This window comes from Podarcis tiliguerta (genome assembly GCF_965153285.1).
Source record: "Podarcis tiliguerta genome assembly, chromosome: 7".
Taxonomy (NCBI): Eukaryota; Metazoa; Chordata; class Lepidosauria; order Squamata; family Lacertidae; genus Podarcis; species Podarcis tiliguerta.
The window spans coordinates 38,823,617-38,895,705 of NC_139540.1; the positions used below are offsets into that span (position 1 = coordinate 38,823,617).

At 41.0% G+C, this 72,089-nt stretch overlaps 1 long non-coding RNA gene across 2 annotated transcripts; it reads left to right on the plus strand.

Moving 5' to 3' along the window:
* Positions 1 to 13,511: 13,511 nt before the first annotated feature.
* LOC310681805 lies at positions 13,512 to 39,746 on the plus strand. 2 transcript variants are annotated; one of them, XR_014513637.1, is made up of 5 exons: positions 13,512 to 13,578; positions 13,866 to 13,979; positions 15,462 to 15,621; positions 15,959 to 16,028; positions 39,611 to 39,746. It is a non-coding gene; the product is annotated as an uncharacterized lncRNA (long non-coding RNA). The 2 variants fall into 2 exon arrangements; XR_014513638.1 differs by lacking the exon at positions 13,512 to 13,578 and having other exon boundaries at positions 13,685 to 13,979.
* The last annotated feature ends 32,343 nt before the right edge of the window (positions 39,747 to 72,089 follow it).

The window sequence follows — 72,089 nt, forward strand, 5'->3', positions numbered from 1 at the left end:
AGTTGGTGATAGGCCTGGTTTTGAGCTTTTTTTAAAAAAAAATCCGACTATTTTAATTGAATTTTACTACACATTTTAATAAAATGCAGACATGCAAGAAATATTTCACTACTGTAATTCACATCTCTTATCATGCATTTGGTTTCCTTTAGTCTCTGATAATTAGGAATGTTAATGAATCATGTGCAAGATATTACCAAACAAATATGAAATCAGAGCTGCCTTTCTCTAGATTACCTTAAAACCAGCAAATGACAACACAACGCACAACTTCCATCTGCAAATTATAAAGCCAGATGGTAATATAAATCCCCAAAGAAAATATACAGCTGTCAGTTCTTCATGTTTATATTGAAGAGGTGATTTAATCAACTGGCAGCACAGCTTACTGTATTGCTCTTGTTACCGTAGCATGTAAGCCTCTCATATCATGAGCACTCTTTATTTTGAGTATACACAGAAGATTATCATTATTTCCACTCAGCAGATGTGGCAGGTTTGTGGATTTAAATAGCAGCAGGCAGGATTGTGATGAGGAAATGCTGATGAATCAATAAAGCAACCCAAGGCACCCATCTTTTTGGCTTTCATCCAGAGTGCAGAAGTACTGACGTACCAAATTATCATGTGTTGCTACTGTATGTACTGTGATTGCTTTGCATGCTCAGACTCACCACCACACTTGCTTCAGTGCACACACTGACACATGCTCACACATAGTCCATGCAAAACCATTTGATACCTGACAATGCTGCGTTAGAATGCTCCTCAGTGAACCATAACACGGCACTTCTGTATGATGATTATTTTAAAGGCTCCCACATGTACTCTACTGGCTAGATAAATACACACACATGTATTTTAAGACAGTGAATATGCTATCACTGTGCCTGTCTCCTTCATCTTAACCTCATATCAGATTGCTTTGCTCCCTTTTCTCTGGTTGCACTCGAAAACCTCTTCAAAATAGGGAACAAGTGGGTAAAACCAATTTTAGTGCCAATTATTTACTTAAAAGCTTAGAGACCTGTTCTAGGGTTATTCACAATAGGAACTATCCAAAGAAATCAACTGGCTATAAGTACTTCTTAAAAAAAAAGAATGAAATATGGATGGGATTTGAAGATGAAAGCTGTTGCACTTATCAGAGGAAAGACTCTCCTACCTAAAAAGGTCAAGATACCATAGGAACCAGTTTTTGTAAATGAACTTTAAGAAGAAAGCATCCTTTGAGTGCTTGCAGAACATGTTGATTCAGTTGAAGAAATTGCAGATTAATGAAGATTATAGAAATTGTATATTAGCCTTCATATATAGGTAAATTGATATTAAAATACTAGACTTCCAACTTCATCCATTGTTATTAATGTTTCATTGATTTTTAAACATCTTGCATGCAAACAAACCATTCCCACTTCTTCATTCCCATCACACACACACACACACACACACACACACACACACTGTACTATGCCATACATTCTGGATGTTTCCAGTGTTGTAGAGATGTTTGATAGCCAACAACAGCTCCACTGTCACCCTGTTCATCTGTCCTCCTCAAACCCACCACTCTTCATTGAGCCCCACCACCCTGCTGCCTTGCCCTACCCCTTTCACACTTTGGCAGTGTATCAGAATGGGAGACAATGGGTAGGTAATGGTGTAATGAACATTACTGCGCCATACAGTTTACCATTTATTGTAGCTTTCTATGTAGGCACTTGTAAGACCAATAGCGCGCGCACACACACACACACTTTAAGAGATGAGAAAAGGTATTTGCAGACATGATGATTATTGCAATGCTGTCTGAGGGAGAGTGAAGCCAGACCCTGACCACAGCTCCTATGCTGCTGCTGCTGCACCACCACCACCTTCAACACTCTACAAAGAAAATCAGTCAGACACACATACAGGAAAACTGCTTTCTAGAATGCACACCTGCAACATCCGACTGTGAGCAGCATTATGTAGCCTGACGTCAGTAGAAAAACCAGATATGGAACTAGAGAGGTTGCTGTGGTCAGAGAGTAAAAGGTCTGCACTATACGTTTGAAGCACTATGATCCCACTTTGAACAGGCGTGGCTTCTCCCATTGAATTCTGGGAGCTGTAGTTTGTTAAGGGTGTGGAGAGTTGTTGGGAGAACCCCATTCCCCTCACAGCGCTACAATTTCCAGAATGGTTTAGCAATTAATCCCCCTTCCAGGGGAACTCTGGGAACTCTAATTCTGTGAAGGGGATAACAGCCTGCTAACAACTCTCAGCACCCTTAACAAACTGCAGCTTCCACAATGCTTTGGGGGAAGCCACGCCTGTTTAAAGTGGCATCATAGTTCCATTCAGAGCAGAAGGGAAGGTGAGTGTCTAATTGTGGCATCCAGAAAACGCGGGTATCTTTAAGGGTGTGTGTTCAAGGGGGTGAGTCAGTGCAAACAGGAACAGAGCAGGAAGAGAAAACAGCCCCTCATACATTGTAGATTCTGAACGAGATATTTATGAAGACTTTCCTAGGCACTATAGAGGATACACTGGATTCTTCAGGTGCCGTCTCCGCTCCTCCACATGCAGCTGCTGGGTGACCTTGGGCCAGTCACAGTCTCTCAGCCCCACTCACCTCACAGAGTGTCTGTTGTGGGGGAGGAAGGGAAAGGAGAATGTTAGCCGCTTTGAGACTCCTTAAAGGAAGTGAAAGGCGGGATATCAAATCCAAACTCTTCTTCTTCTTCTTCCGTGTTGGTGATCCCTGCTGTAGTCTAAGGGTAGTTTTCTAACAGTTAAAAGCCTGCTGCCTCTACTAAAAATGTGTCATGTGTAAGTTAGGCATGCAATATTTTTCATTTAACTGTGCTCACTTAGATCTCCAGGAAGCAACTGAATGGTGTAATGTTATGACAACATTTCAAGTATGTATGATACTTCACCTTCTCCCAACTTGGAGACAAATTCATAGGGATTTCTGTCCCCCGCCCTCCTTTTGAGTCTCAAAGCCTTCTTTAATATACATTTTTCTTTAGTCATTTGATCTTTGCCTTTGGAATACGTATACACATTGACTCTGGAGACTTGAAAACAATATAAGCAGGTTTTATGAACTAAGAATATCACCAAATGAAATCAATCTTTCTTGGTGTTTGCAGCATGAAAATACATGCGACGAGCAGTTTCATTTAAAGTCATACATCTCATCTAATATTGATGGGAAATAAAATATGTTACTACTAATGCCTTCTGTTTCATCAGATGGCTGTGACATCAGTCATTGATGTTTATGGGATTAAGGCAAAATGGTGTGTGTGTGTGTGTGTGTGTGTGTGTTCCTGTTTTGATAAAATTAAGGATTTTTGAAATACGTTTGCCATTGCTTGATGTGCAGTTGTAGAATGGTAATGGATATTCATTTACTGTCCCACAATCCACTACCTAAATAAGTGCATGTATCCCAACATCCTATGTAGCATTGATAGAACTTTAAGAAGGCTGATGTCTAAAGGTGAAGTTAGTACTGGATGAGATCGCATGGTCAGAAATACTCAAAGCGAAGGGATTCAAAGATGGATGGGAGAAATGCTATTGGGTGACAGAGAGGAGGTGGAACTGCTCAACACCTACTTTGCCTCTGTCAGCACCCAAAAGGGAAGCAGTACCCAACCTAGTGATAACAGAATAAACAACACAAGAAGGGAGCTGCAGCCCAAGACAAGAAAAGAATTGGTAAGGGAACACCTAGCTACTTTAATTGAATTCAGGGCCTGATGAGCTGCATCCAAGTATATTAAAGGAGCTTGTGGATGTAACTTCAAAGCCTTTGTCTATTATCTTTGAGAATTCTTGGTGAGGTCTCTGCAGATTGGAGGCAGGAAAATGTTGTCCCCATTTTCAAAATTTGGGGAAAATAAGGCTAAGGTAACTATCATTATCCTGGAGAAAAGTGACAAGTGGGGCGCCGCAGGGTTCTGTCCTGAGATCGTTGTTGTTCATTGTCTTTATAAATGACTTGGGCAAAGGAATTTAGGGGATGCTCATCAAATTAGCGGATGATACTTAACTGGGAGGGATAGCTAATGCCACAAAAGGCAGAAATGAGATTCAAGATAGCCACAACTGATTGGAGAACTGGGCCCAAAATAACAAAACTACTTTTAATAGGGACAAATGTAAGGTTCTACACCTAGGCAGGAATAACCAGATACACCAGTATAAGATGGGGCACACCTGGCTTACCAGTAGTAATGTGAAAAGTATCTAAGGTCTTAATAGACCACAAGCTTAACATGAGTCAACAGCGTGATGCAGCAGCAAAAAAACTGATGCTTTCTAGGCTGCATCAACACAAGTCTAGTGTCCTAATCTAGGGAAGTAATAGGACCAGTCTACTTTGCCTTGGTCAGGCCACAGCTGGAACACTGTGTCCAGTTCTGGGCATCACAATTTAAGAAGGATATTGACAAGCTGAAACCTGTGCAGAGGAGGGTGAAAGATGATCTAGGGTCTGGAAACCAAGCCTTATGAGAAATGGTTGGGAGTTAGGTATGTTTAACACGAGAAAGATAAGAGTGAGAGGAGATATAATAGCCATCTTCAATATCTAAAGGGCTATCACATGGAAGATGGAGCAAGCTTGTTTTCTCTTGATCTGGAGGGCAGGACCTATACCCATGAATACAAGTTAAAAGAAAAGAGATTCAGGTTAAACATCAGGCAGCACTTAGAGCTGTTAGACAGTAGAACAGACACCCTCGGAAGGTTAGGGAGGTTTTTAAGCAGAGGTTGGATGCTTTCGTTCAGATTTCTACACTGCAGGGGGTTGGACTAGATGATTCTTGATGTCTGTTCCAACTCTACAATTCTAGGAAATGTCCACCCACTAAATCAATTTTAGTAAGATGTTAAGTCTTAAAGATTACTAATCTTTTTTTGTATAACCTGTTTTTAAACTTTGCTTTTTTATTGGTATTTTAATAGAATATTTTACACTATTCCAAATAGTGTAGAGGTCTTTTGTTCTAGTAGGTTGTAAACCCATTTTGTTACAGAAATAAATGAAATAAATACTAAGAGTGTCTCTCCTGGGGATCAAAATGATTGAGCAGAGCTGTACAAAGTAAGGTGTTTTCAGAGAAGTTGATATAGTCAATGGCAGGTTTTGATCTGAAAAAAATGCAGGTCAAAAAGAAAACATTTGATGTAAAGATCTAGAGCTCTCCTTCCCTTAGTTTTTGCTTTTGTATTGCAGACAGGTTCAAATCTATATTCATTCCCTGGAAAGATGTTATTTGCTTGTACAGAAAAACAGTTAGATATTACATTAACTTCTGCAAAGGCAGATGACAAAATTAAATAGTATTTCAACATTAAAGCACACCGCTGCCAATTTTAATGAGATTTCAGGAACAAAAACAGATGAGGAGGAATTGCAGCTTAAATTGACGGAGAGTATAAAGAGTTTCATTATCGGTGCTGTTGCTTTTCATTTGTTTTTTTAAAAATCATGTGCTTGCTTTGCTGACGTTTTTTCTCGTAAAAAAACCCCACACCCTTCCCGACTGTCTCCCAATGGGGAAATGTTTGGGTAGTATTAATTGATGTTTTAAAAAATAAAATAAAATAAAGTTTTGGGTTGATAATAACAAAACTAAACCTTAACACATGTCCTTTTACAATGCTGACACAAACATTAGTTATGTGTGATTGGCTGCTTCACATCCACATTTTTTGCACATTCTAGTCTCTATATCACATCACTTGTTTTGTGTCAGGCCCTAAATAAACTCTTCAGGTGAGAATATTTCCAGGGAATGAAAAAACTAAGGCCAGTTTTTACATGCATTCATGGTTTAAGATGTACCTATTCAGTGCTATTTTTCTAGAAAAAGAGGTGCCAGAATTCAGATGAACACCTCCCTTGTTCTCTTATAATGGCAATGGCACCCACCTGAAAGGTGCCGGAACTGAGGTCCAGCGAGTTCCAGCTTAAAAAAGCCCTGTCCCTATTTAAGATGTTTTGTGAGTCCCTTTCTCACACACAAAAGGAAAGCACAGTAATTACTACCTCCCCGCCCCCTGAAAGAACAAAAATTGATGCTGCCCCCCCCCCCAAAATGAGCTATTCAAGAGACAAATTAAAAGGAAGATCATAACACAGTTGCATTTATTGATATTATTATTATTAAAATGTGTTTCTACTCAATGTATGATTTAATATGTTTTCCTTTCTAAACATTTCCTCCTGAATTCTTCCTATCCTGTTTTACATTTGACATCAATTTCTTTACTAAATTGCCGGATTGTAGCATAGATGAAGAAGTGTGCTTCAGACTCATTGAAATATCACTGAATTCATTTAGCACCTTTTAAGTCATGAAATTAATTTATCTTATATAAAAATGGATTTTCGGCCATAGATTTTTAATTATTGTATGCTCTAGTATTGGAGAGCTGTACAGTTTTTATGTTTTTGGTATTTAAAGCTAACAGTAAAAGAGACATAAATCAATAGTTGCAGGAGGATTTTCATTCTTCTTTAAGAATTTTATTATCACAAATGGCAATCTATTTCACTTTTCTTAACATAAAATCTGTGAATCTCCAACACCTTCACAAGAACTGTTTTAAATATGTATGGACAAAGCGTGTTCTCTTTCATGGAGAGCACGTGTTGCGGTGGGGGCCGCCAGGACACTCCAAAGTTGGGGGCGGGCTAATTGTTTGTTGGCCACTGATGCGATTGGGGCTTCCCTTGTTGTTGGGAAGAAGTTAATGTTGCCATTTGTTGATTGACAGCCAGAAATGCTAAAACTCCTTGCACGAGGCTAGGGCTTCCTCTTTTCGACCGTGCATCGGATTGCCCGTCACCCCCTCCCTAGAATTAGGGTTGTTCGCTTTGACCTTGTTATGTCTGTCATGGGGTCGTCTGCTCTTGGGGCAGGGGCCTGGTAGGAATTTTGTCCATCTGGCTGATTGGCTAGGGCCATTTGGTTTTTGCCTACTGCGTAGCAAATTGTCACAACTTGTAAGGTTGCGGTTAGGCATTGGTTTATGGTTTGGTTGGTTGAGGGGAAGTGGTTGAGTGCCTGCCCTTGGTAGGTTGAGTGCCTGCCCCTCTAATGCTGCTGCTGCAAGTGATTCCACTAAAGGAATTGGGGGCTAACTATTGCTTGTCCACTCTGTCAAGGGGACTCGGGCCATAGCAATGAGCTCCTGGTTGTATTTGGGGTGAGGGCAGGTTCCCTGCTCCGCATAACCCCCAAGTGTATTCCCCTATTCTGACTTTCGCATCGTGCGGAATGTCAGTCTGTCCCCCATGGTGGGGGCAGATAGTCGCAACCACTCACAAATTTGTATTTCAATAAAGTTGTGGCCAAAATTATGCCAAAAATCTTAAACAAAAAATTCTGTGTGATGTGTGAGTTATTGGGGTGGCCCTGGGGACCTCGACACGCAATAAAATGATGGCCATTAGTTACAGAAAGCCGATACTTTAAAAAATAATAATCATAAACCACCCCACGACCAAGTAGAGAAATTTAATTGTGCCTATGTCCTCCATGAAATCAATGGCATCGGTTAGCTGCACCTGATTAAATAGGTTACATGTCTTGGAGGCATTGTTTAATATATCAGAGATCAAAAATACATGAATGCCAAACTTCAAATATTTGATTTCTCCTTAAGTGTCTAAATCAGGGTTGGGCAGCCTATGACACTCTACACATTGTGGGACTTGAACTCTGATCAGTTGCAACCAGCATGACCAAAGGTAATGGGAGTTACAGTAGTGTCTTCCAGCTGCTGTGGAACTGTTAATTAAATCGAAGAAAGAGGAGAAAACACATTCACTTCTCATGCCCCTTTTCAAAATTTATTTTGCAGTCTCTATTAACGGCATGGTACATATCTGTGAATACATTCTTCCAAAAGAGGCTAAGACTTCTATCCTTTCAAGTAAACAAGCCTAGGTTTGCACTGTACATTTCACTGTGGCCCCTAGAAACAATGCTTACTGGCCTTCGAATGCTACTTCAAAAGCTGTTTAGAGGAATGGCTCCCTCCTACTATGTACTTTTAGGTTGTGCATGAGATGTCCATCAAAAGAGAGTCTGCTGCTAATTTAGTACTTCTGTGGGTTTTATTATTATTATTAAAAACAGACTTAGGCGGATTTCAAAGCAAAAATTACTGGTGCTTAGAAAAGCTTGAGAAGCAGAAAAAAAATTACTGGTGCTTAGAAAAACTTGAGAAGGCCAAACAGCAATGGATTCCTCTTCTTTTAATTGCTATTACTTCTAATTGGCAAGCCCAAGCGGCTCAGTGGTTTAGACCACGACACCACTTGCATCCCCGTGACAGGGTGAGCTCCTGTTGCTCCGTCCCAGCTCCTGTCAACCTAGCAGATTGAAAGCACACCAGTGCAAGTAGATAAATAGGTACCACTGTGGCGGGAAGGTAAACGGCATTCCCATGCTCTGTGGTTTCCATCACAGTGTTCTGTTGCACCAGAAGCGGTTTAGTCATGCTGGCCACAAGCTGTCTGTGGACAAACGCTGGTGCCCTCAGCCTGAAAGCAGGATGAGTGCCACAACCCCATAGTCGTCTTTGCCTGGACTTAACCGTCCAGGGGTCCTTTACCTTTTACCTTACTTTAGAAACACTTGATCCACAAAGGAAAAGGGAAATGGTTTACGTGACACAGAACTTGGGTAAATTTTCTAAGGATCATATGCTTGAATCCTGTCATGTTTTTTTTTTGGGGGGGGGGTGTTAATCAAAAGTGAGGGACAGCACAACTTCACACCATACTTTTCTGTCCACATTAGCAGTGATAGCTGAATCTTGATACATGCTCATATGGACTAGTAGTTAATGGGTGAACTAAGGAGTAATTAATGGGCTCATGAGAATAGGCCTTTAAATGTACTAAAATTTACCAATATGCTTTCCCTTCCTATGATAGGTGACCTTCAGTTACTAAGGAGCAGGAGTGAGAGAAGATTACTGTACTCATTTCTGCTTGGGGGCTTGCCACAGTGGGCCACTATCAGAATAGGATGCTGAATTACATGGCACTTTATTCTGATCCAGCATGACCTTTCTTATGTTCTTATTATATATACTGTATAGCTGAATTTCTCTTTTTTAACTTTCAGGTAAAATATAGAGCCAATTAGCACTTTCAAATGAAACCCAGTCTGCCTTTTTAAAACTCCGTTTTACATTTTATTGTGCATTAATCTCGTTTTTTAATTGGAATGTTTTCATGATTGAGACTTTATGTTTCAATGGATTAAAAATGTTATAATATTAATAATATCATAATTAATTAATTAATTAATTAATTAATTAGAATGGCATATTATACTTTGAAATGAATAAGCCTTTAAGACTGATTGAAATAATACACTGAGGAGTCTTCATCCTCCCCTCCCCCCATTTCCCACTTTGGGCACATTTAAGTGCGAAAGCAGCATACAAAATGAAATTTTAAAAGAATAAAATTAAATACACCTTTATAACAAAAGCGTTTTCCAGGCCACAGCCAGAAAAAAATAGATTTTCCTAATACTGTTGTGATGGCTTTTGTTAAAAGAATAGATATTACATTGTCATTCAACATTACCAAACACTTGGGACAATTATGAGTTTCCATTCATAACAGCCAGGCTCACAAATGAAATATTTGCCCACATTTAAACTGTGATTATACAGCTCTCATTAGGGCTATGTGACTGAGTGCCTTCTAATTCCTGGATCCAGCAAGGATTCAGTTGTTGAATTAGCCAGGCAAGGGGCCAGACCTCACCACCACCCTATCCTGCTCCATCCCCTTCTCAGAGGAAGCAGTGCCACCACTGAGAGGGCACTGCTATGATTCCAGCTCCCTTCATGTGCTGCTGCTGCTGGTGATGCAAACGAAAGAGAACAACATTGTGCAATAACCTAATTATAATGATATAAAAAGATGCTTTTAAAAACCTCCCAAAACCTAGTGTTCGCGGAGAAATATTATTATGCCAGCCAATGGGGCATTTGCAAAAAATGAAAAATATCATCATAGCATTACAGAGTTGGAAAAGATCTTGGAGGTCATCTAGGGCTGCTGGGAACTGGAGTCCAATAAAATGTTGGTGTAGACAATACAGAGATAAATTTGACAAGGTGCCCCATGATATTCTTGTAAAGAAGCTGGTAAAATGCGGTCTTGACTATGCTACCACTCAGTGGATTTGTAACTGGCTTACTGACCGGACCCAAAGGGTGCTCATCAATGGTTCCTCTTCATCCTGGAGAAGAGTGACTAGTGGGGTGCCACAGGGTTCTGTCTTGGGCCCGGTCTTATTCAACATCTTTATCAACGACTTGGATGATGGACTCAAGGGCATCCTGATCAAATTTGCAGATGACACCAAACTGGGAGGGGTGGCTAACACCCCAGAGGACAGGATCACACTTCAAAACGACCTTGACAGATTAGAGAACTGGGCCAAAACAAACAAGATGAATTTTAACAGGGAGAAATGTAAAGTATTGCACTTGGGCAAAAAAAATGAGAGGAACAAATACAAGATGGGTGACACCTGGCTTGAGAGCAGTACATGTGAAAAGGATCTAGGAGTCTTGGTTGACCACAAACTTGACATGAGCCAACAGTGTGACGCGGCAGCTAAAAAAGCCAATGCAATTCTGGGCTGCATCAATAGGAGTATAGCGTCTAGATCAAGGGAAGTTATAGTGCCACTGTATTCTGCTCTGGTCAGACCTCACCTGGAGTACTGTGTCCAGTTCTGGGCACCACAGTTCAAGAAGGACATTGACAAACTGGAACGTGTCCAGAGGAGGGCAACCAAAATGGTCAAAGGCCTGGAAACGATGCCTTATGAGGAACGGCTAAGGGAGCTGGGCATGTTTAGCCTGGAGAAGAGGAGGTTAAGGGGTGATATGATAGCCATGTTCAAATATATAAAAGGATGTCACATAGAGGAGGGAGAAAGGTTGTTTTCTGCTGCTCCAGAGAAGCGGACACGGAGCAATGGATCCAAACTACAAGAAAGAAGATTCCACCTAAACATTAGGAAGAACTTCCTGACAGTAAGAGCTGTTCGACAGTGGAATTTGCTGCCAAGGAGTGTGGTGGAGTCTCCTTCTTTGGAGGTCTTTAAGCAGAGGCTTGACAACCATATGTCAGGAGTGCTCTGATGGTGTTTCCTGCTTGGCAGGGGGTTGGACTCGATGACCCTTGTGGTCTCTTCCAACTCTATGATTCTATGATTCTATGATTCTATGATTCTATGAAATGGATCAACCTGGTTGTACAGGGCAGTGCTCCATGTTTCTTTGCAGAAATTTGAAGATCACTATCATGTCTTCCTTTATTTTTCTCTAATCCAGGCAAAACATGCCCAGCTGTTTCAGCTGTTCCTCATAGTTCCTTAGTTTCCAGAGCATGCACAGCATAAAGTAATCCTTCTCTGTGGGACCCAGTAAGGATTTGATTCTAGCCATCCTTCCTGCACCATCACAGACTTGCAGTTTTGAAGTGGATTCAGCGATGCACTTCCTTTGAGGAAGAGACAGGCTGGCTGGTACTCTATTCATACAGTTTGGTGGAGCTGTTCATATTGTAGAGCTAGTTCAGTTGCTCCATGTAGTCCGGTAGCACAAGGACAATTTGGATTAGTCCAGTCCTATTCATAAGTTTTTCAGTAGTCCTAGATCTAATTTACTTTATAATGAAAAACACAATGGGCCACAGGCCACACTGGGAAGAGATCAATACTCACACTAGACATATTGCTCACAAAATATGTTCTGAATCTTTTCGGGTTGTCTCTGATTTGAACTCAGAGGGCCATTCACAGCTTTCCTCTTCAACTTTTAAATGCACAGGGCTACAGTTTCCTCAAAGTCACGCACATTGTGACAGATCAACAGGAGTCCTGAAGCATCAGTATTGGTGCCTGCACTGAGTCTGGAGTGCACTTTCCCTCCCTCTTTTTAACATTCCCTCTTCAGTAGAATTCAAAATGCTATTGAAAGGGAAACAGGCTTGTTCTTGTCTGTCCTTTCTTCCGGTGATCAACTCCCAAATGGCCTATTCCCCATTAACAAGAAGAAAGGATAGTGTCATATAGTGACAGCAAAGGGGACTAAATCTGCTGGATCTTCTTCAAAGGGAATGAAATCCTGTTCAGCTTCCAATTAATGGTTATTAGAGATGCACCTGTGAAACTCACACTGTTTTTTTAAAGGCAAGCAACCCAATTCCATGTTGCAATTTCTGAACTGTTAGCTGATCCGGCCTCTGTTTCCATGGAACTTACTGCACACTCAAAACGCAGCAAATAGTTATTTTATTATGATTACTTGGATAACACATAGTGTGGATTTATAGAATGCTTTAATTTTCTGTGGGCACAATTCACCTAATGAGCCCTGTCTGTGGAAGCCCTGTGCAAGGACTTCTGCTTATGTAATGGATCTTCCTCTCCCCACTCGTGTGCCCCCAGCAATTGGCTGGGGATGTGTTGGGAGAACCCCCAGAATAGCACAAAGAGGGGGGAAAGCAGAATTGTTCCATCTGGCCACCTGAAATGCTTGCAGAGACAGAATCCGCCCCTGCCCCCCGCTTCATTATGCTAGAACTGTATTCAGAGAAAGCCTAGAAAGCTGATTTCATACCCTTCTGGTGAGAAATCCTGAGAGTTCCAAGATTAACCCAGGGTTTGGTTTCTTTGGAACAAAGTTCAGTGGAGACTGTGGTGTTATTCGGATATATGGTTTTATTTTCACATACATACAAGCTGATGGAGGGGCTCGCAGTATGAACACCCCAACAGATTTTGCTTCCCCATTAGGTTTCCAGAGAAGCACCAAAGCTTTGCATAGAGCAAACCTGTCTCTATGTCTCCAGCTTCTCTACCTGCTTTCTGCCGAGCTCATATCACACTCACCTTTGTTTTGTCTACCTGGCAGTTAGGTGAGGTGGGGAGGCACACCCATTTGCCCAGAGGGCACCATCACTCTTGCAGCCTAGCTCATTCTTTGGGGATGCTAATGAAAGACATTTAAGTGACCGACCAAATGGGGGAGGAATGAAGTATCCACGATTTCAGTAGTGCGCACACACGGTACATTCACATTTAACCATAGTTTATTTTAACTATGGGGTAAAGTAGTATGCAAACCAGAGCATAAGGAGTTTCTTAAGTTACCTCCATAGCTCTTCAAAGACTCTCCAGTTTTTGTCCATCAGCACACGGAGAGTGCACAGATCATTCACAAAGGTAGATGTTTTTGAGCCGATTTAGAAGTCTAATTTGCACAATCACCTTGTTTCCTTCAGGAGGTACTTTAGAAAATTATTAATTCCTGAATAATGTTTGTTGCTCTTTAGACTTAGTGCTCAAGGACAGATAATTATCTCTGCTATATAAAATTGTGTTTACCTGCCCTGATGCCATGGGATAAGGGGAGCTGTACATTTAAATATAACACATTAATCATTATGTCCCACTGAGAAGAGCTCTGTGGCAAGTTATTTTGCAGGCAATTGGGACACACGTTCTTCTCTTCCCCTAGTCAGTCTGATTTTAAAAGTCTCAAGATTTTAAGAACCTAGCATGTATTGGGTCTATTTGTGTGATCACACTTTATGTAATAGTCACCAAGAACTGAACGTAGAAAATTACTTGCTGGAAAGAGAATGTGTTTGTATATGAATCTATCTTTAGTTTGCTGGCAGCAAAAAGAAGGATTGAAGGATTTTGGACCTATTAAATGTATGCTCTAACAATGATTTATTACATCTTATCATTCAGCTGCTAAGTTTCTGCCTTGTCCCATTCCACTGCTCCCCTGCCCTTTTGCAGATAAACAAGCTGGAGGCTTGCCTCAGGCAGGCGGGGTGCTTGGATGGTAATGGGATTCAACTGAAGGAAAATGAGCACCAGATGAAAGAAGGCTGCATTACTCGGAGCTGTAAGGTATGTGTTGCTGAATGCTCAGTCTGGGATATAAATCCTTTCCCCAGTCCTATATAATGCCGTCTTGAACCAACCTGCAATGAAAAGTCAAGCACAGAGGTTAGCCTTGCCACTGTGATGGATGGAGATAATAAGAAATGTACATGTACAAGAGAGTCTGGGATTTGAGCATCAGATATGATCACAGTTAAGCGCAGGACCATAAAATTGGGCTAGATTGATCTATGGGTGCTTTCTAAAGGAACATATTGTGGTACAAAATCAGGATTGAGACTTAGTAGGTCCTGTCCACACCACCGCTGTGTTTCCTAGATGGCCAAAACTACACATGATGCAGAAGATCCATGACTGGAACTCCTGATGCCTTCATTTGGACATAAAAGGTGTTTTAACCTCTTTCCCCTGTACTGTTTTCCCAATTCAAGTTTTTCCTCTTCCAGCTACTGTTTATCCATATGAAAGAAAATACAAGCACAGCATTCTGTACCCATATTTCCCCCTTAGTGAAATACAGAAGCTTTTTGGTGGTGAGGGGGTGGTGGCTCTCACTTGAGAAAGCAGCAAGGGAGGAAAGAGTTGATTATCCCACTTCCCCAAGTGGCTTTGCTACAGTCAGAACTGAAACTCCCTGCATCTGTTTTCAAGCACAAACAAAAAGAATGTGAGTCAGTTCTGACGACAGATCTCCCACCCCATTTTAGATGCAGTTTGGCCTTTAGAGACCCCAGTATTAGGCAACTAATTTTAACAAGACCCATAAGCTGAAATCTGCAGGGATTCAAGGGCCAGCAACAACAAACTCCATTCCTTGGTGGGTCATGGCTTTGGCCGCTTTCTCTCCTGAGAGAAAAGGCAGCACAGGAGTGAGAAAAGTTCTATCTCCAACCTATTCAGCTCACTCTCGTGCAACCTGTGCAGTGGCAAGAACCAGTTGAGAAAAGTAAGTGGAGGGCTCTGCTAAAGTCTCTGCTGGTGTTCATGCTAGGAAGATGACTAAAGATCTCTTGACCTACATCTCAGCTCAAATGGGAAAGGAGATGATTCTGGTGCACTACAACGGGGAAAGACCCTTGGATAAGCAGCAATGTTGGGGGAAGATTGGGCTCCCAGGCTTATCTCTATTTAAAATAGAATATAGTCCAGTGGCAGAGAAACTGCTTTGCAGACAGAAGGTCTAAGGTTCAGTTCCCAGAATCGCCAGGTAGGGCTTGGAGAGATCCCAGTCTGAAACCCTAGAGATTTGTTGATAAGTAAGGGTAGACAGATGGATAGATGCACCAGTTGCCTTAGTATAAGACATCTTTCTATGCTGCTATGCCAGTATGAAAACTATAAGTGTGTGCATTCTGTCTTTTCTTGGACATGCTCATGGAAGCCATGGAGGCGTTTGTTTGCAACTAGACATAAAGTCTCAGCATTTTGACCATAACTGGATGCCTTCATCTGCCCCAGCTGCAACAAAACATGTCTCTTTTGCATCAGTCTCTACAGCCACAGCAAGCGCTGCAACCTTCCAACAGTTTGACTTCACCCCCAAAGATGCTCTCCTCCATTGTCTCCCGAGACAGATGCCAACAACCAAGCTATAAAGTCTGAGCATTTTGACCATGTCAGGGCACTGAAAACTGACCTGCTAATTGATGTAAGTCTTTTTTTAAAAAAACTTGATTAGAAAATGATTAATTAGCCATGGACTCCTGCAAGGGGAGAGGTTTTGGCAATGAGCCTTCTAATTAACCTCTGGAGCCTTTTGGACATGGCGTACAACTATGAAAAGGATCATTTATTTGTGTCCTAGGCTGGTCAATGCCCTTTTATCAGATTCCCAATGGGTACAGGTGAGACGTCACTCCAGTACTCTGTAGGTGGTACCTTCTATTTAATGTGCCGGAAAATTCCATGGTAAGGAATATTGCAATGGTAGTGTCATATATCTCCCTGAAAGGAGGACACATTAATATCTTCACTTTGCCTTTCAGTGGAGCCAAATAACCTGAACTATTGAGTCATGTCCTTCAACAGAATAAAAACATCTCACAAAGAACCAAGGTTTGTGCTTTCTACTTTGCAAGAACAACAGTGCTACTAACAACACAGTCATCTGCTTTCTAAAAATATTTATTTAGAGGGCTAGATTGCAAACAAAAAAACTTCAGTGTCATTGACAAACAACAAAGAACTTGCACTGAGAGTTTTAACATTTAAAAAGACAAATGGCCAAATTAATCTAGTCACTCTCTTTGGGGTATTGTTTTGTGCATAGCAGGCACAGTCAATAATTTTCAACATTGTTTGGTTTGTCATTGGAGCTCTGAAAAATCTGTAAAAACCCACAAGATTGCTTCACTTCATAATGGCTTCTTTTCTGATATTTGACTTTTGAATTCATCTAAGCTATTCATCTGGGCAGGACATTCTTTCAAAGCTCAGGTTTCAACATATAAATAAAGGTTTTCATTGAAATACAATGTTTGTATGAAGGCATTCCTTAAAATAGCATTGCATTGCACCAAGGAAAAATGGTTTTAGAAAGATGTGAATGAGGATGTGAGTAATAAGGTTTGATGTTTTCTTGTAAGTGTTCGCCCCCACCCCATCCCCTTAAAGATGATGTTTGGCTATCTTTTAGAAGAGATATGTCTGAGTTAATGATAGCTTTATTCATCCAGAGTTTCAATTATATGTGAATGTCCTGTGTACTGCTGCTCTTGAACATCTCTTAATCCTGGTCATGATCAAAAGGAACACACACCGTCAAAAATGTTTTTGAGAGTATTCCACTCAGTGAGAAATTCGGATTTTTTTTTTTCAAATTTCCAAGAACCTGGGGATTTGTGTGTGAGACACTTTTCGAGGGCATCAGCACAAATGTTTGGAACTAGAGTTCAGATAGATCTTTCCTTCATTCACTCTTCTACTAGAAAGGCTCCCGCAATGGTTTACAGATCAATAAAAATACCCTTGGGGAGTTTTCCATTTAGCACCACACTAGATGTGATATTAAATGTGTATAAGCATTTAATGTGACCTATTTTTGTTTTTTACTTAGCAGCTGCCATGGAGGGGGACCATCAGGACTCAAACTCAGGGGCAGGAGGGCTTTAACATTTGCCTAAACTAGGGTCTGATGCCATTAGCTCCGGGAGGGAACCCTATGCTAGAAACTTCCATCCAGCATGCTTGCAAAAATTGGCTGCTGAGTTCCTGGCACCCTTGCATTATTTCTTTAGCTGCTACCTACAGGTTGTGATACCTTCCTAAATTATCTTTATAAGCATCTAGGTGAAAGAGGAAACCTCCCTAGAAGATGGCTTGAATAACTCCCCCCCTTTTTTTTTACCTCTCCCCAAACATACTGCATCCTGACCAAATTCTGCCAACTCTGCATGGCATAATTAATTTAATTTAAATCCCAGCTTTTCATCTAGCAAAGGAATACATGAAGAAGCATATTCTACCCATATTTATAACTGTAAATATAAGCATAAAGCTTGGCAAATTCAGAGTGAAAGCTTTGCTCAAGTCACTCCAGCTTGACTAGACTTTCAGCTATATAACAAGGAAATGCTCAGAGTTGGATACTACAAGGCTCCTCTTCCAGGAAGACTGGAGTTCTGAGAAGGAAAACGATTCTGAGGGATGGAGGGAGCATCCAGACTGCCCAAGCATTCATAATAATTTGTTCACATGGAGGTTCTATGATATTGCCAGCTAGTGGTTGTTTCCCTGCTCTTTCCAGTGCAGTTTTTTAATCAAACTTATTAGAAAAAGTGATGGGCTGGTGCAAGCTGGAATGTGTGCAGAGGAGGGAAACCAAGATGATCAAGGGTCTGGAAACTAAGCCTTACAAGAAGCGCTTGAAGGGGCTGGGTATGTTTAGCCTGGAGAAGAGGAGACTGAGATATGATAGCCACCTTCAGATATATTAAGGGCTGTCACATGGAAGAGGGAGCATGCTTGTTTTCTCCTGCTCTGAAGGATAGGACTCGAAGCAATGGCTTCAAGTTACAAGAAAGGAGATTCCGACTGAACATTCGAAAACACTTTCTGACAGGAAGATCTTTTCGGCAGTGGAACAGACTCCCACAAGAAGTGGTGGGCTCTCCTTCTTTTGAGATTTTTAAGCAGAAGTTGAATGGTCATCTGTCATGGATGCTTTAGCTGAGTATCCTGCATTGTAGGGGGTTGGACTAGATGACCCCTGAGTTCCTTCCAACTCTATGATTCTATGAATCTAATTTCTAACTATGTTGTTTCCAAAGTTTCTGAAGTTTGAGCTGGTGAGAAGTGGTCAGCAATTCACAATAGGCACACAGAGAGATTGAAAATGTAAGTAGCTGAAACGTAGAAGCATTGGATAAATTACTGCAATCAACACAGGCTTTCATGAATCAAATACAATGGATAAATACAACTGTTTTATAACAATTTGTTGACCCATACGAATGAAATGAGTTTCTTCTTTTGTCTCTTCCCCATTGATGTTTGTTAAATATAAAGAGAACCTGGTAAAGCATTCACAGGACTATCAGAAAAGAAAGCACAATTGCCAATAAGAAATGTGATTAGATTGCATGCCGTATCCAACTGATTGATTGTTAAATAAATGCACAGCAATTCCACCAATCTTTGGTTTGTTTAATATATGTTGTGTCTTCAGCAGATATTTATGCTTTGGTGGTCTTAAGGCTGGGCATGAACTATTGAAAACAACTACTGAATGCAAAACTGCATCAATAGCAAAAAGAACTGTTTCATTGTTGACAGTTTTGTGTTGCACAGAGTGGGATATTGAAACTTTTCATAAAAGTAAGGCAATGGATATAGATGTGAATCTGCTGTTTCTTGAAAGGGGCCTATTCATGCTGCTAGTTATTAACCAAACCAAAGCCAAAATGCTATGTAGAGAGGTTTGCATTAAATTTACTCAAGAGGTTTGTCTTTAGAAAATGTGGCTCAGAGAGTGTTCAAGGCTAATGGATGACTTATCCTGGAAACCCAAGCAGTGATCTCTCATGGCAGGAAGATGAAACCTGAGAACTCAGCATCTTAGTTAGTCGTTGGTACCAGCAGCATTATAAACTCCAGGTGAGCGATCTTAAACAAGCAAGATGCTTGCATAGGATCTCTCTCTGGGAGCAGAGAGAGGAAAGTTACCGAACTACATTAAGGATTTAAAGAATGCAGAATCACATTTGTTTGCTTGTTTAAAAGCAATGTATTATTTTGTATTTTGCAACATTTAATTGTAACTGTTTTAAGACTGTTTCCAGTAAAGTTTTGCAGTTGTTTGTTGTGATGGAGAACATTCATTTCTGCTCTGCAGAAAGTGCAGACCAGGGATTCTGCTTGCAACAACTCTAACAGTGCATGTGTAATAGAAAACCAAAGAAAAGTGTTTGCGTGCATATTTGCTAAGATATTCACTACTGCAGTATTAAATGTGCATATTTTGCTTGTGCATGTGTTCAGTAAATATCCCCATATTAAGACCTGTGTGACTAAGTTACCAGATTAATCTCCCAATATGTGCCACCATCACTAGAGATTCTAATTCACGAGACTCTTAAAATGTGTGAAAACCCATCTACCAAAGAAGCTTGCTCACACCGGTTAAACGTGTACAAGACTGCAGCTCAACTTTTATTATTCCAGACAAAATAGAACCATAGAATTCTAGAGTTTGAAGGGACCATAAGGGTCATCTAGTCTAACCCCCTACAGTGCAGGAATCTTTCTCACCAACATGGGGATTGATCTCCTAGCCTGAGATTAAGAGTCTCAGGCTCTACCGACTGAGCCATCCCCTGCCTTCCATGATGCCTCTTTCCTTTAAACATGTACAGAAAAATCTCCTCTGAAACGAAACACCTAATGGACTAAATGCCTGACATACAGAGACAGCAGCACAGGGGATCTACTGCTAGGTTATGAGCACCAGGCTCATGAAAACCGTAGCTCCAAAAAGGGTGAAGTAGCAGCCATTATTTTTACCTTGACCTTGTTTATCTCCTTTGACCTCAGCAGCATCCTTTGTCTTTTGAAAAGTACATTACTTAGCACCATGACACATTGGCCTAAATACAGCTCTCACATGAATACGCAGGAGACCTTTTGCTGGCAAGCGACAGAAAAGTGTGGAAGCAGTAGATAACTTCCTCTCAGTTTATTAGGAAGAGGTCAAACCTTAATTGCTACTTCCAGTGCTGTGTTAATGTAATGTATAGGACTGCACTGCTAGCCATTCTTAAAGGCCTTCCTGGCATCTGAGAACTATGACTGCACAGAGCCAAGAATCGAAGGAGGCCAACATATGGCTTTAGCATCAGCTCCATTTTCCTCAGCTTCCGATTTGTTATTTTGTTTTTATGATAAATAATTCATCCCAATAAAGATAGAACTGCCAAGGGCCTTATCTGGCTTTCCCATCGTATGGAGCAAAGTGGTCTCAGAGTACATCAATGAGGCAAATAATTGAAGTGGAGGGAATTTAAGTACCATACTTATTCTGAGCACCAGCAAAAATTCTGCTTTGGGAACTTACAATAATTGCAGTTAGAAGAGCATGAAGTCCTTGGTTGACTATCCAGTACTACTGGTTTCTATGCGAATTGAATGCAGAGTAATTGTTATTACTTAGTAGCCATTCAGTTATACCATTGATCCTGAAAGAACATAATTTTTCATCAAAAAACCCCTTAAGCTCTTAAGAGGCCTAGCCTTTTTGTTCTTCTCCAGCCCGTTCTTAAGAGGTTCTTTTAAATAAAGCTCATTTTTGAAAATGTGCCACAAACATGAGCTTAAGAACTTTTAAAAATTTGACCTGGTAATGAACATGGGACTTTTAATTTTGTCAGAAAAATGACAGAAACCTGTCTCAGATGAAGTACAAAACAGATCCCTTTCTTTGTGTAAATATTTACAGCTTTATACGTTTAATTCATAGGAAAGCACCAATACTGCATCAGTCGTTTAGAGTAGTGGTCCCCAACTGGTGGTCTGCGGACTGCAGGGGTCTATGTAACCCACCCAGGGGGTTTGTGGCACCAGTTACATAACAAAAACTACCATAGAGATACCAACCTTTCCAAAAGTAGGAGGTCCATGGCTTGGCTTTTGAAAAGCAGGGGGTCTGCAGTACTTACCTAATCAGGAGCAGCTGCTCTAGAGGATGTGATTGACACATCACAATGAGGGTCCTATTTTGGATGTCATGTGTGTCAGAGCTGTGGGCGTCTCTCCTCACCACAGATGCCACAGGAGCCTCTTGATGTTTTTATAGTCTTTATTTACAATGGGTCATTAGCACATCGTTCATCCATCAGAGTCACTCAGTTCAGATCTCTGCTGAAGCCTGCGTTTGCCTCTCCAACAGCTCATAAAATGGCGAAGTTTCCCACTCCATCGTTCCACTCTCCTCTTTACCACACACCTCTTGAGGCGGCTGTAAACCTCCCCCCAGATTCTGAGCCTGAGCTTAACCCCTGTGAACTTTCCGTCTCCCCAGCCCTTCTGGGCTTATTCCAATCTCTCTCTCTTCGTTGCCTCCCTCCCCCTCGGGCACCTCATCCACATCTTCCGCTCCCAGGCTCCCCCCTCCCTCTGGGGAACATGAGACCTCTGGTTCATCCCTGACAATGTGCCTGTTTTCGTTGGGTAGGAATTCATCGTAGTTCTAAGTGGGGTATGCATGTCAGGTCTGCTTGAGCAGTGGGACCTCCTCCACCTCCTTCTCCCATGAGTCCCCACACAGTCCCTAAACCTATTATGGGGCTTTCCCCAATCCCTAGGAGCAACTTTAGAGGGCACAAGTAGCACATGGGAGGAAGGGATAGAGGAAAATCCTGCCGTGCAAGCGGAAGAATGGTTTTGAAAAATTGTAGAAATTTCCAGCATAACCGTAGTTTGAAAAAGGAATGTGTTTCGTTTAATAATGGGGTCAGCAACATGGTGCCCTTGAAAATGTCCCCTGATTTGTGCTGTGCAGTCTATCAATGTAAGCTTTAATTTCTGTGTAAAATAATGCTAGTTAGAGGTTCTATTTTGACACTACTGGCTTTTACTCAGACCTAGAGTTGGGGAAGAAATTTGATTCAGTTCACACTTTGAGGTCATTATACTCAAATCTCACTTTCAGAAACGGTAGGCAATCCAAAACACATCCTTCCTTCAAAATGAGTCTTTCTCTGAATTTTGCAATGCAGTTCTCCAGCCAAAATGTACAAAAATGTCTATAGAAACTGTGGTAAAGTATCCATATAAATGCACATATTGGTGGAATTAACATACCAAAATGCATTATTTATGAGGAAATTGCCTTGCAAAAATGTGTACATTAGGCAAAATATAATGTAGCATATGCAGATTAGGAGAAATTCACATTAAAATGGTGAATTTTCATGAGGGCTTCTTATTTTTAGGTGCAAAGTAATGCGGAAATGTGGAGAACTGAATCTAAGATTAGAAAAATGAGCAACTGAAAAGAATGTCTCTTTCTGTCTATTGTGGGGATGATGGGAAGGAGGGAAGCAACCCAATGGCAGTTTCTCAAATTTCCAAATGTACCCAAGGCACCCTCCCCCAAGTTTGATGATCCTTGGTTTAATCCATGATTCATGAGGCCCATAATAATTTTAGTATATGTGTGTTTGTGTGTGTATTTCTTTCGATTTTTGCTTAAAACTCTGTAGACCGTGGCAAATTTTAATCCTCACCCCCCCCAAACAAATAAACCATTAAATATTCATTAACTGGAGCACTTAATTTCTCCTGTCTCATTACAGAAAAAGAGAAAAACAAGCAACTGATTTCTCTGAGGAAATTCAAGTAAACATTATTTTAATGTATGGATGACAATGAAATGGGGTATGTAAAATTAGAAAGACGAGCAATTAAATCCGAGAGCAAACTTAATGAATGTTTGGTAGTGGCCAGACATTGCCTCTGAGTGCCAAGATAAAACCAGATGAAATTTTGCTAGATTAGATGTTGTTTGCAACATTGGAGTCGTTGGATTCTAACACAGCAACCAGCAAGTAACATCCTTGAAAACTGACCTTTTAAGTAACCTGACTAGTGATGTCATGAGAAATCAAGTCGTGTCTGTGAGTAGAATCAGGACAAGAAGCATTGCCCATGTTGATCAGACTGCCCTCTGTGCCCTTGATTTTGCTCCTATACGCTTCAACACTTGATGTGCCAGTCCTTGGTCACACACTGACAGAATACCTCAGACATTTGCCTGAACTGGGCTAGCGAAGGCACACAGTGGCAGTGCAGATTGGTTGTTTGCAGCTAGCTAGTATACATTCTCTGTCTGCCTCACAGTAGATTATTGTTCTTCCTTGGTGACAGAAAACAAAATACATTTCCTGAGGCTGTTCTTTACTGACAGGCACTTGCTTGCGCTATGTGCAGACACTTGAGCTTCTGACTGAGAATGCAAGATGTAGATTTATAGGATGTGTAAAAGAGAGAGGGTTTCGGCTGGATTCCAGCTTCACTGTGAACATTATTTTTTATTGTTGTTATAAAAGGAATATTATAAAATGTTAGCAACATGAGGACCTATGCTGTTTTGATGGAAGTAACATTGACTGGAAAAGTAGATGTGACATCCCTAAACCTTTTGGAAGAGGAGATTTCAAGGGTACCATTTGGGCTGGGTTTTATTTTAATCGCTGCTTCTTCTCTGTGCTGCACCATTTCATTTTCCCCTTTCAGCTTGACCTAGTTGACATCTGCAGCAGACACTTTATCAAAGACCAGATCACAAGAGACACACAAAATGGTGCCAGAAAGTCTGAGCCAATATCACATCTTTCTCTGTGGCAACACAGATGGAAGGCCTGGCATAAGTTCATATGAAACAGAGGGTCTGAAACACTCTATGGGAAATTTGCCAGAGTCTCAATCTTGTGTTGGACAGTGCAGTAAATGTTCTCAGAGTTTAGTGTTTATGTGCTCTGACATATTGCTCATCTGACAAGCATCCCTGCATAAAGCCTACAGGTTTCAGAATATGTTAGTCTCTGGAACCTAAATATTGCATTCATCACCATAATCATTGGTAATTCCTACATAAACCTGCTTTAAAACAGCCATATGCTAACAGTTCCGTATTCCAAAGTTGTGGGGGCTAGTTATGGCCCTTTCGGGATTCAGGCAGAGGTGAGGCATATAGTAACAGATCTGCATTTTTTGCTGAAGGGGGCATAATTCAGCACTGCCACCCCACTCTCCCTGACTGTGAACTATGAAAGATGAATTCTTTAATGTGCTGACTGGTGCCTTTCAAAGTTCCTTCAAATACTAATTGCCACCCCACCCCCTAAGTACTGACAAAACATCTTCTGGAAGCACCTTGCCTCAAGGTAGATGGATGGATGGTGGATTTTTCCCTTAAATGCAATGACATGGTTAAAATCGCATCTAGCCTGGCCTTTCAATGAGGGCTGGACTCATCAATGATCCAGTTCAGTAAAAGGCTTCATAAAATAAGTTTATACTCTGGATATACTTTAAAACAGTCTTATTATACCACATGTTCCATGCTGATCCCTGGCATGGAAACCAGCCCTGGTAAGACTTAGCTCAAATTAAGTTCTGGGGTGTGTGTGTGTGTGTGTGTGTGTGATAGAGAAGCCTTCACCCACCTGGTGTCCTTGGAATCTTTTGGACCACAAATCCCATCAGCCCCATCCACCACAATGGAGCTAGAGTTGGATCTGTCATCTGAAACATCCAGAGGACACCAAGTTGATGAAAGCTGTGGTAGAGGGTGGTTGTCTCTTTCAATAAAAATTGGCAAAATTATATATAGGCCTAGTCCTGAGGGAATCGGGTAGGAGGGAGATGGGTTAAGTAGAAATGATCAGTGTGGGTCCTATTTTCTCTGTGTGTAGCCCTCTCCAACATGCAAAGAGGCGCACATGAAAAGGAGATCACATTTACTTTAAGCACCACACATCTTTAAATATGGAACAAAAATGCCCAGTGGTGCTTTAAGTGGAATTGTGTTACCAAAGCCAGATGTGGTATACATCTTTCCCTAAAAGAGAGGGTAGAAATGGCCTAAAGGGTATGTGCAAGGAGTCAAGGTCAGCCCACATCCCAGTAATGATACTTAATCGATAGAAACAGGGAGATTTTTTTAATGGGTAACAGCTTGATATATTTCTCCTTTTCCGGCAACCCAAAGGAACCCATACTCTTAATCATGTCCCAAAGATGCCTAAGGGGGGAGTTGGTGTTTTGCAGGGGGGAGAGCACTTTTCAAAGTACCAAATGCTTGAGAATGGAATAAATTGTTTCAGAGTCATTATCAATAGCTCACTCTCAAAAAGTTCATTTAGTAACCATTGCAGAGAGCAGCTCACGGGGGCAGCTGTGTCCAGCATGACCTAATGCTTTTTGAGAAAAGTACAGCTACTGGAAACCAATCAGAAACACATCAGAGGGTAATTACGGTGCATTGCTGGCACCTGATATAATGTGTTTTCAAGGCAATAGAGCTTAACAAAAGGGACAACTATATTCTGCACTGATATGTTGATCAAGATTTTAAGGTAAAAGTATGAAGGTGTCTTAAGCCTGATCTTACTATATCTTGTGTGTGTGTGTGTGTGTGTGTGTGTGTGTGTGTGTTTGTGTGTGTTTGTAGGATCGAGTATGTGTGTACAGGATGGAGTGTGCATGCATTTCCTTTATTCTGTTAAATCATGCACCTTTATGTAACTATCTCCAGAACACCTAGAAGCCAGTGCATCAGATTTGTTATGCTGCCAGTCGCCACCGTTGCACAACTGGGTCTGCATCACATTTGGCATCTTGATATTGAGGAAATATGGTGTGTGATAATGACAGAAGGGAAGATTCTCATATATTGGTACGCTAAAGATTTCTCACCTACATTGGCTCAACCTGGGACTGGAGAAGCATCAAAGGCAATAGCAGCTTGGACTTTCTGATTGGCTATCATTGTCATGTGGCACAGGAAGCCAGTATCCAGGTCATTGCAATCATGATTGATGGGGAACAGAACCTTTGGCACAGTCACTTTGGAAATCCTAGTGGGGGAGTTCCTGGTGATTATGTACCAGGAATAGGAGTGCAAGCACAAGTGGTTGCCTAGCAACCACATCCACTATGCTTCTTATGCTTTCACCCTCTGAAACTGGCAAAAGAGCTGGATCCCTCATAGTCACTGAAATAATTTGAGGACCACCTTTTAAAAGTACATATTTTGGAGGTGAAAGTGAAAAGAGTGTGTGTGGGTGTTCTGGAGTAGGTGTGCATCAGCAAAGATGACTCAAAGCTATTGGCAGTATGCCAGCACCAAGTACCCAAATTGATGTCCAAGAATTAAGGGACTTGTTCCATTCCACTATTGAACTCCTGATATCCTGCTGTACATTTTGCAAAAAAATCTGTTAAACAGACTTTGATCTTAAGATCAATCTCCGAGGTCAACATGCAGCATTATAGATTCTTTCTATACATTTGCCAAAGGTTGTGCATTTTTGTGTTTTCTTACGTTTTGATGAATTGTATTTCGTTCCCCTGTTTTAATTGGATTCCCACAAAAAAACACACCATAAGGGTTGTTTTTGCATCCTGCTTTACACATGTTTGTTCAAGTGGTTGCACACATGGTCCACTGAAACATCACACATGGACTGAACTGCTCAAGAATATAGATCACAGTTTGGTTGTACAGATGCCCATGTGTCCCTGTGCAGGATTGGGTGTTGTATTGTGTTCAACACGAATTGTCCTAGACTGCAATTCCAAATGAATTTACTAGAGTGTAACAAAATGGGACTTCAGAGTAAACCATGAATTGTGCAGCTAGAGAAGGCTCTATAAGGGTGTAACAACTGGACTGCAATATATACACTCACATGGAAGTCTAGGGATTATATTTTGTTATTGTTGTGTAGTCGTTTAGTTGTGTCCGACTCTTCGTGACCCCATGGACCAGAGCACGCCAGGCACTCCTGTCTTCCACTGCCTCCTGCAATTTGGTCAAACTCATGCTGGTAGGTTCAAGAACACTATCCAACCATCTTGTCCTCTGTCGTCCCCTTCTCCTTGTGCCCTCCATATTTCCCAACATCAGGTTCTTTTCCAGGGAGTCTTCTCTTCTCATGAGGTGGCCAAAGTATTGGAGTTTCCGCTTAAGGATCTGTCCTTCCACTGAGCACTCAGGGCTGATTTCCTTCAGAATGGATAGGTTTGATCTTCTTGCAGTCCCTGGGACTCTTAAGAGTCTCCTCCAGCACCATAATTCAAAAGCATCAATTCTTCGGCAATCAGCCTTCTTTATGGTCCAGCTCTCACTTCCATACATCACTACTGAGAAAACCATAGCTTTAACTATACGGACCTTTGTTGGCAAGGTGATGTCTCTGCGTTTTAAGATGCTCTCTAGGTTTGTCATTGCTTTTCTCCCAAGAAGCAGTCGTCTTTTAAATTCGTGGTTGCTGTCACCATCTGCAGTGATCATGGAACCCAAGAAGGTAAAATCTCTCACTGCCTCCATTTCTTCCCCTTCTATTTGCCTGGAGGTGATGGGACCAGTGGCCATGATCTTTGTTTTTTTGATGTTGAGCTTCAAACCATATTTTTCACTCTCCTCTTTCATCCTCTTTAAGGGTTATATACATACATGCAAACATTCTTTTCAATAGGAGTCACACTGTACCATGCTGGAAGCTGTTTTTGAGACTTGTAGGGGAGCAGCTTAGAATGTGGTGCAAAGAAATATTAGCGCCCAAAATGAAAGTCGTTGGGAAAGTATGCTCATTTCCAACTATTAAGGTTAGTGTTAGTTCAAGGTTCATTTCCAGATGATTTCCGTTGCTTCAAAGTTAAATGCAGAAAAGACCTTTTAAATCAGCCAGGCCATCTGCCTCCCAAAGCAGATATTCCCTAATGTAAAATTACACTTTGTCCAGTGCATGTTTCATTGTCCTGAGTGATGACACTTTTACTTCTTCCTCTGGAAGATGCTCACACAAATGCTTAATAGAACACAAGGTCACTACATTTGGATGTGTGGCCTTCGTTTTCATTTTCTTAATATTATCAAATTACTCCAGTGATATACTGAGGACCAGAAGACTCATTTTAACACACACACACTCCCTAAAATCCCCCACAGTCCTTTGGCCGTTTTTGACTAGAATACTAGTGCTGTCATCAGCGTACTTCTGGTGAGCTACCATATTGACAATGCCAGGGCTCTTTAACAGCCCAAATTCTGTATCTGCATAGGCAGCACTATAACCCATTTCCTCCTGCAATCCAAGTATGGAGGACATGTCCTTAGTCCTATGATTGACTGGGACTAGTATATGAACCAAAACAGGTGAGAAATCCACATGGCTTTCTTTCTGTGATTAGCACAGTAGTGTTTTAGGAGTAAAGGTGGTTCACTTTTCTCAAAGACATGTACAGTACTCTAATTTGTAGTCAGCAGCCCACACTCAGCTTTTGGGGACATAAATCAGCCTGCTAGAGATGGGGAAGAGATTTGAAGTCAAATCTATCAAATGCACACTTTTTGAAATTATGTGAGAACCAAAGTGCAGCCATTCTTCAAAATGCAGACATCCAAATTTTGTGGTGCAGTTCTTCAACCAGACAATGTTTACAAAAATGTATTATATTAGGAAAAGAATTGCTTGCAAAAATATGTACATTAGTTGAAAATGTGTTTATTAGGAGAAAATGCTTCAGATTTTCATGAGGATTTTTTTTTTTAACCAATACTAGATAGCTCAGTTGGTTAGAGTTTGGTGCTGATAATGCCAAAGTCACAGGTTCAGTCACCATACGGGACAGCTGCATATTCCTGCAGGAGGTTGAACTAGATGGTCCTAATAGATTCTATGATTCTATGAATCACAACTTGCTTCAGAAAGGTGCAGAACTGAATTTAAGATTCTTGGAAAAACTAGAAACTGAGAGAACTAGAACTGGCAGATCCATCCCTAATTCTTCTTTTAAATCCTGTTCCTTCATGTCAGTTGAGTGACTGCATTGATCAATATGTCAAAGTTGACAGCACTTACCATCTGTTTGGTGGGAGAATCCTGGCTCATCCTGCTATTATGCAAGAATATCTCTAGATCAGCATCTGAGTCCATCCACATTTTCTGGCTCTGTATTGTGTGATCCACAGGTCAGGAAACTCAGTTATAGTAAAACACAGCTGCATTTTCCACTTTAGTATCAATGGTCAACTATGAATTCAAGTTCTTGCCAATATAATTCATTATTTCCTCTTCTAGAGTTATTATTGCCTTAAATTACTTCAAGGTTCATCTTCAAAATGTGAAGTGTTGCTTTTCTTAATGCTTCATCTCTGTTCTAGAAATCTATAAGGATTAACATGAATATTTCCATTGTAGTGAAATAAGTTTATGACAACAGAAGTGCCATCCTTATTCAAACAAGGTAGAGGAGGTTAGCTATGTTCTGAATTATTCTCATTATCTTAATTTTTACTTGATTATTCATTAGGTAGTTGTACTTCTTCAAAAGAAAAGGAAGAAATGTAATGGTACTTTTGATTTTATTATATAAATGATTGCAGAGATCTGCTTCTATTGACACCAGAAGGAACATAGAAATCCTCCTCCTTTCTAGTCATGCATACAATTTATCACTTTTAAATGTCACCACATACTGTATATAAAACACATTCTCTTTGTGAGACTGTAAATGTATATGTGGAGGAACTGTAACATTTCAAAAATGTTTTGCAGCTGGGTTTTTGCTGAAGTCAGTAAAATCATATGATTTTTAGCACTAAGTTTCCTTGCTTTGAAATTTTGACGGGGGATCTTAGTGACTTGGCCACAAATATTTAGTAGGGGTCGTAATGTTCTTTGCAATAATGGAACTTGCACTTGAGCTGAGCCCTGTTCACTTGCTTGTGGTCATTCACAAGCTCTGCAATTTGATCTGGTTCATGCAAGTATTGGTAATAGCTAATGGAACAAATTTCTTTGCTCTTGAAAAAAATAAGGAACTGGCTAGCGACTTATTGAACCATACCATTATAATTGTGCCACCCATTTCTATGTCAAGTCCGTGGTGCTGCTAAAATGTGTATTCCATTGAACTCTGTTGAGCTGAGGTGATGATAGTCACCATTAACATTCATTGTTATGTTTCTGTTTCTGTTCCTGTCTCCTGATCTTATGTGTGGGCGAGGGTGTGGGGGGGGGGGGGAGAGATGTATTGCTTAATCTGGGGTAGCGCTCTCTCACGCTCTCTCTCTCTCTCTCTCTCTCTGCAAAGGTCTTACAGAGACACACACACTTTGCCATGAAGTACAAAATGTTGTTGCTTTCACTAATGGCTGACATTAAAAAAAATACAATTTATGTATTTTACCAGGTTAGTCAGTTATCCATTCCTAACCATGTCTATTCAGCAGTAAGTCCCATTTAAATTAGTTGTGCTTACTTTCAGGTAATTCAGGTTAGGAATCCAGCCTTACTGCATTTTTTAAAAAAGCTACTGCTAAGTATTACAGAAAAACATCAACCGCCTCTCTTCCCTGCTCCTCTTTACTATTTTATAGCGTGCCTTGATACCAAATTAATAAATAAAATTTACAATAATAATTTAAAAAATATGGGACTGTGTCCTTGTTGGTATTACGCAATGATGAAAACAAAGACTCCACAAGACAAACAAATTACAACACCCCTAGATGGATACCTTGTGACTGTAGGAAACAATTAACAGTAAAACTGCAAATAGTGAAATGCATTGCATAAGGAGTTCTTGCAAAATCAAAATCAATTATGCCATTTTTGAAAAATGTGAAGGACTGAGATGACATGCATTTTATGAGCTATAGACTCATAAAGAAGAAATTGTGGGTACATGAATGTGAACCCCATCTCTAATACTTAGAAATTTGTAGTTGTGTGCTTTACTTTTAGAAAAAGCTCATGAATTGGAAAGTAATGATCTGTTTATACTTGTTCTGTAATGCACAAGAGTATGGGATTTTGCCTTGATTTAATTGAATGTGCATCTGACTGATGAACACAATCCATGATAGATGGTTTGCATCTATCAACATATATCAACAATAGTTATTCAGTATAATGTTTCTCAAGTTAACAGAAAACTTTTTGGAAGGACTTGAAAACACTTTGTGTGGGGTTTTTTTATTTGAGTTTTTTCATTTGTGGGGTTGCTCCCCATCGACCTCTCCATTGAAAAGTTATCATGTAACTTCTGGACACAAAGAACCAACTTGACAATGCAAATATCAATATGCAACTCATATTGGAAAAATGAGTTTTTCTCTCCCATAGACAGCATTGAACCAACTAGGTGTCCGGATAGCTTTTCTGCAATATTATTTGCTCTCTCTGGAAACAGCTGCTATTAATCACAGACTAACTTCAGGGTGGCTGTTCCGCAAGATAAAAACCAATGCAGCTTTCCTGGAGTGGTCTGTAGCTATCAAAAAGCTAGAATCAGCTCCAAACAGCTTTATGTTTATCACATTAGTTAAATGTGTGCTGCATGTATTACCCACTGGAAAAAACCCCAGACCTAATATTAGCAAGCATGAGACTGAATTACGTACAGTAACTTCTCGGAACATACGCTTAAACAGATGGGTTGAGCTCATTGAAATTCTGTGTTTTAGGAATACATGCTTGAGTGCCTCTTAACACCATCTAAAAATACATGTGATGCCTGTGTGTAAGCAAGTGCTTGACAGACCAAGCAGATGCTGTTCACTGGAGTCTGTTAACCTGTTTGCTTAACCTTTCTATTTAATTGGAAGAAATGTTTTGCTTAAGAAAAACACCCCACCACCGCCCCATCTTGGTTAGGTTATGTATTGTCAATGAACCTTTCATTCAAATCAAGGGCAACCAAACATGTTTTTGCCTCTACCTGCTTGCCTTAAACCTTGCCATAGCTTGTATTTCATTCATTTATGCTTTTGTTCTGTAATTGCTGGCTGACTGTTCTCATTGAGTTTAGTATTAATATTCCTGGCTGCCTGATCCATGAAATATTGCCAGAACCAAAGGCAGCAAAAATACAATTATCATGCACCATTGAAGAGGATCCACATGCAGAAATGGCCCAGGTTATTTGATGCCTGAGGTAGGAAACCCAAATGGTAACCCCAGGGCAATAATAATAATAATAATAATAATAAAACAACTAAGTAACTTCAACAATTCACTTGACCTATTTTGCTGGTATTAGTATATTTTTAATTTAATACAACTTTTGTGCATATCTTTTTTCATTTATGACAATTCCACTTCAGTGAGGGAATCATTCAGCCCAACCCCACACATTCCTTGTGAACCTACTACCAAATCCGGTGATTGGTTGCTGCTGTAATAGTATAACATAGGATCAGGTTGTTGGATATTGCTTAGAAATCATGCAGACAGTCATGTAAAAATTGATGTAAGATCAAATCAATTCAGCATTTTGTAGCTAAAAAACCCCAAACACCACACCCTCTAGCTTAGGTCACAGGCTACATGCCAACTGATTATCTGCAGGCACAAAGTTGTGGTTCGAGGACCCGACCACCGCGAGGTGGAATGAATACACAAGGACATGTGATATATGGTTTATGGGCAAGAAAAGGCCACAACTTTATTGGTTACAGCAGCGAAAAAGGTATTGGCTTAGGCATTGGATGACCACAACAGGGGGTTGATTCACCAGTAGGTGGAGCCTGTTCATGCTAATCCAACTATAGGCTCTCCCCTGATGTCACCGAGGGTCGTGCCATGGCCTCCCGCCAAGCAGGCATCGGACAGAATACACGGCCGCCAGATTCCTTTAACGGAATACCCAAAATTGAAGGCATAGGCGATGGCCACACCTAGCCTTCCAACACACCACAACACATTAATCCAATGCCTAACCTACCCACCAATACCACGAAAGTTGTGATGATTGCTACGAGGTAGACGAAAAAACCAAAAGGCCTAATGCCAAATGGAAGAATTCCTACCAGGCCTCCGGACAACCGGGCGACCAACCTAAGGTCCATAGCAAGGCCAATGGAAAGCTTAGACCCTGAGCTAAAAGGGAGTGGAAGGTGGGTGACTCTTGAAGGGGCGACGAAGAATGAGGCCGAGGGGAGGGCTGGTGCCGCAGAATATAGTCCGCTGAACACGCCCCCTCGGCGGCACCGGGTTGGGTGCCCGCCGATGGGGCGTGGGCGCCAGCCAGGTGAACAGAAGAGGCAGGGGGCTGACGCCCCCTGCGGGGGCGGTGCTCGGGCTCCCGCCCACAACCACTCCCCTCTCTTTCAGGGAGGAGAGTCTTAATGTGAAAAGAACGGATCCTGTTCGCATCCCGAGGTACCACTGAATATACTTTCAATTCAGGATAACACTTCATGCATTTGATGAAATGGACTGTACTCCATGAAACTTATGCCACAATAAACTTGTTACTCTTCAAAGTGTCACCAATACTCACTGTTATTATTTTTCATAGGCTTTTGAAATGCATCTAGAAGTTTGAAGCATAATAAGGAAGTCAAGTCAAAATAACGTCAATAGGTTTCATAAGGGGTTGGTGAGCAACATGATTTCTGAGGCCTGCTTAGCCATGCTTTCTTAATGGCCATAGTTGACACAGGCTTCTTCCAAGAGAAGAGATGATAACTACATATGAGATGATAACTACATATATACTTGGAGTTCTTGTTTCCTGGCTCAGATATTCTTCTTCTTTTTAAAACTTGTATTGATAAATGCAATACTTACAAATACAAACCAGAACACTAAACAAACTTATTATACATAGATACATACACCTCTCAACTTAGATTACAAAAAAGGAAACAAACATACAAACTAACAGACATAAATCTTGACTCCCCTCCACCTCTGTGTGGCTTCCTTTATTTCTTTTCTTCTTTTTGCTGTGTTATCAATATTATTTTTCACTATCTCATCTTATACCCATTTCTTCTTAATTTTTTACTCTATAAGTTTCATCCATTGCATATTGATATATTAATACCAGAACAATGTTTTTTGATGTATTCCTTCACGCAAGTCTACTCCTCTATCAGTTTTTGGTCTGATTGGCCTCTTACCACTGCTGTAAGTCTTGCTGATTCTATATATTCACAAAATCTTTGCCATTCTCTTATTGAGGGAGTTTTTTCTTTTTTTTGCTATAATCATTCTGGCCGCAGCGGTTGAATATAAGAAAACTTTTTTCCTAGCTGCAGGAATGTCAGTTGATATAATTCCCAAGAGGTACGCCTCTGGGGGTTTTTTACATGATATTTTAAGCATTTTTTAAAGCTACTCTTGAATGTCACTCCAAAATTGTTTAATATAAACACACTCCCACCACATATGATACATGGTTCCTATCTCTGTTTTGCATCTCCAGCACAAAGTAGATTTTGATTTATAAATTTTCGCCAATTTGACTGGGGTTAAATACCATTGATATATCATTTTCATTATATTTTTTCTGATTGTGATGCAGGCTGTGAATTTGATATCATATTTCCATAATTTCTCCCTTTGGTCTAATCAAATCGTGTTGCCTATATCTCTAGCCCACTTAATCATAACTTCCTTCACCTTCATCTTTTAATTCCCATTCTAATAATAGATTATACATTTTAGATAATATTTTTTAAGGATTTTTTAATAACTCTGTAGTTTTGATTCTTCTTTGCCAAATCCGGTAAGTTCCTTTGCCTTTTAATTCTCAGTATGCACTTTCTCACTCTTAAGTCCTTTTATAGAGCTTTCTGGTCCCAGCTTTATTCACCAAACACGGTGGACCTCCTTCAGCCTTATTTCGTCACTCCATCTTTGTTATTTTCCCGTAAGAATTCAACTCTCCCTTTCTATCAATTTTTGTTATTTCATCTTCAGAAATACGGGAGTGCGTTTGTACCCACCATCTACCATATGGAGTAACCTGGTGCTTTTCTCCTTGGGGGTCTCGGGGCGTTTCACGGTCAGGCTTGCGTCCTTCTTGCGCTGAGAGCCCTCTGACTTCCTCCACTTAAACTGTGCTGGAACGACAGAGGATCCCTTTCTTCACTGCTTGGTGCCTTTTTCGGTCTGAGACCTCCTCTCAGACCTTTCTAGGGGTTCACGTCACCCTTACTCCCCCTTATTTTGCCTGTTCACCGTGACTGGGAATGCTCCACTGAGGCAGAGTGAATTCCCCAACCCACCACTTGAGAACACCACGCCAGAAACTGCCTGGCTCAGATATTCAAAGCTTATAATATTCACCTCAAAATAAGCTAGGAAAAACAGTGTTGTTTTTGTTGTCATCCCCCATCCAAATTTATACTAAATGGAGTTCTTGTTGCTGGTGATAATGTAACTGTGATCACATTGGTTGTGCGCAAGTGATGCGGATCATTGGGGTAATAGAATCCCTGTTCATGTAAAGTTCGGCCAACCTAGTTGCACACATATAGAATATTTCCATTGCATAGTGATGACCACTTACTGTAATACAAATACTTTTAGAATAAGTGCTGAAATGGAGAGTAACACAAAAGGCACCAAGAGGGTCATAACAATCTCCACCAGCCTGCTATAATGTCAAGCAGACTCAAACTAAATTAAGCAACTGTTCAATTTATTTGTTTTAAGACTCAAGTTCTGTCTCTTTGAAACAACTACACAGGAATCCTGAAAAGCAATATGTGCTTCTTTTCACTTGCTTTACAGTGCTTCGGTCATATATCAGTTGAAAATTAGACACCAAGCAACACATTTCCTTTTTTCATTACAGTGCTGGATATAAAAATACTGAATAGGGCAAAGGACTGATGTTAAGAGGCATTGGCTGTGTGCATATTGTGGCATAAATACTATAATGCTAGCCATTCATTAACAATGTTAATTAAATGCCTTCAAATAACCTGATTTATAATGAACAAGAATATTGAAGTATTTCTGCCCTTGCTAATTTGAGCTTGTTGCATGCTATATTATTGTATATAATTAGGCAACAGCAAGAAATTATAACCTGAAATGCTTATTACTGGAAAAAGCACAACTGATGCTATTTATATCAACTGATGTCAGTTATATCAGGAAAGAACTTGTTGAAAAGATGGTGTTAATTAAATTTTTGCTTGATTGTGAGTGTGGTCATGATACCTATCATATATTTTGCAGGGTTTGCTTAACAAGTATCAACAACTGTATGCTATATTTGGATCAAGAATGATTGACAGTCAGTTTTACTCCAACAGTTTTACTAAAACTATGAACTGCTATAGCTATTTCACAGTGTGCCCAAATCCACATCAAATCCCTCCCCACTTCTTTAGGGTTAATCTCAGATCCTTTAAATAAACTAAGTTTTCACACTGCTGTGAATTCCCATTTCCAAGTTTACGAACGTTCTTATTCCTTTTACATTCCACCAACCCCAGAGACATCTCAGGAAAAGCTGGTGTTTTTTAAAAAGAAATTTGTTGTTGTTGTTGACATTGTGCCTTGGGAACACCTGTTGGTAATGCTTTGGGGAGCCAACTGAAGACCCAAGCAGTTCTCATTCTGCCCATCACTGTCATTGGATGGTAGATTTGCAGAAATGTGAAAGGGAAGGGAACAGCTTGGACATTTTTGACTTTCATTACAAGCCTACCCAAACTTCGGTTATTATTTGTTTACAAGTCCTCTCACCTTCTTATCAAAGAATGCATGCAGCAATGGGGAATCAGTAAAGCAAAGTACAATCGAGAGAGATGGAGAAAAGAAGCAGATAGGCTAGTTAGGCTGTCCACATAAACATTGCCACGAAAGAGGAAACCAACCAGCCAAAAATAGGGCACAGATTTGCATAAAGCATGCATATGCAAATTTGTAATTACATGTGCAAATTCAGAAATAATTATTATAATTCAAATATTATAAATACAATGCAGCTCCCCGTAGTAGGAAAGACTGAGGCTAGGTGCTCCTCGTTGGTCCACTGTAAATACTGGAGAGGAACTTTCTGCCTTCCCTTCTTACAGTCTTCTTCTCCAGCCGGGACCAAACAGATTGTCAGATAAATTACAGCCCTCTGTAAAAGAGCACACTTGGCCACTCCAGTGTCAGACCAGCTAATTCTCTTTTCTCTTTCTGCCACTGAGCAAAATAACTCAATAGTTTGCTCTTTCTGTGGGTATGGGCAATACCCAGTTTTCTCTCACCTAAACTGCATCCATAATAGCAGCAGCTTTGTTGTGGGATTTTCATGAACAGTATTGTGCTGTTAATCTGAATGTTTAAATAATCTGTGACTAACTGAGACACAATCTTATTATTGAAATGTTTTTATTACACCAACATTTGATTCCCCGCCCAGAGTAATTGTACAGCACCATGCTATCTTAAAGCACACACCTTGTTGGTTTGAGTTTCCACCATTTTCTCTTTATTTCAACATGGCAGCTAGTGTATATGGAATTGCTTGTCATCTGTGTGACCCAGCTGCTAACCATTGGCGTAAACTTTTTTTTGTGGGGCGGGGGAGAATGCACCATCTGGATAATCATAATTCTTGCTCTTTTCCTGGCAAGCTAGTTAATTGTTGGGTGTTATTCATGATGGACCTATTTATAAGGATAATTGAGGGTCAAGCTATTGATTTCTTCTCCTGTGTACCTTGGATGCCACATTTGTTGATGAATTTTTGTTTATGACTGGTTGGCCTTAGAAAGATATAAAAGACAGAAGATATACAGCATTTCCCCCCCTTCTTATTGAAATAAAATGTTAGCTTTGTATTTTCCTTAAGGCAACAAACATTGATGCTAAAATAACTTTTGCCTGAATAATAGCCTTATTTATAAATCAATTTTATTGGAATATTTAAATTTAAGTAAGTTTAGTTCCATCCTTGACAATTTGACCTCGCTGAATTAAGAAGAGTAAACTGGCTAAGGTCTGAGTGCTGTGGCTTAATTATTTTGTCAGTCCACCATTACTATGGTAATGAATTATTTTCATACCTAATGGGCCAATCCAAAACTTTGCTGCATCAGCAAAAAAATGTGCTTAGAATGGGATGCACTGATTGCTGTGCCAGCTAATTTCATGTTGCACGACTTATTGCAGTATTGCAGCTGTATTGTTCTGGATTTGTAAACAGAGACATTGCAGCACCTGTTTAAAACTTGGGTGAAACATATTTATATTCAGTGAGTTCAGCTAGTTTAAAAAGGTGTGAACTCCAAATACTGAACTAAACTATTGTAACAAGCCACTGCGGATCCATGCAGCAGTGGTGTAGCGTGGGTTGCCAGTGGCTGGGGCCATGCAGAGGGGAGTGGGTGAGAGGAAGGGAAATGGATGGAGTATGTATGTGCCTTCAGTTGCCTAATGGCATCCACATCACCCAGGAGACAGCAGCTGCTGAGATAAGAAAGAAGAGTTGTTCCATTGTCTGGAGAAGTCACTTAGTGGTTCATATGGGGAAGCCATTTTCAATGGAGTCCAGCAACAGAAGCACACACTGTATTGAGGCAGCATAGGGGGTTGACATTTTGTGCCCCCAACAATTTTGTGCTCAGGGCAACCACCCCGGGGGGGGGGGGGGAATGCTATGCCACTGCCCTGCAAGGGGGGGGGATTAGAGACTCTGGGGCCATTTGCTTAAGATGATTTTTAAAAAAGAGTCTAGTAGTGCAATCTCATAGAGATAGTTTTAGAACCAACTCCCATTAAGTTTGATGCTGCAATCCTATGCTCATTTACTGATTTATGCATATGATTGCTCTATAAGAAAATGCTTGATAAAGGTTATAAAGTTATGAATAACATTTGACTGAGGAGACGGGCTAATTTATTCTCTCTGTTTAAGATTCACTCATTTTTAAGGATGATGATGATGATGATTTAATGAAATAGAAAGGTAAAATTAGAACAAGAAACAGTTTTGGAAAATTGTTATGACATGGAATAAAGCTATCAGGAATAAAAACACTCAAGTCCCCTGAAGCTCTTGCTTTTCTGGCTGGTGGATGGAGACAGGTTGGCCTTCGTTTTGCAATGATGTGTTGGATGCTTGGTCTTCTGGTGGCAGAAGCTAGAATGCCCTTCTCTCAATCTCTGCATTTCCAGAGTTTAAGATGCTGGCCTGGACTCTGTGTCCCTTGCATACTGACAGTTCTGAAGAAGTGACACACAGAGGGGTTTTTTATGTGCCAGACTTTTGGATGCCTTGAAATGATTTTCTCACCCCCTGAAGCTACCAAATTACTCATTCTCACCTGCTGAATCTTAGCCATGTGAATTATAAAGCACAGTGACTTACACTCAGCTTCTCTGTGGGATAGATCCTCTCCAGTCACAAAAGAAGTTTGACTGCAGCAGGAGATATATATTAAAGTTACTTCTTTTGCATTTCCAGCCTGTAAATACAGTGATGCATGGAGGAAAATGAAGTGTAATTGGTGTTAGAAAACTAGTTGCCATCATAACATGCAAGGCTACCTGGATTGCTAATTTTATGTCTCTCAGTATTTTATGTCTATAGTGATGAGCAATTATCCATTTAACAACAATTCGTCTTCAAAGCTGTTACAGCACATAATTAAAATCAACTTTTTTTTACAGTCCCATTACATAGAAAAGGAATGAAATTGGAATTTTCTCCTCCTGTGAAATTTATACTGGACACCCAGCACTTTAATATAATGCCTATTCCCTGGTGGGGATGGTATTCAATAAATTTGTTCCATTAGCACAATAATTTTTGGCTGTGAAATGGAGCTTCTCCTCCCTGCATGAGACCTGTACACACACACAAACCCTAAATCCAGTCTGAGTTTTCCTATCAACCCTCTAGAATGGTTTTTGAGGGTTCAGGACACAGGTGGGGAGAGGAGAGTGGTGGAGTTCTGTTGCGTGAAATCCTTGCATTAATGGAAGGAGGGCATTGAGTATAACCCCACTGCATTATGGGATGCAAGTCAAATGAAATAGTGGGCACAGAATAGGTTGTAGAAAAAGAAGGTTGGTAATAGCTAGGGATGAGGGAGAAATTTGGTTTTCTTTACATTTTAATGCAAAATGACAAAATTTGCACTTCTTCAACCAACATGCAAACCAAACTGTTGCTATCATTTGAAATTCGCTTGTCTCTAACCTATGCATATTTTGGGGGAAAGGGCACAAGAATAAAAATGCATATTTTAAAAAGTAGCATACATAATGCATTATTTTAGGGGAAATTGCTCGAAGAAGATGTATATGAGTCAGAACGTTATACAAAAATGTGTTTATTTTATTTAATAAAAATTTTATACAGCTTGACTGTAAAAATCTCCAGAACGCTTTACAAAAGGAAGAAAGTACATAATAAATTTGCACTGAAGCGCTGCTGATTTCTTTTTTTAAAAAAATCCTAAATTGCTCTGGAAGTGTGGAATTTAAAATGTGATTTTAAAGTTGAGCAGACACAGAGGCCTTGCCTTGCTTCCCCTATATCCCTTCCAATCTTGATTGACACACCTGGGTTTGCTCCAGCTGAACAGCTGTGTCTCTCCACTTGACGAGGCACATGATCCTCACCTGCCCTGAACTTAATCCAACTGAGTGACAACAAAGCTCCTCCCAGACCTAACAAGCCCTATGGTCTCCACCTGGTCAACTAGTAAGCTGAGATGTGTTCCCTTGCCTGCTCCAGGCGCCTGGAGTGCACTTCTCACTGTTCCAGATGCCTCAGAGCCTGCTGTGTTTGCAGAGACTGGGACATGTCTGATTCCGGTGATGTGTCCTCTTCTCCTGGCTCCTGTGATCTGTCAGCTGCCCCTTCGACATCCTCTGATGCCCTGTGAGTACGTCCTAAGTCCCCAACCTCCCCTTCCCCATCTCCAGCTTGTACCAATAGTGGCTACACCCTTTGCCGGGATCCTCTTCCCTTTCCTTGGTGTTATGCAAGTTCGTGACCTTTGGGGAACCTTCTGCTCATTCTGCTAAGTGGGGCACTCAGTATCTGCCCCCCCCCCAAGTCCTGCACTGGAGGACTTTGCATTGAATACAGCTAAAGGGAGAAGAAAAAACGCAAATAGATCTGTAGACTGAAATGAACTTTTTATGGCAGGAACTGACTGTTATCCAACTACTGATAGGCAAATGACATGAAAACAGCAATGATTCAGGGTTAGGTCCTTTGCATTTGGAGTGTTGTTTATTCATAGGCATCGTTCTTAATAAATTAGTTGTGTTAACTATTTTCAAGCTATAAAATAAAGAAATATTGGCTATCTTAACGAGAATGATTACCCATCTGCTCCTCTTCATCCATGGTTGGGAACTGTGTCCATTAGACTAAAGAAAAATTATGATCCAAATTTCTTCCCACCTCCAAAGTGTATGTAGACTGTTCTGTGCACATAACAGCTTAATGTTTCACAGAGCATTCCCTCAACAGAATTTAGTATTGCTGGTGTGTCTAAATATTACTGCTGAGAGGCACAAAGTAACAAACATTTACACAAAACAACCCACATACTGTTAATTGCACCATTGCCACTTTATAAACCACCTCGGGGAGTGCTGTATTCTATAAACACCATTTCTGCAATGATCTTAAGTAACAAACTGTTTTACTTGGAAAGAACTGGGGAAAATGCAGTGCAAAGGCATCCTTACCTTGTTAATTGTACTGTAGCTACTTTAAAGTCTGCCTCAGAGAGTGTCCATTATTTTAAATACCACTACTGCAATGATTCAAGCTTTTTCTTTTCAGCTATACTCAATTGTCACTTTAAAACTTCATTTCAAAATCATTCGGACTATATGCATAAAATATTTTTTTTAGTTTTTTAAACAGTAATATTCAATAAATAATATACAGCAGAGACATAAGCTCTTATGCTAGGGATTGTTTCAATATAGTATTGCTCTGGTCTATCTTGGCAGCTGCATAATAGTCCCTTAACCCCGCCCCCCGTTCTGGTTAGGAAATGTTAAAAAGTGTTCTGTTAGAGCATTTTTAAAAGACTTTTAAGTATAAAATTAATTGATCAATTCTTAACTGATATGGGCATGAAATCCTATGCTTACTAGGTCTCACTGAGTTTGATAAAGCTTATTTCCTGATAACTGTGTCCAGGACTGTAGTCTAAGAGTGCTAAAATAAAACTGTTATACAAATGACTGCTGCTCTGGACAAAACCACCAATAAAAGACCAGGTAGAAACAGCACATGTTATCAACAGTCTATTTGTCAAAATATTTAACAACAGTCCTATTGAGATTTGAAGCTGTTGATCTCCATTAGCTACATCACTGCAATTATTCCAATAAACAACTGTCGGGGGTGCCTTCAGGCCCAAATTCAGCTCTTTGTAAGCTATGAATTATTCCTCTGTGGTCTTTAACGGCAAGGCATTGTTCAGGCTTCCGGCAACAATAATTGATGCTAACTAGGGCTCAGTATACACTCTTGTGACTTCAGCAGCTTCTGTTGTACCTCTAAACTAATCTCACCTAAGCCACACATAACTCAAAAAACCAAGCTTGATGTTTTGTTGGCTTTCATTGATGGAATTCATCCATAATTAAATTTGCCATCAATATGAGAACCACAGAGGAGTGAAGGAAGGGAAAGTTTGAGCTGCTTAAAGAGATCAGCAGTTTTTGCTTCATAGTTAGTACAATCTCTTGTGTAAAAGCCACTATAATGGAGGGGTAGGACAAATGGAGATTTAGCATGGTTTTGTGTGACGCCCATTCATTTTAATGGAATCTGATCAGGAGAATTTTAGGTAAGGTGTGCTCAGTGTTTGTTAGGGACTAGCTCAAAGACGTACTTTCTAACTAGGTTAAAACTTTGGGCCTCTAAACACTTTCATTGTGAGAAATATTTACGGAGCAAGGAGGAAAGCATTTAGTTTCAAATATGAAACATAACGAGTCCTGGATTGCAAGCATTGCCAAGTAAACTTAGATGTTGCTGACAGCAAAACAAATGATTGAAGTGTCCCTCTAATATAGAAGTTCTCAAATGTTTTTCTCTGGGCCACACTTTCAGAATAAAAATTTGCTCATGCTACGCTGAAGTTGTGCTATATGTTATTAATCAAGCACTGCTAGTTGTTTCTTTTTGTTTTTCAATATATTTCTTATCAATAAAAACAAAAACAACCTACTACTAGCAGTGCTTGATTTATAACTGTTGGGATACTGCCAGGGAGACATAGTCCATCTTGACTCCACGTCGTCTCTGGACGCCCATCGATCTCCCACAGACACGCAGTATCAGCAATTAGCGACATGAGCTCCCAAAATAGCTTTGGCACATTCCAGAACTGATGCACGCTCTTATCAGTAGAGTTCGCACAGCAAAAGATGCACCCAGGAGAGCATTATATAGAAGTTTATTCAGCGTTGATCAGAACAAAGAAAAACACAACTGCCTGCTTGAGAGTTTCCGGCAGAGAGAGAGAAAAACGAAAGCAAAGACACAACATAAACATCCTGTGAGAACAGGAAATACGCAGGCTGTGACACAAACATCCTGCTCCCTTTTAAGGTGGAACGGAAATATCCTAACAATAATATATAGTACAACCTTTATAATAAGATAATGGGACACCCAGAAAGTATAAAACAATGCAGCTACATAAGAACACGAATTATTCCCAAAATATAATTATAAACAAGCCTCTTACAAATGTATCTTAAGCATGTATACAAACTTAATGAGAGGTGTGAGCTTGCTTTTGCCAGGTAATCTCATTCACCGTATATTAGATCTGATTTGAGACAAACAAGCTCTCAACAGGAGGAGCCAGTGTGGTGTATTGGTTAAGAGCGGTAGGCTCGTAATCTGGTGAACCGGGTTTGTGTCTCCGCTCCTCCACATGCAGCTGCTGGGTGACCTTGGGCTAGTCGCACGTCTCTGAAGTCTCAGCCCCATTCACCTCACAGAGTGTTTGTTGTGGGGGAGGAAGGGAAAGGAGAATGTTAGCCGCTTTGAGACTCCTTCGGGTAGTGATAAAGCTGGATATCAAATCCAAACTCCTCCTCCTCCTCCTCTTCTTCTTCACCTCCTCATCAACAACACAAATAAGTCTTTCTCTTTTCTGATCTTTCATAGTTGTCAAATTTGAAAATCCCTGTTCACAACAATATGTTGGGGAGAACTGTAGACGAATAACCAGTGCTCTTCAAGAGAGGTGTGGATGCTTTTCTAGTTATCGATCTGTCTATCTATTGATACTCTAGTATGCTGACATGTTTAAATGTTTCTTTGACTGTCCTTGTCCCACCACACTTGCCATCTTCTCCTGCTGAACGAATGTGGTGAGAACCACTGCTCTAACAGAATGCAAAAAACTATTTGCATATGGGTTCCCACTGTGCAGCATCCATTGTTGATTTATGCAGTAAGTGATGAGTAAATTAGGGTTCGGCTAGGATAAACTATTACTTTTAGTTGTTTGTGCTACAATACTTGAAGGAGCACCAGACAGACCTACTTTCTGTTGCAATAATCATGAAATATATCCATAACTACACCATGTTGAACCAGTAAGGAATTTTTGTGACATTTTAACATTTGGTAGAGTTGATGTGAAAAATCCTGTCTCCACATTTAGCGAATTATATATCTGGCAGTATAATAGAGTATTTTAAGGCAGTCAATTTCAAATGACTAATTTAGCCAACATGATTTTTGAATTCTCTTAATGGGTCTTCTCCCAAACGTTGACAACTGTGCTGTTGATGACCAGGGGTGCTTCCAGAAAAGCTCTGTTGAGAATTTCATCCTGATTTGTCTAAACTCCCCTCAAACTTTGTGCAAATTCCACTGTTCAATGAGCATTAACTTTGATTTGTTTATGGGGAAATCATACAATATTGCATCAAGCCTTTTTAAATCACATACATTTTCATTTTTCCATCATTTTTCTTGCTGCAAAGGGTCCTCTTTTGTTGGAAGCTTTTTTTAAATGCTAGAGCACCAAATCCACTTGAGTTAGGAAACCTGAATTTGCCACTATGCACTTGAAACACTCCTGCAAAATAGTGATAGTCTTAAAGTGTCCCTCGTTGAAGTAGGGGAGTCAGGGCTGGTCCAGGGCATTTTGGCCCCTGAGGAGACCTCAAAATGGCGCTTTCCTCCCCACCAGGGAAAAAGTGGGGAGGGAAGCTCTATATCAGGAACAAGAGGGGAAGAAAGATTGACATCAGGATCTGCTGCACCAGTGAATCCTGCCACCTGAGACAGTCTTCTCCCCTTACCTCATGGGGTGGGCCAGCCCTGAGAAGATTAGACTGATGACCTGTGTTGATGGTGGAGGGGGCTTAGGGAGGTGGTGCATAGGTTTTTCTTCACTACCCTCCATCGGCAGAGAGAAACACCAGCACTGGTATATGTGGGATTGTATTGCAGTTGAAACCCCTGGCTTCACCTAGTGGGTAGTAAGCTGCTATTGATGGTTCTATTACCAGCGGTAGAGCATAAAGTGTTTTTGGACAGTGTGTCAGGGACCTGGGTCTGCTGGATCCTACCTGGGAATAAGCCTCACAGAACTCAGACATGAGGACTCAAGCATATTGATTGTAATTCATAGCTGAATGCCACCTTCTACAGTTCCCTCTCACCACCTCATCATCACACAATCCCTTGATTTATAGTGGACCTGAGAAGGCTGAAATGCAAAGGGAAACAGGGAAAACAATATGTGCTCCATCTGAATTCACTGCTCATCTGTATTTGTTGGAGGCTTCTGCCATGAATACACAGTGCTTGTGAGGATGTGCCTGAAGATGACTGGGCATTGAAAGCTTATTCATCCTGTAAATCATTCTTCTTCAACATTGTGTTTTGCATTACAACTTCAATCAGTCTCAGTGAAAGAGTTATAGTGAAAACATCTGGAGGGCACCAAGTTGGGAAAGGTTGCTGTAAATGAAAGCAACCAGGAGAAGTGGGAGCCTTTGCTGACTGAGGTGATCAGTGCATGACTGTTGGTTTCAAGTGCACTCCTCCTCAGAAAAGGTACCAAGGGATGCATATTCCCAAAATCAATTATCCAGTTCTAGCATTCACCTTTTGCCATTATAAAAGCTAGGCAGTAGAAGCAATTTCATTAAATATGACTATCATTGTTGGCTATTTATATCAAACTATTTTTTGATGTTCCTTTAAATATATTGACTCCATTGTCTGTTGATTAGTCAGTTTTATTAGCATGTAAAATAGCATGGAAACTCTCCACTTACTAAGCTTGCTAGGATTTATTTTAAAATAGTAATGTATTATTATGTAGCTGCAATCTCCCTTGAACATAACATGCTTTAAACATTTTATAAATTGGAAACTAATCAGGGGGAAATGTTATAGCCGTTACTCTCGCTAGAAAAGAAAATGGAAACCAATTTAAATAACGTGAGAAGATTCACTTACCCATAAAAAAATGGGCTCTTTCATTTGTAACAGTACACATATAATTGTCATTAGGTTGTAGTTTGCTACTCTGGTGCTACATTTTAACAGTCGGTGGGTCATGTTCATCCTTTGAATTGAAATTAATAGATCAAGCATGATATGATGTAAAAAAATCCACACTATAAGAATTAAACTCACCATGCCACATCATTTTGATTTGTTTAGTTGGAATGCAGGAGACAGATACCACTAAAATCAAAAAGTTTTAGCAGTATGACATCAAGTACCCTTTATACAGTGAAGACACAAATTCTTCCAACCAACTTTAACTCATTTCAACACAGCATTAGGTATATTTAGTGTGAAACAAACACCACCACTGTGATGTTCAAAATACAATGGCAGAAACGGTCAATGTTTATTTTGAAATAAATATCTGAAATAAGTATCTGACTCATTGATCCTATTATACTATCAGAGTCATAGAAACAGTGAGTATATACCATATATCTAGCCTAATCAATTAGACATGTAAAGAGAAACACATGTCTAACTTTCTGTAAAGCACTTTGACTCAGAAAATAATATTATTTCACTGCATGTCTCTTCAAAAAATATGGATGCATTTCCCCTAATGTTTAAAATTAAACCAAACTTCCTCTAGTTTGCTTATTCCCCTACATTCAGTAGATGGCGTAAGCAATAATCCCTTATTTTCCTTCAAGCATCATTTTAATAGTTGAAAACAGTCAACATGAAGAACAGACTAATAAACTGACTTGCATTTTTCAGTTCCTTTGGTGTGCTCAAATTGTCCTAAGAGTGCTTCACTATGTGTTCAGACTACGGACAGCGAAACTCCTTAGCTTCTGATACAGAAACAGCCCAGATGGGCCTACTGTGTTATTTTTCTGCTTGCTGTGTGAAAATAATCTTATAGCTCCTATATGGGTCTATCAAAGTTAGCCTTAGCTAGCTCTTTAGTTGCACAGAATCCCCCACTGTTTTGCTGTTTAATATTTCCTATGGGCACAGCTTTTTTCCAGCATCTCTCAGGTGGGCGCCATTGCCATTCTAAAAGAACAGGAGAGGTGTTCATGGTGAATTCCGGCACCTCTTTTTCTAGAAAAATAGCACTGCTTATGGGACAGTTTACTAAACTATTAGATAATTCTAAATGCTATTAGACTGCCCACTATTTGGGTAACTTTGATAGGAGAGGCGGTGCAGCCTATGAGATTATGAGCAGTATCAGTTTTTCCTTGGATAGAAGGGGTGGGCTTGTCATGTATCCTGGAAACCATAAAGGTCTGTGCAGGATAAGACTCTGGAGATGCTTCTACATTTATCTTCAGAAATGTGGAAAAATAGAAGAGGAAATCACACTTCCTTGGTTCCTCTGCAGTTTACCAATATTAGTCTGACAATCCTTTATCTTTTGACCCTACCTTCTTCACCACTCTGTTGGCAAATAAACATTAATGGAGGAGGGGAGGACAAAGATAAACATGGATTTTGGCTTATATAATATTTGTTCTGGAGAATATTCAAACAAACAGTAGGAGGGATTGGCATAAATACAGTGACTGCTTTTAACAAGTTCCAGAGACTGCATTTATAGTTAGTGGTTTCCAGGATCAATAGCTTCTGGCATTCAAATCAATACAACTTAACAATAAACTGCAGTACTGAACATCACACGGTGTAATTTGGCTCTCCCATCTGATGACAGAAACCATTATAGCAGATGAAAGAACACTTTTAACAGAAGGACCCTGGAACTAGCAGTGATTAGCAAATTTCACATTAAACTAAGACTAAACTGTTGGGAGTTTTCATTTTTTTAAAAAACCACATTCAAATTTCTTTGTGTTCTCAGCTTGTCAGCAAAAGAATGCTCTCAAAAACATTGTGTGGTGCATAACTTATGGTAGATGTATCCATGTAATTACAGAAGAAAAGAATACAGTGGCGGGGAAAAGACTGACTTCAATAAACCCTTCTGGAAGTCAGAATTCCCAATCGAGTCAGAACTGCATTTCGTATGGTGACATGAGGAGCTATAATAATTCAAAGCATATGGATTTTATTGTATAACTGTTCAGTATTGGGGAAAGATGATTTTAAAATGTCAGTGGTTAATTCACGTGCTGACGTTCTGAGGGGAGTACTGTTCTTACTTTGGAAAATGGTGTTCTAAGGTTGAGGCCATATCTACATCCCTCGTTGCATCAGCACAAGGATTTCTGCTTCCACAACAAGAACTTTCCCTCTCTTCTCCCTGCTGTGCAGCCTCGCTTTCCCAAACCTGCTAGATCTGCAAGAACAAATTTGGGCAACACATGGCCGTGCCGGGCAGGGAAGGTCCTTAGCTGATGGGATGGTTGCTTTGTGCTACGTGTACTAGCCTTAAAATTGGTTACTTCTTCCAGAACAGAAGATAGATTTTCCCGGAATGATATATGCCTAGGAAAGGCCTATAAGTCTTTGGGTGAATGACAGGTTTATATCAGGCACTCAGGCCCAAGTCTTAAGTGACTCAGTAGATTACAGGTCCAAGGCTGGCTTTAGTGGGTTGCAGTGTCACTGAAACTTTGAAATTCCACGATGTATTTGGCACACTCCTACACACCTGTATTCTGAACCAGGTGCCTAAAGTTTATTTCCAGTTCTGTCTGTAATCTATTTCAAAGAAATATTCCTGCCCAGCTACAACTCCTCTCTTCCATGCCTTCCCTCATAAACATTTACTCAGCTGACTGTTGGCTATGGCTGCTATAACATTAGCAGGATAGGAATAAGGTCTCAGTCCATCTCTCTCCCCAGGTGCTGGCTAGAGTGGTCCGGAGGGACACATTTGACCTCTAGGCTTGAGGATCCCCACCCATGCACTACAACTATCATAACAGGAGTTCTTGGTAGCCTCCCTCAGGTACAATTTTTTCAGACTGAGACGCCACCTGCACTATACATTTAAAGCACTCTTATACCACTTTACAAAGTCATGGTTTCCCCCAAAGAATTCTGGGAACTGTAGTTTGTTAGGGGTGTTCAGAGTTGTTGGGAGTCCCCTGATCCCCTCACAGAGCTACAATTCCCCTGGTGGTTTAACAATCCATCCTTCTAATATTTGGTTTTATTTTAATGTATCATTAAAGAATAGGTCATGCAAGGCCTGACACTCTTGGTATGATATATCCGGTGCCAGGACGACTGCATTCTAGGTATATTTCAAGAAAGGAAACAATCTTTACTTGTTCTCTGGAGTCGTTAGGACAAAGCTGATTGCTCAATGGAACATATGAGGAATCACCTGCTGTTTCCAAATTAAGTCAGTGACATGGCTCTGTGCCATCTTTCCCTAAGTCCCAGCAATGACAGTTAATGGGTTGAAGCAAACCATCATTAACTCAGTAGTAAAGAACTCAGAGTACAAATATAATTTGACTTCAGGAAAATGATCCATACTGGATCTTAATCCCCAAAGCCTGAGACTCTCATCCTTATTAAGGCAAAGCTACAGCCACATTCTGGTGCAAATTGCAGGTTGTGCACTTATTCTGTGGATTGCTGGGCCTGTGTTTCTTACAACTCAGCTTAGAATATCTTTATGGTTATGATGTTGCCTTGATTGTCTAGAAGCCAATGATTGTGGATTGCAGTGGATTCTCACTTGCCATAGATTTCTTCCAAATATAAATTTGTGGCAAAAAACAACCACCATGGAGTTACCCTACCCCAAAATTGGGTTCAGGAATGGCAGCTAAAGTTTCCAGAACTTTTATTACTTGATATGCTGCAATTGAACAATTATGTAAATAGGCTGTATAAGTTATTAGCAGTGCTTTTTTTCTGGGGGTACCTGCACCTTTTGCCCTAGAAGAAAAACACTGGTTATTAGTATGGTTCCTGCATATGCTGTTTTTGTGAAGCCTCCTTGTGCTCCACTCTGTTCTCCCTTTCTTCCAACCCAGACAGGGCTGTCTTTATCATATGTGGCACTGGGGTGCAGAAAACTGCCCAGTGCCCCCAATTTGGGGGGGGGGGGAGGCCAAAGTTGTTGAGCTTTTTTAGGGAGGCAGGTCTGAGTTGTTGAGCTTTTGGGGGGCACACAACTCTCTCCCATGCCGCTGCAGGAGGAGAGCATTTCCTGCAGAGGCTTGGGAGGGAAGCTGCATGTCTTGGGTGTGCTGGCCGGGCCTCTTGATGGCCCGCCAATCCCAAGCATGCAGGAGGGCAGAGCTGGGCAACTGCCTCAGCGCCCAATATGACAGGCTCTGCTCCACTCAGGAGCTGTTGGCTGGCCTAGCTCTGCAATCCCAAGACTCCAAATCTCGGCCCCAGACTCTCAGCCTGGCGCCCCTGAGAGCCCGGCACCCGGGTGCCCAGCAGCCCTAGCACCTATGGCTAAGCTGGCCCTGCACCCAGGGCAACCCTGCCCTCTGCCTGCCCCTCAGACCCGGCCCGTCACATGGGGCTTGTCCTTGGCAGGGGCAGTCTCCCCTCCTCTTCTGCTCTCTAGCAGCTTCAACGAGCTGCCCAAGGCCGCAGCAGTGACCATGGAGAAGCCACAGAGAGGCAATAGGATTCTCCCTTGCCTCTGCTGCTCAGGAGAAGTGCCAGCTCACCCTCCAAGCTTGGTGGCAGCAGCACTGGCAGGGGAAATAGGAACATTCCAGGATCAAATCAGAAGCCGGGATGGATTTGTAATTCCCTGGAAGATCAGGACACTTGGAGGGTATGGATCCTAAGTTAGTGGGTGAAAGGAGGAATTCAGACATGTAGCCCTCCATGCACAGATGGACTACAACTCCCCAGGGGTGCCAACTTGAATAAAATATTGTGGGGGCCCAGGTAAGCCCCACCCCACATAATGGATCACATGACACAGTGCGCACACACCACTTGAATGGGAATGCCCATCAACTGACTGAGGCAGGTGGGGGTTGGAACATCGAGGGCCACAGGTTTCCCATGTTTGAGTTAAAGGAAACCTATTGCTAGGTTAGGATTGAGGAGCATTATTTATAGCCCTAAAGCTTGCTTGTCTGTGATTTGTCTGTAAATAAGCAATAAGTGCTGTACATAATAGATGAATATTAGCTTCAGTATGCAGCTTTCTTTCAGTCAGGAGTAGAAATTTGTCGCTTCTGAAATGCTGTTTTTAGGGCAGAGAAGAATAGGAATTGACATAATGGGTATCATAATAATCTGGCTTTTAAGACAACACCATATATTAGTTATTCATTCATTGATTCAGGAATGACACATACGTTGGTGAGGAGACATTTCAACAAACAATGAATCATATCCTTTTATTCCCCCAACTTTTTGCCTTCAGATATAATTAGTTATTCTTTTTGACTTTTCAGAATAGTATAGTTCTGTATCTGCTTATTATTCACCTCCCTTTCTTGGATGTGTAGATTTCTGTTTAGTTTCTATTTGCTTCTTCATATTTATAGGCAATAAGCATTTCACCAATCAAGGAGATATACACTATCTGTTCTACTGATGCATTTGAAGACTGGAGCAGCTGAGAGAACATGGGAAATCAACCCTATTTCAGCTTCCATTTGCACATTTTGATGGTGGGGGGCATTATAGGTGGTATTGGTCATGGCAGTATGCCAGTTCCTGCTACTTTGACCCCAAGACCTGGCATGAATTGAAAGGTGGGAGTGAGATGAAAGAGCACCCCTCTATCTCACCTGCTATGCTGGTCGTGCCAGTGAGATGATGAGCAGAACAGATTCTCCCTCCCCTTCTCTTTGCTTGGTTCATGTAATTGTCTTAGGTGAAAGTTTAGATGTGCAGATAAATCTTTCCCAGCTTCCTCTCCTGCAGATGCTACTTTGATAAGCATGCTTAGTAACAGCAGCTACAGGACAGGAGGGATGTGTGTGGTGCTGGGTATTGTGCCTAATATTTGAATGTTGTCTTACCTTGAACTCCACTAGAACAAACTGTGACTGCACAGCATATGTCTATGAATCCTTGGGATGCATTCTGGACTGTACTTCCTATTTACATAGGAAATCTCTAGGCTGTTACTAGCTTAGTGAATGATAGTATTTAAGACTGCAATCTGGTGTGCACTTGTGAATCCTCACTGGCACCAGGTCTGCCTTTTGCTACTTGGTCCATTTCTGCCTTCCAGAAGGGCAGCAAGGGAGACTCAAGAGAAGGAATGATGCTCAGGGTGAAGAGTGGCTAGACCTCTTCCTGCTCCCCCACATGTCTGACAGGTTCTAACAGTGCCTGTCCATCACTTTGATGGGTTATTGACCAAAAAATGAGCCAAAAAGCATGACTAAAGTACCAGCTTTTGATCATAGGAATGTAAAATAAAATATGGTGCCAGGATGTGGCTTGGCTCAAGGGATTTTTCTGCTAAAGGCAAAGGATAGGAAAATAATGTTCCATCTCCAACCCATGTCCATTATGTCTATCCCTATTTACCAAGAAGTATATCAGTCCATGCATAGTCTAGAACTGCCTTCGGCCAGCAGCACACAGCAAATCAACTGTTGTGATGCAGTATACCCCCCTTAACAGATAGCTGGAATAAATCAATGAATTTCTATTAACTGGAGATTGCAGGTTGAAGCTTGCAAGGTTATAATGCACACAATCCCATACTGTAATTCAATGCCTGTGTGTGCTAACATAGATCCACAGTACATTCATGTTTTTCAAAAGACTATTGCAAATAGCAGTAGCGTGTCAGCGGCAACTGTGTATTGACAAAAGACATGAGTAAATACCAGAACTGATTCTATCTGAAGTTTCAAGTATTGCAGCACAAGCTTGCAGTGTGGTATCTAAAACAGGGTCCTATGCTGGGCAGAGCTGGTGGGTCCAGAAATTCCTAAAACCTCCCTCTGTCTTTACCAATATTATGCTGTTGCTAGAAGACTCTCTTACAGTCCCTGAAGCTGATCTTCTTACCATCTGGCTCAAACATGGCTGAGGAGTCATTTGGGATGAGAGAGAACCCCGACTTCATCCTGAAAATTATCTTTGCATCATTGATCATCTGTTACGTAGAGCTTGTCCACCTGATATGCTGACCCTTTTGAGCCATGCTGGAGTCTTCTGTCTACTTACTTGTTCTGAAACTATTAAAATTTGAAACAAAGGGCTACTTCACATAGTTTCTACTACACAAGTAGATGAAAACTATTTCCCGTGTTTATGATCATGTGGGGAATGGATTGGTGCATTCTCCCCTAGGAAATATGGCTCTGGGCACCTGCTGTTAATTCAACTGCTCCCAAATTCCTCTTCTCAAACAAGCACACCCTGGAACCAGAAAGAGCGCTGTAGAACTGAATGGGAAGAACAAATTTGCATTTCTTTCTTTCTTTTTTTGCAAGAAACAAATTGGAAAATTAGTCTAAATGAGTATGATTCTTATCACCAAAATTTAAGAAACAACTCTGGTTGGTTGGTTGGTTGGTTGGTTAGTGTTGGTGCATGATTTCAAGCAATCAAGAATGTTAGCAAAAATAAGGTCTTATTATTTTTTTAAAAAGTTGTCCACAAAGCTTTAGGTGCTTTGTCTCTGAATACTAGCCAATGAAATGTTCAAAATCTTGTTTCAGTTTCAAGCTAGAGCGGAATGCTTGGGGGGAAGTGTTTCCTGATTGCTACAGCCAAGCATTAAGTGCTGGACAAAGTATTTACAAACTTCAGTGACATCACAAATTTAGATGGCAGAAGCAATTAGTAGAACTCATCCCAAACTGTGTCTTCAGAGATCTCTCAACCAAAAATACAGGTGTACATGACAACATACACAATTAAATAATCAATCACACTTTTCAGAATCTTTAGAGAGTAGCAGTAATCCACAATTATAGAAGGCCTTATTCATAGCAATAGAAACAGACTACTTTTCCCTCTGGAGAGTTAATCTGACAGCTGGAGCTTTGGATTTTTATTGCACAACACACTGTGATGTATTCATCATTCTTAGTTCTGCCTGGTGAGTTCTCAATCCCCGAGTGGTGAAGTGGAAGAACGAATAAGCTTGTAGCCCACCTCTGCACTCTCTTTAAACAGACCAAATTTCCCATGCCATGTCCTGAATTATTAAAATACTGACTTTGGTGTCGGTATTAAAGTGTTGCAAGTGGTGGTATTTGTGCTGCAAAGCTAGAGCTGCAAAATGCCTTCACTCTGCAAACACTTTAGAAAAGTTGCTTGATTTCATTTGGGAGTTTCATCTAATTCTTTCAGCCTTTTTAGGAAAGTTACTACATTTTCACAGACTGATCTTGTACGCTCTCTCCTGATGTTGTACCACAAAAAGCAGCCCAGTGCCAGCATAGTGACTCTTCTCTAAGCACTGGCACCATCAGCAGAGCAATCATCACACTTTGGTGTTGTGGAAAAACAGGACGGCATCCAGAGACTAGATTAAGGTTACCAGACGTCCCACTTTCCCAGGGACAGTCCCTGGATTTACACATCAGTCCCCATACAAGATCCATTGAAGTTGAAAAGTGTCTCCGGATTCATTGAAAAAAATCTGGTAACCTTAGACTAGATGAACAGAAGAATGAGAAGATGACATAGTATGAGTGGAGGTGAAGTCAGGGATGATGGGCATTGTAGTCCAACAAGATCTGGGGGGCACCACAGTGACTGCCCCTGGCCTAAGGGATGGTCTGCACCAAAGCATGACAAATGTGATGTGATGCTCTATGTAGCCTAATCAGTGTACAACAATATGGCTCTCAGCATGACAGTGAATCTGAGGCTTTGTGCAGCTTTTGCATGGCACAATCCTGTGCTGAGTTGGTTCTTTGCTCAGGTATATGCTTCAGATTCAGCTGTGTGTGTATCCAGATTTTCCCCCAGAAGACGTTTTCATACTCTGTTTTTTGCTAAGGAGTATTGGCTATGTACATTGAGGCTTATATCGGAGGGATCAGGATTGTGACAGACCAAGCTCACTGTTCTCTCTGAGCTATTCAACCTGTGTCTCTTGAATGATCTATTTCGCACTACAGGTTGGACTTGGCTGCAGGGCAAGCCCTATAATTGGGAAGAGCGAAGATGGCAGATGCTGAGGGATGAGGAGCAGTGGGAAGGTGTGAGAGAGCATTGTTGTGTGTGTGGCCTGCCCTAAGCTAGCCTGCCATTCTCAGGCATAGTAGTGGATGGTGCTATATTTATAGCGTTGAAGTAAGATTCAGCTGCCAAGCTGTTTGTTTTTCTACATGGAATGCGGAGGAGAACCATCTTATTCTTTGCCTCAGAAAGAAAAAATGTATTGGGATGGTCCTGCATGACTGATTGCTGCTCCATATATAAAAATCCCTCTACATAAACCCGGATGAGAGGGTGATGTGCTCTAGTCCAGCTTTCTTCCAAGTTTGCTATGAAGAAGGAGTTGTTTGTATAGATAAACATTCAATTATGGAAGCCTAGAGCTACAGATTGAAGTGGAACATCCAGGTACAGATTTTACTATCTAAGTGAGAAGTGGGCTCAAATGAGGTGGTGTCTAGATCCCTTAAAGTGAGTTCCCCAATACAGTAACTAATTCACAAAGCTGTTAAATTATTCCTGCGTTTTATTGCTTAAAGATTCACTGAATTACAACTTTGGATCTTACAGAAGGTTGATTTTTATGGGGGTAATGCTACTCTGAAATTACTTTGGGATAGCAGATGCAATTAACATGCTGAATTTCCTAAAACTGGATAATTATAAGGAAGCAATTTTGCCCTTGGTTGGAATAACCAGTGATTTTGATGTTCAGGACAGAAAAGCAAACACTCGTGCTTCAACACTGGGCTGTTTTCCTATGACTTCCTTTTGTGCTAGACAACACAAAATAAGAAGATTTCTACCTTAAAACTACCCCAGTTTTGGCCTAGCTATTTACTCACATAAATATGACTGGAGACACCCCCTTGGGGTGGCTCACCAGCATAGTTGTGCCAATCCCCCCAAAAGGAGACCTACCAGATCTCCATAACTATAGACCCATTAGTCTCCTAGATGTGGCTTCCAAATTATACTCACAATATCTACAAAATAAAATTCTGGAATGGGACAGCAAATAAGCCATCATCCACAAAGGACAAGCAGATTTAAGAAGGGCAGGTGCACCACAGACCAAGTATTTGTTTTGTACCACTTAATCTGTAAATTCACCAGAAGCCCACATAAGACTCTCTATGCTACATTTGTTGACTTCTCCTCAGCATTTGATTTAATAGACAGGGAACAACTGAACAGCTGTAGAACAAACTGGCCCATTCAAATATCAATAAAAGACTTCTCTGGCTCATCCAACAACTGCATTGAGGAACCTTCAAGGGCCTTCAAGGCGCCCTCTCATAGGCAATTTAAATTAACAGAGGTGTCAAGCAAGGATGTATACTGGCATCCTTCCTATTTAATTACGATATAAATGATCTCATTCCTGATATGGCATCCCCATTATTTTTTGCCCCCACCCTCGGGAATTGTAAAGTGCCAATTCTTCTCTAGGCTGATTACTTAGTTTTGTTACCCCAGAATAAAATCGGACTTAGAAGGATGCTGGTTAAATTTGGACAGCTGTGTAAAAAAGAGCATCTACATATCAACTATGATAAAACCAAGGTATTTGACAAGAGGACTACCAAGTCCAGGTAGACTCTAGGCGGTCACACCCTTGAGCAAGTACCCAGATTTAAATATCTAGGATTACTTATTGATGGGAAGTCATCATGGAAACCCCATCCGGAAGCAATAAAGCTAATATCAACCCAGCTATTAAGATCTTTGTCTCTAAAATCATGGCCCAAATGCTCTAGGGGCTGAGAGTTGGGGAACTGGTGTCAAATCTGAAATAGTTGTCTGACAAAACAAATTTCTGAGGCAGATTTTGGGCTTTCCCTGCAGGACACCAGCAGCCCACCTCAGAGCCGAGTTGGGCCTTCCCTCGCTAGCAGCCAGAATTGATCTAGCCCAACTGAAATACTGGCACAGGCTAAATGTCTTCGAGGATCATACTCTTACTAAGCTCTGCTGGTTAGAGCAACTAAGGACAGGTGGCTGGGCACACAAGTGCCAAGATAAGTTTAGGGCTTATAATCTCCAAATGGAGAACTACTTTATCCCTTAGCCCACGTGACCTTAGAAATTGGATTTCTGATCAGGATGCCAACCAAGACAGAGCATCCATCATTGCTGCCCGCTACTCTACTTGGTACCCAAATTAAGACCAATCACTCAAGGCCCTGTTTCCTTTAGACCCTGACCTTCCCACAACTATGCAGGGCCTTTGTAGAACTAAGATTTCATCAGATGCCCTCGGCATATTTAGAGGAATTCCTCATACAGATCGCAAATGTATACATAGATGCAATCAGGTAGAGAACATCACACAGTACCTGCTGACATGCCCCCTGTATAAAATGCCCAGATGGAAATTTATATTGCCATTTCTTGATTGGCTTCCAGGTCAATCCACACAGGAAGTAACAGTTGGAACTCCTAGCAGATAAACATCTATATATTGCACACCAGGTAGCCAAATTTACACTGGCAGCCAAGAAGCTCCATTCCAACTATGTGAATGCACTCCAATCTTAAGTCTTAATGTTATAAATTACTTACAGGTTATGTGTATGATACTAGTTGAAAGTTTCATTTTATTCTCTGTGGTCCATTGTAAAGGCCTTTGGCTATATACAAGAAAAATTGATTGAAATTGCCTTAAAACTAAATGAGGCCCACCCTCCTTGAATGCCAATAGAGTCCTTGTGATGACAGGACTGAAGCTCCTCTCTATGCTGATGCTGCCATAGCAAAAAGTACACATCTTGCATGCACGTTAAAGTGCTTTTTCAGTGACGGCTTCTGCCAGAGGAATGACAAAGATGTGTTTATAAATATACTAAATTGATATTTAGAAGTCACAGTAGCATGCCCAGTTCTGTTTCTTCATGACACTTGTCTAAGGCCTATCTCATTCTCTCTTTCATGGCCATTTGTCATATGATGAAGACCTTCCTTTTAAGGAAGACTCTTGCATATGCATCTTGGTTTCGAGCTGACCATTAATTATTGAAGAGCTGTTATGTAGTGATTTTCTGCTGTTTGTGGAATATACTGTTACTGGATATAGTTTATATTTATGCTGCTTTAATTTGATCTTTGATTGTCACCTTGAAACATTAATTCTTGCTGTTTCTAAACATTGCTGCCACAAGAATAGAAATTGCGGGGAAAAGGGGAAAAAGAAAAAAAGTACCGGTACTTCATCCTCAGTGGGAAAACTGCCACATAGCTGTGTGATATGGGGGGCTTCCAGGGGTCAGCAACATTTTGGGAGCTAGTGTGATATAATGATTAGAGTGCTGGACTTGACCCAGGAGGCCACGGCTCGAATCTCCACTCAGCTTAATGAATGGGTGACCTTGGGCCAGTCACAATACCTGAGACTAACCTCACTCACTGTTGTGAAGATAAAATGGAGCGGAGGAGGAGAATTATGTGCACTGCCTTGAGTTCCGGGGGGGGGGGGGGGAGAGAGAATCTTGAGAAAGTGGTGTGCACACCAGTCATCTAAAATAGCAGAAAAAGAGAGCACACCACATAAACATGTGGTCATGTCCCCTCTCCCCCATCAGTCACCCCCTCCAATGGCAAAAGAGCATGTCAGCATGTTTAAGGGGATGAATTCAATGTAGGAAAGGCCAAGCCAGGGCAAACAGGACCTGAGTAGAAAGAGCAAGCAATATCTCCTGTGCTGTGCATTTTTAGGGGATATTTACTGAGACCTTTTGCATACAGGCACCCATGGACAGCACATTGGCAACTTCTGGATTAGAGGGATAGCAGTGTATGACATATTTTTAGATATATGGTTTCCCTTCATGTCATATATAAATGGAATCAACTACACCCCACTAGACCAGCATATTTACTTAATGGAAGAAACTGCATGTGAAGAATCAATTGAATGAATAACTAGTATAACAAACATTCTGAGAATGAGAGTGGATTGCGGGTCTTATAATTAATACAATTAATACTTAAGTTTGTATTTTCATTGTCATCATAGTATTGGTTGCTTATTTGTGCTTCTACAAAATGCAACACAGTGGACAGTGTAACTGAAAAGCGGAAAATTCAGAACTGACCCTGGTCACTGCTTCAATTTTTATTTTTCTTCTTAAAAACAAAAAAAAGCATTTTATCATCAGGGGCAACCAACTGGGTATTTACATGGTTACAGATGCTCAGTTACTATTTTTGCATACACACCCACTCCTTTGCTACCAGAAAATGGTGCTCATTCCCATGCAAATGTGTTTACCATCAGGCAACTGAAGTAAACTCATTTTATCTCTGTTGTAATTATGATGGTATGATTTGAATTCATTTAAAATCCAAAAACTGCACATGCTCAGACTACTACTTTTTAAAAAAAAAAACTGGGGTGAGCAAACTGTTTTTGTTCATTTTGTTTTGCTTTAACATAGCAGGAATATAGACGCAGTGATAAAGCACAGATGGTGGGGAAGGGAAGAAAAGAAATGAAATGTCAGTTGTGTACTTCACAACTGAAGTAATGCACAATGCCTGTCTAAAGGGATGACTATAAGACTACCAAGTCCGGACCTAAAATGAACTAGCTGTGTCACTTCTTCCTGTTACATCCTAGCTTCTCTGAAAGAATAACAGTCTACCCTGGGGGGCATGTGCTGCTTCTGTCTGTTTACTACTTCATCAGAAGTTTACTTCAGCACTTTAGCAGGAAAATAATTATTGGTAAATGCTAGACACACTGAAATGAACAGAAGTAGTCTATTTCCTGCTACAGCGTGGGCAGCAGAAAAAAGAAATATCTCAGAGCTAACTAGCAGTAGTTTAATAAAGACTGACATTTGACAACCATAATAACCCCAGCTCAGCAATTTATCAGGTGATCTATTTAAGATGCCTGACATCTTAGATTTCTAATCTCTAGAGTTTGCTTCTGCCTTTTGGCCATAGTAACTGGTCGTTTTCCAAGAAGATTTATACAATGGCCACCTTTTGTTTCTTCCTTTATCCCTGTAGATGATTTACTCAGTATTGAATCAACGCCAAACTTTTGGGCTTTATTTTATTTTTCACTATGCTCCTCAGCTACTATCCAGGGGCAGAGGAAGGGGGTCGGGGTGGTCCACCCCGGGTGTCACCACTGAGGGGGGTGACAAAATGCCAGGCAGCACTCACTGCGGGACCCGCAGTGCGCCCGAGCCATGTGTCTCTCCTAGGAGTGACGCAGTGGCTTGGGTGCCCACAGGCTCCGCGCTACCCCAAATAGTCCACCCGCTGCCTTCCCCTCAGCTGTAGGGCAGCTGAGTGGAAGGAGGCAGGCAGACTTCTCAGAGGCCCCGTGGAGCATCCTGCCCCAGCTTGCCGCACCCCACATCCTGCCTCGGCTAGCCCCACCTTATGGGCGGCTGCCCTGCCCCCAAAGGCAGCTGGTCCCGCCCCTGGGCTCAGGACATGCGCACTGCCCCAGGGGCCCAATCAGCTTGCTCTACCACTGCTACTATCACCAATATTTGTCTTTCTGTCTCAATCAATAGCCTTGATCCTATTGCAGCTTAGGGCAGTGTATGTTAAAAGTGTTTTGGTTCTTGCTGTTTACTTTCTCTCAAGATGTGAATCTGAAGGGTCTATGAGACACATCAATACCCAAGGCCTACATGACACAGGCACACTCCTGAGCCATTCACATAAGGAGGGAGGAAAATATCCATGTGCAAATATCCATGTACATTGTCATTAACAAAGTGCAGTATTTTGTGGAGGAAATATTAAACTTGGTCCTAAGAATTCTAGAAATTAGCCTCTTCCCAGCCATGAACTTGGTGGGTGCCTGTGGATATGCCATTCACTCTAAACTGCAGAACTACTTGAATAAAATAGAAATAACAACTAAGGAGGACACAGTCAGAAAGACTTAGACAAAACAAGTTGCTTCTTTATTCCTCTACCCTTTCTTACCACTCATGTCTCCTTTCCCTCTCCGTTCCTCTCTGCTTCTGTCTACTAGGGTCCTCTATGAACAGGGGCATAGCATAGGGGGCTGTAGCCCCGGGCACATTTTTTGAGGGGGCACAACCAGTTGCCCCACAACAGGCTCCCACTGCTCCACTCCTGGGTCATGGTTGGCTCAGGGACGGAAGCAGCAGAGAGGAGGAGAGGCAGCGGCTGTTTTGCCGCCCCTCTCCTTTACTGGGCTCCGGCAGGTGAGTGCGCCCCCCCACCCAGCTTGACTGGAAGGGCATGTGCCTCCCCTGCTGCGTCCTCCTCATTTTGCCCTTCTAGCCCACACAGGAAAAGCAAGATGAGGAGGACACAAGAGGCAGGCATGCTTCTAATCAGCCCAATCGGGCTGAGAAGGGAGTGCCTCCCCTGCTGCGTCCTCACACACCCAGGCGCGCCCATGACTTTCCATGAATTTATTCTCTTTTCTTTTTCACAGGAGACATTGCATCAGAGACTCAGTGACTGTCAAGCCAGTTTCTTGGGGGGAGAGAAAAGATTTCACTTTTTATTATACTATTTCAACTACATTTGCTTCCACATTTCATTAACTGTTAGCATAAATTGCAAACCTGCTCGGCAGTACAGCATACAAATTGGACAAGATAAGTCCTCTGAGACTCTCAGCACATTGTACCTTCAGCATCAGTTATGCATTTCTTTGAACCTTGCTATGCAGTAGTTTGCTATGCAGTGAAACAAAGGAGTAATGACTGTGATCATTCAAAGAACAAAAGGATTTTGTTTAATTCACAGGGACTAACCACATGGTTAGTCTCAACAGATGAAATAAAACAGGGGATTCCCCTTGCAAAGCAGCTAGGGATGGGATAATCTGTCTGTCCTGGTTTCTTTGATTTCTCATTTTCCCCAGCTTTAGTTCAGTCTCAAATTAATTCTGTATATTTCCACTTCAGGTTGTTGTTTTCTTGGTGTGTGTTGTTTTACATACACACAAAATAGTAAACCCATATAAAATAGCTATACCAACAGAACAATGCTGTGACATTTTCAGAGGATATTTGAGCCTAAAATGGCCACTATCTCTTATTGCACTGTAGACTGCATGAGCCCAACACATCTCGGCAACAATGCAGGACAAGCACTGTACATCTCTCTGATTTTCTTCAACAAGTCTTCAACATCTCTAGTGACTTGCACACATGAACGTTGGAAGGGAAAATATAAAAAAGAGAAAATGGAAAATCCCAGAATGAGCAAGCTTTCCCTACTCTTAATATTTTGATCAATTAAACCCTGAACGTGTAAGCTTAGCCTGTCCAACAGAGAATAAATTCTTAGCCATTTATCACTGGTCTATAGCATTCAGTATTCTACCTCTAACTGCAGAATTCCCTGATGCCCCCTCCCTGTGTAAGCTTGTGTGTGAGAGAAATACATAATTGAAGAACTTCACCAAAATATACAAGATCTGTTCTAACTGGCCTGTTCAATCAGCTCAAACTGAGATTCTAAAAATGTACTAAGTCATTTCAAAACATTTCCTACAGCCAGTTTAGCATTGGCTTTTTTTTTTTTTAAGAATTTATTTCATCTTCAGCATTTATTAAAATGCATGTCAGAAGAAGATCAGAAATGATAAAAGTGTATTAGGGGAGCTCTAGATATGAACTGTGGTTGGGGGATGATCTGTGAGTTAGCCTGTTGGGCTGATTAAACATTCATGGTGGCATGTGACTGTTATGAATATGATCCTTCATCTTTGATGATTTGGTTTCAATCAATTCAACAATCACTCTGCTCTACCACAAATGTGCCCGTGGAGTGAGAGACTAATTGAACATCTCTGAATCAAAGGCACATGCTTTATTTGAGAGCTGCTGATATAAATAATGAGGTTAATCAAATAAGTTCACTTGCATCTAAGTATCTTCCCTTGTGGGTTATCTTTTGTATACATCTTTCCAAACACTGCTGCCTTGGCCAGAGGTGTCACATCCACAAGATAGATTTAAAACACTCTTTTACCATTTTAACAGCCATGACACCCCCCCAAAAATCCTGGGAACCATCTTTTGTTATGGGCATGCTATCACAGAGCTACAGTTCTCAGAATCTTTAATAAAAATGACAGTGGTATAATAGCACGTTTTATGTTTAGTAATTTTATCATCATCATTGCATCATCATTTATTAAAGTTATTTGCCACTGTTCATTGAAAGATCAAAAGGTTGTTTATGATATTACACACAAAAATATATACCATAATAAGAAACAAAATAATACTCACCCACCCCCCAGTTTAAAAGGCCATTGTTGTTGGCATCTGTCTGTCTCAGGAGACAATGGAGGGAGTGTGCCTTTGGGAATGAAATCGAACTATTGGAAGGTTGCAGTGCTTGCTGTGGCTGTAGAGATTGATATGGAAGAGATGCACTTTGTTGCAGCTGGGGCAGATGAAGGCATCTAGTTGTGATGCTGTACATACACCAGAATGGGCCATAGGTGCCAGGGAGAAGAAGAATGTTTTTGCCTGGCATCTAAAGATATGTAATGTGGGCGCCAGGCAAGCTGCTCTAGGGAGAGCATTCCACAAGCAGGGACCCATGGCAAAAGGGCCCTTTCTCATGCTACCACCCCCCAAAAAAAACCTCTTGAGGAGTAGAGGCACATGAAGGGCCTCAAATGATGATTGCAGTGTTCAGGTTGGTGCCTATGGCGGTATTGCGGTCCTGAGCCATTTAAGGCTTTATAGGTCAAAACCAACAGTTTGGATTTGGCCCAGAAACTAATTGGCAGCCAGTGCAGTTGGGCCAGGATTGGCATCATATGCCCCCAACTCTGTGAAAATAAAATAATAATAATAATAATAATAATAATAATAATAATAATAATAATACTGTATCATTATCATTTGTTTCTTCCCTGGTTCCCGTGAGTGTGGTTTTAATGCTCCTTCACACTTGCAGTTTGGGCAGCCACTCAGAGTAGACTGGAGTGCCTCCTTACAGATGAATGATTGACATTTGAACATAGCTACTCATCTGTGAAAAGCTGTGCCAAAGCTATATTTATACTAAACTAAGGGGTGTGTGAAGAGCTAGAGGGGGCTAGTATGAACAAGTCTTTAATTTCTTCTTTATTAAGCTCTGAACATCTGATTCATCAAGCTATTTTCTCTGTAAAAGAGCCTGTGTTACTGCTCCCCTTCCCCCCAACAACTAGATATTTTTGCCTGCGAGTAACTACATTTTGTTATCTCCCTTCACATTTTAATAATAGGAAACATAGCATAGCCCAAGAAAGCCATGCAGGAGCTACTGTGCACATGAGAGTCCAGGAATTAATGCTCTGCTCTGTATTGCAGATCACTCCTCTGGCTCTTCAAGCCCTTGCACTTAGGACCAGTAGATGCTGTGAATGACTTATGCAGGCAGCGGAACTGAAACTCTAAGCTGCCTGTCATTCACTGGTTCCAGTCTGCAGATCCTTCTACTCACACTCAACTGAGTCAATTTACATTGCAAAATAGTTCCCTGCTGCTAGTTTGCTTCTTGTATCTGTTCTGTTTTCGCCAAATATGTTTATTCATTGGACGAAAAGCAAATAAATCTTGAATATTGTTAAGCAACTTTTCAATCACCAGAGTGGATAGAAATCACTGGATTTTAAGTTGCAATTCTATAAACACTTACCCGAGGGCAAGCTTCATTTGACTCAGCGCAGCTTCTGAGCAGCAGACATGCATATGATTGCACCATTAATCTCTCCCTAAAAGATTAATGGTGACAGATGTCTATCAACTAAGCCTGTACAGTTGACAAGCACTTAGGACAGAGCCTTGTCACCAGTGGCCCCACAGCTATGAAATGCAATACCATAAGATGTTAGATAGACTTCTTCCCTTGATATTTTTTAAACAGACTTTAAAGACCCAGTCCCCCCCCCCCCAACTTGGCTTTTAAATGCTGTTTGGCCACTCTGTTTTGTAAGAATATACTATGTGGGGCGTTCTGCTTATCTTGTATGAGTTTTCTTTTTGTGTGTGAAGCTTATGCTTAAAAAGTTATGTGAAGAGCTTTTAGATAGATCAATAATCTCTTTGCCCTAAATTCATCCTGATTGCACCCTAATGAAGGCTAATTCACATCCCCACAAGACCTGTCCTGTTTCAAAGTTCTGAATCCAGTTGAGCTGTTCTTTCCGAAACAGCTGGTCAGTATTCTCATCAGCACCAAGGTCACCAAACCCACAATCGTTTGCATTAGAATAATAGCATTGTAGAATAATAGAGTTGGAAGGAACCCCAAGGATCATATAATCTAACCCCTGCAATCTCAACTAGAGTTGAATCGTAATCATCCATGACAGATGGCCAGCCAACCTCTGCTTAAAAACTTCCAATGAATGAGAGTCCATGACCTTCCAAGGGGAGTCTGTTCCACTGTCAAACACTGGAGGGGGTCTGTTCCCCTCCAGCTACAAAGCCTTAGCTAATTTAGTACATATGTTGCTGTTTTGTTTTTGTTTCTTTCAGAAAAAAATATTTTATTGATTTTCAGATAAACACAGCACAAACAGGAAATCCCCTCTGCTGACAGATGAGTACAGCATTCCAAATCTAAAAGGGGAAAAAAGGAAGTCAAAAGCTTGTCAATTCCTATAGTCCATCAAATAACAAGAATATTTCTGCAAGCAACCATGAGCTGCTGGAGCTCTGTGGGCATATTCCTTTGTGGCAGCATAAAACTGGTCTGGTTTCTTATTGTTTCTTCATTCTCATATTTTAATAGTACGTTTTCCCATGAGAACTATATCCCACAATTGTTGAAACCCAGATTTCCATCAGGTTTGCATTTTAAAATCTCCAAAACATAGGGCTGCATTCAGTGAACCAAGCACTCTGGCTGAAGGCAGCAGAAAGGCTCCAACTAGTGCAAGGGAATCTAACCCCTCTCCACCCCCATGCGTTCCCCAAATCCACTCTGTGGAGCCAGGAGAACCCCCAGAACCTACAGGGGGAGGAGAGGGGGATTGCTCTGTTGAGCACCATGTTGAATTCCTACCTTAGTTATGGTTAGTCTTGCCATTGTCAAAAGATAAGTGACAATATCTCTTTGAGTTGCATATAGATAAAAGAGCAACCATTGCGTTGAGGGCAATAGCTTTATTGGTGACCATTCACATGTTTTTGGCATTTATTGAATTTTCACATGATATTGGATCTTTATCTGCCAACTATCAGGATACAACATGATTTAACTGGCTAAAAATGATCAGAGTGCAGTATGACTTAATCGTCCAAAAAATATCACAAACATCATCTACTGTGTATCTCTTAGGTAGGTTCACATTAAACAGGGAACCAACCCCCCCCCCCCATCCCTACTTTCTTCTCTGTTCTGCAGTGTGGTAGGCATCTTACTGTTCAGCATACTTGCATAAAGGTTTAACTAGCCCTGAGACTGAGGATGGATATAGTTAAGAGAAGATGAGTTGCAACTAGTTGGTGCATGTTCTGATAATGTAGTTGGCTTAAAAAACAAACCAAACCAAAGCAAATACTCACAGTGTTCTTCTATGTAATGTGTCTGTCTGTCTGTGATTCTGAAAGGCATGCATGTTATGTACTACTGTTGACTTACTTCCTGTAGGCATTGTGGCTGAAACCTTAATGAGGTCATTCCAAGTTCAGGAAGGTTATTTTTATACGGTCTGGCAAGTCTAACTCTAACAATCTGTACAGTGCAATCTGTGTGATTCTGTGTATCATCCTTCTTCTGCTGCATTGTACTGTTTTGTTCAAGAAGAGGTTTTAAAATGATGTCAACCCTTTTCCTATTAAGAAGCAGTCATTCTCACTCCCTCTGGCATTTGCTTCTGTTTTGCTTTCAGTTCTGATTTATATGTTCCCAAACCATACCTGCATCTTACTTCCCTTTAAATATTTTCCGACCTACATTTGTATCTTTTCTTATGCTGTTTGTTCTCTTCAGCTCTGCCTAGTCAGTTTTATTTCATGAAATCATTGGACCATGTTTCTTACAAGTTTGTGTATTTTGTTGATGACTGATGCTTTATGCATTTTGTTTTGTTTTTGGATCTGATGTGAATGGTGTTTGGGGTATGGCAGTTAGCAGAAACATAAAAATAAAATCCTTGTGTGATGCAGCTGTGGCAGTCAAGGAAAAGGGTAGAATGCTGGAGTTGGATCCCTGAGGGATGCCTTAAACATGCTGTTGCACCTGACAGGGATGCATTATTGTAGGGAAACATTTGGTTGTTCCTTGTTTTCCTTCTGCAAGCTGAATATCTCTGCCACGCACAGAACAAACAACACTTTCCAACTTTGTAGAAAAGTATTGCTTGAGAAAAGTCAGAGGAGATTCTTCTTTTGTACAAGCTCATTTTCAAGTGCCTTTAATGGCCCACTTGAGTTTATATACTGCAGCCTGTATTTTCTTTATTTACTATTTCTTATACTGTAACATGACCCCTGATACAGTCAAACCTCGGTTCCCGAACGCCTCCGTTTTGGAACATCTTGGCTCCCGAACTACGAAAACCCGGAAGTAAGTGCTCCGGTTTTCAAACGATTTTCGGGAAGCCGAATGTGCTACATGGCTTCCATTTTGAGTTTCCCTATTGTATTGAGGCTTCTGCTTTCAGTTTTCAGTTGTCAAACATTTCGGAAGTTGAATGGTCTTCCAGAACAGATTATGCTTGACAACCGAGGTTTGACTGTACTGTGAGATATGCTGACAAACCTAACAATGCTAGTTAGTATATGAAGGGGTTAAGGACCAGAGTTCTAAATTGCTAGAGTAGGCTCAGTGATGTCACATCCCCTATTCTCCTGAGAGGAAGGAAGTAGAGCTTGTTTCCTGTCAGCCCACCCCCCCTTCATGCTGCATGCAAAGGAGGCTGACATGTCTCAACATATCACATGTGTCTGAGGCTGCTTTGCTATACAGGCAGCCCCATTTACGTATGTTCAATATGTGCACGTATGTTCAATATGCGTATGTTCAATATGTACACACATTGCGCCGAACCCATAAGTGACCCAGAAACATTATAAAGATGTCACTGAAATGTCATTAAAAGGGCGGAACGGGGGCGGGGTGGAACCAGGGTGTTTGCAGGCTTTTTCATTGGGTTTCAATCATACGTGATTTCACTGAGGAGTGTGGTGCTTTGGAACATAACCCCCACATAAATGGGGGGCTGTCTGTGTCTGTTTACCCAAAAGCATCTACCTGCGTTTCTTATAGTTGCTTCATAGAGCAATGCATTAGTGTGACCTCAAATAAGTAAATCATTTTTAAACTGACTTTGCAGTCTGTGGCCTGTTTCATTGCATGAGGTTAAAAGTGGGGGCCAGCTGCCTCAGGCAGCTGGAACAAAATAAAAGAAGGTTTAGTACCCTATTCCTATGCTTCATTAATCTGCGTAACGTTGGGATTTAAACTCAGCTACTGGGGCTCTTTATTTGCTAGCCCACAGTTTAAAAAACTGGTACAAGTCATTTTTCATTTGTTTGTTAACCCACACATGTGAGTTTGTAGAGGATTAAATATAATTAATATATCCTCTTACCAATGGCCCATCAGATACATGGTGGATCTGAACTGCAAGAAGTTTTCCACTAGCTTTGTATAGATGCTTTTGCCTTGTTTGCTTCTGCTAAGTGTTAACAACATAAGATGAGACTGCTGGATCAGGCCAATGGCCCATCTAGTCCAGCATGCTGTTCTTCTAGTGCCCAGACAGATGTCAATGGGAGGCTGCAAGCAGCACCCAAGCACAAGAGCATTGTCATTTCCTACCATTTCCAGCTTTTGAATTATGGTGCTGGAGGAAACTCTTGAGAGTCCCATGGACTGCAAGAAGATCAAACGTATCCATTCTTAAGGAAATCAGCCCTGAGTGCTCACTGGAAGGACAGATCCTGAAGCTGAGACTCCAATACTTTGGCCACCTCATGAGAAGAGAAGACTCCCTGGAAAAGACCCTGATGTTGGGAAAGATGGAGGGCACAAGGAGAAGGGGACGACAGAGGATGAGATGGTTGGATAGTGTTCTCAAAGCTACCAGCATGAGTTTGACTAAACTGCGGGAGGCAGTGGAAGACAGAAGTGCCTGGCTTGCTCTGGTCCATGGGGGCATGAAGAGTCGGACACGACTAAATGACTAAACAACAGCAACACCATTTCCAGCAACAGGTATTCAGAAGCACACATCCTCAAGCTATGGAGGCAAAGGAGAGCCATCAGGACTAGTAGTCACTGATAGCCTTTACACTCATGAATTTTCTAACCCTTTCTTAAAGCCATCTAAGTTGGTGACCATCAGTGCCTCTTGTGGGAGCAAAATCCACAATTTAGCTATATGTGTGAATAAGTACTTTTTGTCTAAATCCTCCAACACTCAGTTTCATTGTATGTCCATGAGTTCTAATGTTATGAGTGAGTGAGGAAAAAATATATCTCCGTGCTGTGCATTTTATACACTTCTATCATATTGACTCTTATTCGCATTTTCTGTAAACCAAAAACCTCCAAATGATGCAAACTTTCTTCATAGCGGAGCTTCTCCATTCCCTTGATTAGTTTGGTTGCCTTTTTTCTGAAACTATCCAAACTCCACAATTTCCTTTTTGAGGTGAGCTTCCCAGAACTGTTATTTGGATCCAAGCCATGTGTACGCTGTTATTTGTGATTACAGTGGTACCTCAGATTAAGTACTTAATTTGTTCTAGAGGTCCGTTCTTAACCTGAAGCACCACTTTAGTTAATGGGGCCTCCTGCTGCTGCCGCGCCGCCAGAGCACGATTTCTGTTCTCATCCTGAAGCAAAGTTCTTAACCCGAGGTACTATTTCTGGGTCTGTAACCTGAAGCATATGTAACCCGAGGTACCACTGTATTACATATGTAGCTTTTCTGCCCAGTATACACTTGGAGTGTCTCTGATGGACATGATTGCTGTAGTTACACTAGCATTAACACTGATGTTTCCTGCACTAAATGCATATAACTGATTCCTCTAAAAAAAATGTCCCTGGCAACCTTGATTGGAAAGGGTCTCCTTCCATATGGGTACTCAGTGCAAGAGCAAATGAGGGTGGGCTGTTCTGTGCCAATATATACTCTTGCTTTTCAAAAATTCTCTAGCAAAAGAACACAGAAGGGAGCGATTTGCCAAATGGTTTGCATGGTAATTTCCAATGCTGGAATCCCTATGCACCCTACTCAGGAAATAATGGCACAGTTTGGGGGCAGATGTGTTGTAGATGGTGCCAGAGGCTTAGCTTGACAAGGCCAATGCTCTTTCTATCCCTGCAAAAGGAAAAAGGAGCTCAGATCTGACATAGTCTGATTTCGGTGAGATTCGTGGTATTAAGTGATTTAATATAAACTCTGCAAACTCTTTTGTGCTTCCTGAAATCCATATGCTTCAGTTTAAGAGATAAACTACAGCACTTTGACACACTAGGGTTATACCCAATTTTTTCACTGTGTCTCTGAGTATTGGGCTGGAACCAATATCTCTGGTTTAATTTGTGGCTGTAGTAATACAGTTGTTAATTTTTTGCTATAAACTAACATTATTTCTGCTGTTTTTGAATGTACCTAATCAGAGTATCACTGAATTACCATGGAAGCAATAGGTCATCTGTCACAACTCCATTTTAGTCTGGCTTCCAGCCCAGATGTCAGTGGTTGTCCCAGAAGACTAACCATTCAGGGAAATAGCCTAGGGCAGTGATGTCCTTGGACATGTACATCAGCAGCTTAAGATACAGCAAGGTCATTCCCGGCTGTGTTTCAAATAGCATTTTACATTGCTGTACACTTCATTACCTGAATACCCCACCCCCTCATACATTAGCGGATTTGTTGTCCTTTGCCTGCAACCACCCCAATTCATATTCAGTGGATCTGTCATCCATCCATGTGCAATGAATGTCTAAAATGTAAACGCCTCAACTTAACGATGCCTTGTGTTTTCAAATCAGATGGAAGCTGGTTTGAGGGACAGCACATCAGTCAGCAGTATTTCTCAAGAAACCACAGGATACATATGGACTGTGGCTAATGTGGCTTCAAACACCAGTGCTGGGAGCTCACTGGAGCCAGAGTAATGGTGCTGTGTATACAAGCCTTGTTGGTACTGTTACATAGATACTTTCAGTGTCAACAGCTTGGTATTCTGGACTGCCTACAGGAATGGGACTTGGAAGCACTGTTTTTCTATAGTTGTGACCCTTCCTGTAGGGTTTGTTTCATAAGGTGTTGCTTGGAGACTGTTGGTCGACATGTTAGTCATTAGGGTATCATATTTTTGTCCTCCAGACTCCCCCGTGCTTTTTAGCATCTATATAGAAAACTATGCGGGGAGTGCAGTATCCCTCTTCTTTCCAGTTCATTCTAGTGAAGCCGTAGAAAGTGTCCAATTGGTGCCTGCTATCAATAATAGGCTGGATGTGGGCTAACAAACTGAAGCTTAATCAACATGAAAACACAAATGGTTTTGGTTAAAACAGCTGTAAATTCAAGAAATAATTAGAACATCCATATACTGCTCTTCATAAATATTTATCCCAAGGTGGTTTATAATTCACACTAAAACAGTAGAGATGCAGCATGTCATGGATGGAGTTGACCCC